Source organism: Melopsittacus undulatus, chromosome 1, assembly GCF_012275295.1.
Source record: "Melopsittacus undulatus isolate bMelUnd1 chromosome 1, bMelUnd1.mat.Z, whole genome shotgun sequence".
In the NCBI taxonomy this organism is placed as follows: Eukaryota; Metazoa; Chordata; class Aves; order Psittaciformes; family Psittaculidae; genus Melopsittacus; species Melopsittacus undulatus.
Genome location: NC_047527.1, coordinates 73,496,354 through 73,568,442, shown reverse-complemented (window position 1 = coordinate 73,568,442; position 72,089 = coordinate 73,496,354). Strand labels below are relative to the sequence as shown.

The following is a 72,089-nucleotide window of genomic DNA, read 5'->3' as shown; positions in this document are numbered from 1 at the left end:
TCAACAAAGCAAGCAACTATAAAAGAACAAGCTTTCAAATTAATCTTTCCTACAACACTCTTCTGCTTGCTCGAGTTGCCAGGAGAGGGCACTCTGCATACTCCTGGTTTTGGCTTCTGTCAATGGAATCGCTCTAGTTACACTGTACCTTGTCTCACCTCAGTCGTTTCTGCAATTAAGTGTGATTAGATGTCACAAAGAAGTCTAGTTCTGATTTAGACTTCTGTACCTATTACAGCTATTCAACTTAAAAACACTCTGAACTAATTTGTCACCTACATTACAAATGCAGTAGTTTTTGTTGTCAGAAAACGACGTATTTTAAAGCAGATCCTGAATTAGACAAGTCTATGTAAGAATGGAAAAAGAGGCTTACTTGAGTTATGAAAGGTCCTCATTATAAGGAAAAAAACAAGGAACCATTGCAGTTCTTTCTTAATATTTCTTCTACCAGCTCAGACACAGTGTTTTCATGAACTTTTCTTAAAGCTTGGTAGAACTACTCATTTAAGAGAGTGTTCATGCATACAAGGTGGTCAAAAGACAAGCTGTATTTGTGTAAGACTCAGTGCTAGCAGAAGTGTAATGAGAAATACACCAAGTACAGCTGTCCAGTCTAAGTTTTATTCTATTGTTTACTTATGACACTTGCAAAGTATAGGTAGGAAAATCCATACCAAAATATGGAGTGAAGGTATCACTCCCTAGGTGTGAGCATCAATATTTGAGAGGCCTACTGAAGGAAGAGTTCAGGACTGGGATAAAGAAACGAAAGTGCCAGGAGAGGGTTGTCTTTTATTGTTACGTGCAAATAACAGTCCTTTGAACACAGGTTCTTTTTCCTGCACATTTGTTTCTTTTGTTTTTTTTTCTTCTCTCACTCAATGATGAAGAGTGGGCTTGATCAAAACAGTGTTGAGGCCTGGCTCAAAAAGTTTCTGAGCAGCACCATGCCAGATTGTTTGTCACTGGAAAGGAATAAATGAAATGCTTTAGAACAACATTTGAACATGGTAAGTCCTAGTGTGTTTGACAAGATAACTGAGGGTTACATTAATTTCAAGCCAGAGCAGGGTGATTAAAAATTGGTTCTTACTAATAAATTGTCAATTTGGTAAGTAATGCAAAACAAAGCAGTTCAGTTGTGTGCTTTTCTGAGCCCCCATGTATATGGACCTGGGTTTGTGTGTTAAGGTTTTGGTAGTGACAGAGGGAAAGGTGAGGGCAGGCTACATGGAGTGGCTTCTGTGAGAAGCTGCCAGAAGCTTCCCCCATGTCCAACAGAGCCAGTGCCAGCCAGCTACAAGAGGGACCAGCCACTGGCTGAGGCTGAGGCCACCAGTGATGGTGGCAGAACTTAGTCAATCTTTACTCTTGTCATCATGGCTGTGCCCAAAGTGAAGACAGATTATTCACCTGAAATTAAAGGCTTATGGAGAGCCCGGAGGTGGTGCTCAATACATTAAAATTGCATGCATGGATTTTTACTTACGCTTCCTCTTTAATTTTGTGGAGAAAGACTTCAACTTCCTCCTTTGGTATCTCTCCATCAATACTGGCCAAATACGAGTAAAGGAATGAGAATGTTTCGAATGGTATGCGAGCTGCTCCACCTTCTGGGTCCTTTGTTAAGATTTCACAGGCATGTTTCAGAGAACTCAGCAAGGACTGCAGGGGGGGTTCAGTCAAGAAATGAGAGGAACAGTATCAGAGCCATGAACACCCTTTGCACACCATGACAAAATCCACACTGTAAGCCACTGATAGTGAGTGTGAATAAAATGAAGGCTTTATCATGGTTGCCTAGGTTTCAACCTTAAAGGTACCCTCCGTATCACCTGGTGCAGCCTGAGCCCTAGCTCCCATATGGCCAAATTGCTCTGCTACTGTAAAAGCTCCAACATCACTACACCTAGTGACAGGGATATGTGTGTGTATTTATTATCTCAATGGATCTAACTGAATTCTCAGCAGCAGTTAAGACAGAAAAATCTACAAAGCCCAGAAAATTGATAGGGGTTTGATTTTTATTATGACATTATAATATTATATTATATTATATTAATTTTTAGGAGTGCTGATACTTATTGTATTCCTCATTTGTGTGCAAGTGCCATTATAGTAGTTAGTGGTAAAATCACTGAGGCAAAAAGCCTTTCAAGCATATTCCAGTTTAGTCAAAGCCCAGTAATGTCCAAGTTCCCTTAAAATCAAACATGCCTCAAGGTATTATTTTCAAATATACTTTGAAAAAATCCTTTATTCAGTACACTGCCATAACACAGTGCCTGACATGTGCTAAGCTATACAGGGAAATATGTGGAAAAATTCAGCACAGAGCTTCACTGAGTTAAAGACTGGTTGCATGCCATTAAAACATACAAAAACCCACACAGGCCTTTTTTAACCCAAGTTGTAACATTTTTGGTATAACCTTTTCAAAGGGTATCCTTTGTATTAACAAGCAAGTGAGGCCTTTGGAAAAAGAGAAGTATTTCCTAAGAGTAGAACAGCAATATTTAAATAAATACAGTGTCTGTTCAATATGTAGAACACAGGCCAGAGAAGTGACAGTTTATAATCCTTTTAACAGCTTATTTGGTGCAATTCCTCCTGTGGGTGGCCTTTCTGCGAAAGAAGAGGTAGCTGCCTACATGATGGCAGGCTCTTTCTACTGCCTACAGTTTGCTACCCCACTACTGCCATTCCTGCTCCTGCCACTCCAACCAGCTGCTCTCTCACAACACAGCAAAGTTATTCACATTGCTTCTGCCATCTTTGAAAGACAATTTAGCCTGTGTGGTCTTTTCTCCAAGGCTGTAAAAACACACCAGTGCTTTGCGGAAAGATACCTCAGATCACCGGTGTTCTCAAGAAGTTCAGACTTGTCCACTCTTGTATCTTAACTGTGACCTTATTCAACTATGAACATAATTTACAGCGAAGGAAATAAATTTCTTGTGTGTGTCTTCCTCTCTGGTTTATGAGACTGAAGTTTAGGTTTCATTACATACAGCTGAAATCAAATAATTGACTTAATATGTGAAAGGATTGATAGATGGAGGTAAATTTAGGCTGTCTAGCTCCATCAGAATGAGGTTCCTGTCACTCTGGGTTTGATTTAAAAAAAAAAAAGTAATGTTGCTGTTGCTTTTTTTTTTTTTTTTTAATTCAGGAAAGAGCCCAAAATACAAAATCGTGTTGGGGGGTGGGATTAGGATCAATACATACACAGTTGAAATAAATATATATATATACACACACAATTCTATCACCAGGCCAGAACAACATTCAGGACTCCCAGAGATTGCAACGTTGTCAAAATATTATCAAATATGTACTTTCTTTTTAGTACCCCTTCTTCCCTACTGCAGAAACCATTAGCCACATTATACTTCATAAGATCATCAGCTTAGTGCATTTTATAATCTCTCATTCTGTGGAAATGCTCTGCTGAGATTTTATTACTGACATTAAAAGAATTAAATTTAGATTTAGTAACGTTAACTGCTTCTGTGAAAATTTAATTGACTGCACAATCAATTATGAATTGATGGTTTAATTTCTCCCTCCAGTTCTCCTTTACAGACATTTATACTGATGCCATAAGCATCATTGATTTGATGCCATAAGCATCACTCCTCTATGATCCTCTCATGGTCCAAGCTCCTGCAGACATGCTTACTCTTCTAATACCCTCCCAGTAAGCTGAGGACTTAGCTGTCTTTCTCATTAAGGTTTTCTGATCAAAAGCTGATGGGGAACAGAAGTAAACACACAGGCCACTTTTTCTGGCTGCTGCAAAAGCAATCCCCAAAGTCCATTTGCACTAATTGTTCTGTATTCTACCTCATACATGACCATATGTGACCATTTTTGTTTGGATACAAGGGCTGCTGTTGCTGTAACCATACCTTGCCGAGCACACTGCACCCAAGTGCCAGAAACTTCATCCATTCCACCTCCTCGCTGAAGTTGTCCAACTGCAGGATAGCTTCCAGCTGCTCCTCTGGCAAGCACAAGTGCTTCCATTTCTCCTTCAGTTCTGCAACATTCACCATGCCTTTGGGAGAAAGCTTTAAACAAAATCATGGTACCACAGTAAGAACTCTGAAAACCAGAATGAAACTAAGACACTATCCCTCCCCAAAATACATCAGATACTTGACAATCAGTCTCCCCAGCCATCCCCAATGCATAAGCATTCCTCAACAGCACTGTGCATTTGATAAAGGCTGGTTTATACCTGTTTGTGCAAGACTTTAAGGAGTTCTAGGGTCAAAACAGCATCAGTTTTCTCTATTGCTAAAGGCATTTCCAGCCTCTCCTTCACGGGAAGGGTCTCACCTTTTGACAACGCTGAAAAATACCTAAGTGAATGGGAAGAGAACACACTTGAATGCCTATGGCCATTACAAGCTGCACAGAAATAAGTGCTGTTGCAGTCCAGTGAACAAATCCACACACTCCCATGCAGAAGCGGCAGCATTCAGCAAGCTGCCTGTGCGCACAACTCTCATCTCACCATGCCCTCGATACCACCTTTCTTTTTAGTGGAAACCACGATTCTTAGGCTTTACACACTCCTTTTTTAAGACATTCTAATAATTCTTAAGGCATTTAACTTTCTTTGGGATGACATACTCAGCCCTTCTTGGCAAAGGCAATGATTTATTAATATCAGAGTGCGCTTGGAAACTGAAGCGCAGGCTTTTTCTATTTGATTGATGAGCACCTGAGGGCTCATTTGCTTAACATTCCCCTCACACACTACCCAAGAAGCACAACTGACTATTATTGCAACTCTCTCGTCAGGGTTTCTGCTATCTCTGTCCACTCCAAAACAAATTGTAAGACTAGAGAAGAAAGGGAATTAGATTTATATCCTTTCACTTATAAGGCCAACCCAGCCTTAGGAGAAACCACCTCTCCCATAGCTGTCCAGCAATCTGAACTATGCAAGGAAACCTCAGTTTTTATTCAGTTAGTGGTAGGTCTAATTTAAGAGCTTCTCTATTCATCCTCCTTCACCTGCCCTGGCACCCATGTCCATGGCCAGGCTACCCCATGTTGTCCAAATACGGGCCAAAATGAGCAGCAAGCAGCACAGAAGAACTAAGCATTTGCCCTTCTGATTTCTCCTTCTGATTATTCACAGGGACATGCACTACAACATTGTAATATCCTATACAGGGATGGCCGCATGTAAAGAGTTGTGGTCAATGGCTCGATGTCCATCTGGAGACCAGTAATGAGTGGTGTCCCTCAGTGATCGGTGTTGGGACCGGTCTTGTTCAACATCTTTGTCGGTGACATGGACAGTGGGATTGAGTGTGCCCTCAGCAAGTTTGCCGATGACACCAAGCTGTGTGGTTCTGTTGATACGCTGGAGGGAAGGAATGCCATCCAGAGGGATCTTGACACACTTGTGAGGTGGGCTGATGCCAACCTCATGAAGTTTAACCATGACAAGTGCAAGGTCCTACAGCTGCGTCGGAGCAATCCCAGACACAGCTACAGGTTGGGCAGAGAAGAGATTCAGAGCAGCCCTGTGGAGAAGGACTTGGGAGTGTTGGTCAATGAAAAAATGAACATGAGCCAGCTTCAGTGTGCGCTCACAGCCCAGAAAGCCAACTGTATCCTGGGCTGCATCAAGGGGAGCGTGACCAGCAGGTCGAAGGAGGTGATCCTGCCCCTCTACTCTGCTCTTGTGAGACCTCACTTGGAGTACTGTGTGCAGTTCTGGTGTCCTCAACATAGAAAGGACATGGTACTGTTGGAACAAGTCCAGAGGAGGGCCACGAGGATAATCAGGGGCTGGAGTACCTCCCATATGAAGACAGGCTGAGAAAGTTGGGGCTGTTCAGCCTGGAGAAGAGAAGGCTGCATGGAGACCTCATAGCAGCCTTCCAGTATCTGAAGGGGGCCTACAGGGATGCTGGTGAGGGACTATTCATTAGGGACTGTAGTGACAAGACAAGGGGTAATGGGTTAAAACTTAAAGAGGAGAAGTTTAGATTTGATATAATGAAGAAGTTTTTTATTGTGAGGGTTGTGAGGCACTGGAATGGGTTGTCCAGGAAGTTGTTAATGCTCCATCCCTGGCAGTGTTCAAGGCCAGGTTGGATGAAGCCTTGGGTGATATGGTTTAGTGTGAGGTGTCCCTGCCCATGGCAGGGGGGTTGCAACTAGATGATCTTAAGGTCCTTTCCAACCCTAACTATTCTATGACTCAATTCTATGATTGGCAGTGAGTGTGAAACCACAGCTTTGCTCTGCTTCATGTGGCTTGCAGGTCCAGACTTTGCTGTGCCACAGATGCTCTCACACCAGAGCATATTCCAGAAAGAAGGATGTGCAATCAGCAGCAACCACCTACTCATTTGCAGGAACTCCTCCCATTGAGATAGTGCAACCTTCAAGCAAAGGTCAGGGTATGGCTGGTGGCATGGCCATGGCAGTGCCACATTGCCCCTGCTCTCACCAGCCACATACCCTTGCAGGCTCAAGCTACCTTCCTCAGAGTTCACTGCTTTTGTCTGCTCAGCTGGGGCAGGCTCACTGCACATCCATCACCCCAAGCACCTTAAATCAACTTTACAGTGAGAGGTTTATTATGTGTACTGTCACCTGTAAGTTGAAACTTTTCAGGATTTTTTCCTCTTTCAGTAACATTTAAGGACACTCCTTAATTTTGTGTCTGGAAAAAAACAACCCCGAAACCTAAGCAAGCTTAATAATGAGAAAACTATTTTCTAGGTTTCCTTTAAATTACAAGAATTAAAGTCTCACATGAGAGGAGGAGGAAAAGAAAAAGAATAAAAATATTTGGTCTTCAGGACAGAGAAATTAATAACAAAAAAATTAAGTTTTTTTTTCTGTCTGGAAACCAAACTATTCCAGAAATATGCCAGTCCTAGACCTTAATGAAACAGAAAATATACCAAGTATTCCACCTTTTATAAAAGGCCCAGAAGCAACATACATGTTGGTTTAGTAGTCGCAGCCAGCTTCACTGTACAATAAACGGCAATGAGACTTTGTGGGTCCATATGCATAGCACTCCATTGTTATGCGAACACTGTACTTACGCAGCTGACCACTGCAAAACATCATGAGGTTGAGTCCTAATAGCAGCTTTGGTGAATTCCTTCAGAATATTAGGTAGCTCAGGTGGGATTCTGATCTGCTCAGCACAAAACATGGTTTCTGGAAGAGGCATGGTCTGTTTGTGTTCAGTCATACACACCTGAAAGGAGTAATAAAACAGCAGTTCACAGACACAATGTGAATGAAAACCTGCATGTGCACATGGGGCTCACCTCGTACCCAAACTCTCTCCTGTCCTACTCAGCAGCTGGGGCTACTGGAGAACTGACAGACTCAGAAGGGTGAGCAAACCGGTACTGTGCATCTCCAAACAACCTTGGGGTCAGCACCGAGTAGAAGACTGCAGCTAAGACACCAGCCACAGCTCTGGGTAAGGCTGTAATGTTTGTCTTCAGGTTGTTTTAATCTAATGTTTCTCCTCAAGACTATCACAGTATAAACTTGTAAAGCTGGTAGTCCAGACAAATCACACCACTCATGCCCATGTGAAAGCTAGCTGTGTTGACAACTCACTACTGCACGCCAAGGAGAGTCTTGTCACTTTTGTACAGGAGCTAGAGTATGTGGATTACCAAGTTTATATTATGTTTACGTATTAAAACAAACCAAACCAAAAAATGATGTAGCAAAAAGTGACTAATCTGTGCTCCTGGCAGACTTTACATGAAAACCTTACATCTTGATGAACAAAAACAGTGCTGCAACTATACACTGCTCTTTGCTCATACAAGCAGGTTGGTCTCATTCAACTCTCCTGCTGAACACAGAGGTCACCTCATCCCTGTCACCCCTCCTTGCTCTTACCTCCTACCTTTCTGCTCACTCACCCCACACCAGCCGCAGGTACCTGGCACAAAGCTGACCCCAGCAGCTGAAGGCACGCAGGTCAGGCTGGCTCAGCCGTGACACCGGTTACCCGGTTTACCGGCTAGCTGACCCGCGGGCTGAGGGCCGGCCAACCCCTCTCTTGTCAGTTAGGGCCCTCCGCCCCGCCCGAGGCAACAGGCCCCAACCGCTCTCCCCTCAACCGCCGCCTCTCCTGCTCCGGCCGCGGCCCCGCTGCCGGGCAACGCGGAGGGAGGAGCCGGGCCCGGCCCCAAGGGCGTACGGGAGCAGGCGGGGCCCGGCGCGGGCGGTGCCGGCGTTGTTTGAAGGCTGGAGCGACGCCCGCGTTCCGCAGCCGTGTGGAAAGAGCCCAAAGCCGCCGGTAGCAGGTCAGCATAGGGTGCACCACCGAACACCCTGTGCGAAATAAGCAGTGCCCCCTCTCTAAACAGACTTGGAGTGGGTTTCGGGAGTTCTCCCTCAAACAGGCAACACGTCCAGGCTTGAACGAGATGTGAACAAACGCTGACTGAGCTGCAAACCAGACATAGCCAATGTGTTCCCTAAAATTCCCCTTCTGGAGGTTCAGGACTGCAATACTGCCGAGGGGCTGTCCCACCAAGCACAGCACGGGCCGTACCAGCTGCTGCTCAGCACCGCTGCTCCAGCCCTGGCACCATAGGTGCTGACAGGGCAGCGAGGGCTCTCCCACTGCCGCGGCACTGCAGTGCTCTCTGGTTTTGTTAAGCAACAAGCAAGTCTTTTCTTGCCAGGTAAAACTAGTGTCATCTTCCAGGAACAGAGGTGCTCCTCAAAGTGGTTTAACATAAATCAGACAAGGAAGGGTAAGTAATCCCCCTGCGCCAGCCTCATGGTATGTTTGAGTTCTCCTTATACAGGGGCAAAAAAAAAAAAAAACCAACCCAAAAGTGTCTACACAGCTTTGGCACTGGCCCCTACTCAACAAGCAAGAGATAACAGCATGTAAGCCTGTAAACTGCAAAACTGACGTGCAGTGTTGTGAAATTATGTTGGTACTGCTCTATGCCTCAGTGTTACACTGAATTCCAAACATTCCATTTAGTTTGGAACAGAATTTGACTTTTGGAAATGCCATCTTCTAGAAATGTCTATTATTGAGTAACTTTGATTTCAGCCTATCATTTCTCAATTTATGGTGACTTCCAAACTAAGAAGCAGTGCTTGTCTGGAATAATCAGATTTAATAAAATCATCGTTAACCATGCAATTCTTTAGTTCCAGTCAATCCATGCAAGAACTGAAATACCAGAGTAAGAGAACTCTTAACTTACCATTATACTTCATAAAAACTGTTCCCTTACCCATTTCAGAAGAGGGCTTCCTTTTTTTTGGTGTCCTGAACTTCATACTACTGAGATTCAATTCCCTGCTTGACGTTTTTACTACCTGTAACACTGTTTTTACCAAGAACCCTGCTCATTGTTCAGGCTGTACACTGCCCTTTCACAGGGTGAGCAGAACAAGAACACTGACCCTGCCATGGAGAATTTCTAGTCTGGACATGAACGAGAAGACAGAGCAGTATGCAGAAATGAAATGGCACTGATCAGGCAGTGGAGTCAACACAGCAGGCAGAGGGCTTCTTACGGAGTTCTCCAAAGAACCACAGGGCTGCTGTACAGTTCTATGAAGATCCTTGCTCGAGCTTAGGAAAAAACAAGGAATTAATGCACTCAGCTGAAAAGTAGTGTGAGTAGTGTAACTGGTGTTAGAGCTGCCATCACTGAAAATTTAATGGGAGATTAAGGTTAGATATAAGGATGAAACTTTTTACTGTGAAAGTAAAGGAAGTTGTGAATGTTCCATCCCTGGCACTGTTCCAGGGTGGAAAAGGCCTCCAGTAACCTGGTCTCATGGGAGGTGTCCCTGCCCATGGCAGGGGGTTTGAACTAGATGATCTTAAGGGCCTTTCCAACACAAACTATTCTGTGATTGTATCTTACTGAGGTAAGGGCTGACAGAAAATAGTTACATGTTCCAGAGGGCCCTTGGAAACTGAACAAGTAACATAGGCTTTACCCAGCAGAGAAGAGAGAATCAAGACGCAGAGTTTTTACTATTTTTAATTAATATAAAATAATCTGTGTAAAACCAAAGTTGTGCCACAATTAATTTTTTTCAGTAATCAAAAGATGGCTACAGAGCCATCTGACAGTTCTTCGATGAAGGCCTGTAGAACTGCTAACAGCAGTAAATTCTCAACACCACAGAAGGGATACAAACTAGGCCAGGTTGCTTCTCCAACCCCTCCAAGATTCAGTGTCAAGTTGTGGTAAAACCACATGCACACGCAGAGATTTTTTCCAGCTTGAAGAGTAATATGTCCACTGCATGCTGTATTACTTTATCAGAGGTGGAAGTTTCTGGTACAGAGCTGCCAGCTGTGTTAGTAACAGCCAGTTAACTTACATGCTTGCTATCAGGTTTCTATACTAGAGGAGTATACACAGCACAGTAAGGCAAACTATCAAAATTTAAACCAACAGAAAAGCAGTGTTACTTAATTCTTGCTCTATACAACTTCCATCTTCTTTCCCAAAACACATGCAAAAATAAGGATATAGGAGATGAGATTTTGTAAAAATTCACGATGGACAGTTTCAGAAACAAACTTCACCTGGGATCTGTAAAGCAATGCAAAAGCAATCACAACTGTTTGATCTGAAGCCAGCTCTCCCTAACAAAGAGTGAATACAGATAATGTAAGCTACAGTAAAACAGCTACAGTTCACACTGCATGACTGGTTCATGCCTGGTTCAGTTTCTTCTGTTATGACTGTTATGTGTTGCAAAACAACAGTAATAACAAATTGCAAAAAGGCTTTTTTTCTTAATAAATTTTAATGTTAAGATCAGTTTGTCTCGAAAAAAACACAAAGTTACAAGAACCACACTGCTGCAAATTCCACATGATGTGCAGGAGTGCTCTCAATCTTTGAGTGGTAAGACCATTTTGGAACTGTTTATGAAAGATATGTCAAAGACAGACTCTTGGTGTAAGAAAGAATGTATGTTACCAGTGAGTTTAATATTGTGAAAATGTATCTGTCCCACAATGTACACCACTGTAAATAGTCAAATGCAGTATTTATGCACATCAAAAATATATTGGGTGAATACTTAATTTAGCATTTAGTCAGCAATAGTGAATGAGAGAAAAACATTTTGGTTATTTTCCTATGATTTCAGTTCACTGGAAGTTTCCTAATAAATCACTCCAAAGAGTAATATTTATGGTTCAAAACCATCAGGACAACAGTGATTCCATGAGTTTCTGACCTTCTGATAGTGACAGCCCAATCCTCCTGCCACTAGATTCAGATGCATTTGGCTTGTGCTCACTGCCTCCGAACACAAGTATAGACACTGGAAAATGAACTGCCACCATCACAGCCTGGACCACATTAACTCAAAACACATCAGATCAGAGATGCAACATCAATAAAAGGAGATGACACTCTCAAAGCACCTGCCAAGCGATTCTCAAGTATTAATTATATGCACATATGGTCAAGTACGGAATACTGAAGAACAGTGTACCGAGTAGCAAGTTTAATGTTCCATCGATTTTCTGATTGCTGCAATGGATACTCACATTTCCCCCATTTAATCTACAAGAGATACTGCAATCTAAGCATATGATTTGATGCTATTTAAAGCTTTGCAATACTGTTATGTAGTTTCTTTAAAATATATACATAAAAATCCCCCAAATGTTACTGCAAAAGAACTCTTATCTACATATAGAAATAGCACAGACTTGATTTGGTGGCTCTTGTTTGACTGTGCCCTTACAAAGAAATCTGCTAACGTTTCCTTGCTTGTTTAATAGCATGTGTGTTTCCCTGCCCCACAGGCAATGAATGGTACAAGGTAAATTATTTCCCTAATATTATTCCCATAAAAATTCACAGTGACCAATTCCAAAAGAAAAGAGATACTTGCTGCAGGTTTTTTTGTTTGTTTGGGGGTTTTGTTTTGTTTTGAAGTCACTGTGCAATATAAAATTCATGCTAAAATTTGCAACTTTGGTAACTTACAGAAAAAAAGATTTCAGGCTCTTTAGTTAAGGACCAGGTCAAAATGGCACTTACACTCTGTTGTTTCTGTGCAAGCACATCAGATAAGGTTCATCCCTCCCCCTGAGGTCCTGAAAATTTCGATTATTGATAAGGAATTGGCTACAATTTCAGTTATGAACCTATCTAATTTTCCTTGGTACCTTCAAATGCTTCCATCACCTAACCTTAGTAAATTATTTACTGTTTAAGTTCAGGAAATCCTGATTCCTAAAGCCTGTACCACCCCCCTTATGTGTTACCCGCCCCCCCCATCTCCCCCAACAGGAACACCCAGCTGAGTCTCAACAAGTACATCTGAATTCTCAGAAGAGGAAGTATTTTCTTGATTTAACAGCAACTGTACAATATTACAAACTCAGACACATGAAAAACAATCAGGCAATAGAAAAATGTACAACAGCTTTGGTGTTATACAAAATAATAAAAAAGACTTGACAGCAAGATACATAGTTCATTTTGTTCTCACCACAGCCACTTCATTGCTGACTGTAAGACAGTTACTTCTGATATTCTCTGTGTGGCTCTTCCACTCATGAAAACTCATACTATATTACTACAGTAAGAACTGTTATGAACGCCATAAAGTAAGCTCCAAATTTTATAAAAACATCTTGCCTCTTTGCAGTATTGCTTTGTGGCACATTGTCAACAGAACAGCAGTCCAAAATAAAGTGACAACTAGATTTAATAAATTAATATACTTTTTAAAAGATGTACAACGCACATTCTTTTTAATCCAAGGTTTTAGGGTGTCAGGATACTTCTATTTACACATATACAGACCTCAGACAGCATTGATAACATCAGAAAAATGCAAATAAGGAACAGAGCCTTAACTGCTATCTGGATGCTATTAACAGAAGCCAAAACACTGCTGAGAGCATTATTGGAAGAGATATCCAAAGACTTAAGAAGAGTCTATGAAAAAAAGGACACGTAAAGGCAAAGGGAAGGTCAAGATGTTTATGACCATCTATTCTTGTGAAGACTGAGGTGGAGTTGTTGATGTGCCTTGTTTACCAGACTTCCGTTCATAATTCACAAGTCGTTGCCCGACAAGGTACCTGGGATTATGGTAAAAACAGTGAGAAATTAACACAAATTAATGCAATTCTGTAACACAAATCCCCTTTATCTCCTTTGCTGCAGAAGTATGTTATCAGTTCTGTAGAAGTTGTTCTACATGTGATTCCCTCGCCCCTCCCAATAGTTTTCATTTTTTCTCATCATCAACCATCCTCATCTTTTTTCTTAACATTCAGGCACGGTATAAGGGAATATAGACATTACAGGTTTGTATTTACAGCCTCAACTTTGGTACTCATACAAGCTAAATGAAAATGTGAAATATAAAGAATGTGTTTGCATTATTTTTATACCCAGTCCTTTGCTGGATGGCACTTTTAAGAACATCTTCACAGTGTTTGAGCCAGCGTTACCTGAACATCTGGAACAATTAATCTAAAACCAATGACTGCTAAATGAAGTTCTCAGCTCAAAAAAAGAATCTGTCACAATGCAGAACATATATTGAGACTAAAAGAGGCTTCCATTTATAAAGAGTATCTTATAGATAAAAGAGTATCTTCCATTTATAAAGACAGTCTGTTCCTGAGTTTATCTACCTGAACTACAGATAAAACATTTGCCAAGAACAGTTCAGGTCTGCCTTAGAGGGTTGTAAATCCAGAAAGCTTCTCAAAATCCCTTTTAGCCCTAAGTATCTACAACACCTGCATTCAATCTGAAGTTGCTATCACAAGTGTAAAAATTAACACACCCCCCACTGTATACTCACTTGTCGTTTTTAATATGTTCATAAAGGCGCTTGAACTGGCGGACTTGGAAGGAGAGAATTCCCATCAAAACCACCACCATAAGCAGAAAAGGATAAATTCGTCGCTGAACAAGGTTTTGCATTTCAGCAGTAACTCCTGCAAAACAGGATGACCCCCACATAATCTAACATTGCCAAAATGACTCATGCATCTTTGTTTCTCCACTTTCTGTTGCACTGTAACTTCAGTAAAAGGGATGTGAAATGAATAGCACAACCACTTATCTCACAGATCCAACATAACAGATGTTCTTTTTCATCCAAAGCATTAAAACTGGAAGTTTTCCATTCACACAGAAAAAAAAAGGGGGGGGGGGGAGACAGCTTATCAGCTTTTCTTGCTTGTTGACTTTATAACTTGTGTCAGAAAAATGGTGACACTAAAATCAGCATTCAAGTGAGAGGCTGAAGAATGGGACTTCTTGAACATGTAACATCAAAACTAACTAGCAGGAGGCAACTGTTGATGAAAAAGCGCACCTGCCCTGCTTCTAAGAAAATTTTTCCCTCAACTATGAAAAGATAGGAAAGCCTGAAAAAAACTTCCAAAGCAATTTACGTTTTAATACTGAATAAAAAAACTCAACCCATATTTCCACTTGTTCTAAGCTTCCTTTAGAATCTGACAAGTCAGAAAAGATGTCCTCAACTCAGTAGAGCTTTTAAAGAGAGATTAAAGGTTGTCTAAACAAGAAAGTAATTAACTGTCCCTTTCCCAAACTAGCTAGATATCTAACAGGAGAAACGTAGGTATAATGCAGTCCCATACTCTCAATGTATTTGGCACTTACTTTTTAAAAGCCAGTCAGAATCATATATTAGTTATATTTCTCAAAAAATCCCAAACTTTTAAGATAACACATCAATTCTTAAGGATTTACATTTGCTGGCAGAATAGTGGTGTGTGTTTGTTTTTAAATAACACAGAGCATGAAGTTTTCTTTCCACAGATATATTTGCATTGCTCTAAACCATCAGGTAATGAAAGGTATTCTGAATATATACATACCTAATAAAGGTACAATACCAGAGGCTATGATGTATGGTACACACAGGGAAAGCAACAAAACAGAGATTACGGGTGCTGCCAGTTTACGGATTATGAAGTGTAAATCAATGTTACGAATCCCATTTGCATATACCTAAGAACAAGAAGACAGAAGGAGAAAGGATCAATTAAAAAGCCACGGTTTGCGCTTACATTAACAATTAGAAGGTTTTACACAGTTCTCTTTATGAGAGGAAACAGGTGTTCCCAACTGGAAGAAAACCCTAATGGCCACAGTTGAAGAAGGAAAAACTTCATACTAATCTACACCAGGGTTCCAGGAAATCATTTAAACAGTTCCCAGGAGAGCAACTTAATCTTGAATAGTATTGTGATTTGGTTGCAGGAGTGCCAGAAACCAGCTCAAAGATCATTAAATATAGCTGTGGATGGAGGTTTTATGGATGACGACCCAAGATCGCTTTGTGCTGTTAGCTTGCCAAAAGAGGATCCTGTGTATGCTAGTAGAGCAAATCTATTAAAGTTGGTAACACAGGCAGAAAATAGGATCTTATGCTGTAGTTGACTGGGCAGACCAAAGCCTCTGTATGTGGATTCTGTGCCTGAAGAAAGGGCCTCCATAATTCTTAAGTTTCTTAAGCTACTATCAGGAGCCAAGATCTCAATATGACTAATCACAGGAAAAGACCAGTTCCAAACGGCTACCACATACAGCTAGACAATGGCCTCTGTCCCACAGCTCGGATGCATCCATTTCGAAGGATGGCTCAGGAGAAGGTGTGTACAGCAAACAGCACCAGAGACAGTATTCAAAATGGAAGGAAGAGCTGTTGTATGCATGAAAGGGTACTCACAGAATTAAGATTAGTTTCTCCAGTGTAACACCTACAGCAACTAGTAAATGGTTTAATATCTGGGACTATATGCTAGACTTGAGAGGCCACCTCCTTACAGAGGTCAGGACATTCATCATAGCCATTATATAAGACAGGGTTGAAAAGTTACTTTCTGACAAACAACTGAGATACTTCATTGAGACAGCAACTGCAGAACTTTAAAGATTATTATCAAGAAAAAAAAACTTCTGCCAAAGAAAGCAACAGGGCATGTGACTCAGAACTGCTCACAAAACCTGTTCTGTCTTAATAATCACAGGAGAATGGAAAGACTGTCTTTCATATGTACTCTTCTATGAATGAGCTGATCTCTACAGCTGTGGAGAAGGCAGAAATTCTGTTCTTGAGTGGCAGACATAAATAACATCCAGTACTTGGTACACATGTGAATTCATCTGTTGAAGTAATGATGTTTCTCACTTTAATACAAATCTGATAAAATTGTATATACATATATTCCGCAATTGCTTGATTTCAGATTTCTGAGGTTTATTTTTGTTTTATTAGTAAGTGTACCTTAATGGATTAGTCTATACAATTTAAAAGGATTCTACAAAACTAGCTGACTTTTACTCGACTACTCAAATTACTCCATTACTACAACAGTAACTCCATTTTCGAACTCACACATTCATAAAACATTAAAAATGTATTATACAGACAACATACATGGATAATTTTTCCCTACCTGTTCAATAACAGTTTTCAACCACCACTGGGGACCCATCAGTGTTATGGCAGCAATTATTTTGGCATGCAAAACTCCAAGAGCCCAGTCCTAATTTTGTAAAAGTGGACAGTTAGCATCAACATCTTTTTAAATAATTTGACAACCAAAAGCTTTTAGAGCAACTTGCTAATATTACTTATAAGTGAAAAGATAATTACTTTTCTTTTTACATGGGATATTGTTTAAAAGACGTGACATCTTCTGCAAACTCATAAGAAAGAGATGATACTCTCAAGCTTAACTGACATCTATAAAACACTCAGCTCTCTGGAAATACTAAGTTTAATTCTTTTTTTAATTGTCCACAAAACCCCACCAGATGTGTGAAAAGCTAAACAAAGCAAGGCACTGTTCCTCAAAAAAGAATGTCATATTATTGAGGGAAGAATTTATGCTTTTTACATATTTTACAATTACTGTGGCATGGAATTAAAAGAACACAATTTAACAACAGGCTTCTAGTAAACCCTGCATGTCATGTGTCAGTCTCTTCTGGGTTACAGGTATTTGTGAGAAGTTCTTCAATAAAACCCACCAAAATTAGAATGCAAAGGCTGACAAGGGAGAATAAACAGCTGCAGAACTGGTAAGACATCACATGTTAATTAACTTTCTTAAAATACTGGGAAAATATATTTTCTTTAAGCAATTATTTAAAAATACAGTTTTTTTAACATCTTTTACCCCAGATACATTAAAAAAATTAAGAACTTGTTACAATAAAGTCCATGTTAAAGTTCCTTTGTGTTTGCTCAAGCATGTAACCTTTGTATAACTACTCTCTTTTGTGAAAAATGAGAATTATTCCCTATTTTAATAGCTCCCTGTTAATTTAGAACAAGACTTAAATCCCACTAATGTGATGTTTTGAGGAAGCTCTGCCACATGAATGTAAAGTCTTCCAGTATATTCAACTGCAAATTTTTGAAGAACTAAGATGATGCTAAAGCATATAAAAATTCCATTCATAGCGTGTACCATCACTGAATTGAAACCTTGTATGAAAAAAAGTTCAGCTAAAACTCTTGCTGTATAACTGTAGACAGAAAGCTTTCCAGAAAGGTCAGAGTATATACGTCTGTGTGTAAGTGCATACGACTACACTAACTTCTGTAGGTATCTTTACAATTATGACACTGAAAAAAAAATCCAATCACTAAAATGCAAAGACCCTCTAATGTCATCCCACAGAGTTTAGCTTTTCGTATTTTGAATTCCTAACCATATGCCTTTGGCTGAAATAATCCTCACATCCAGACTGGATGTCTTTGCCACATAGAAACACACTTGCAGAAAATACTCTGAAGCACCCAATCAACATGAAACAAGAACTTCCATACTCCTGAATTCTAAGTAAAGAATTGTATCAACAGCAGAAGAATGGGAGCTACTGACCTGCCAAGGATAGAAGAGAGGTGTTTGATCCAAAGGAACTCTCAAAGGTGCAACAATAACAAGTTCAAACAGAAGACCAAGTAAAAGTGGAACCACACCAGCTAGCAGTATAGCCACTATTAATGTCTTCATTATCTAAAAAAAAAAAAACAAAGGCACCTAATTAGTATCTTCATCAGAGGATTCTTTTTGTTTAAACTTCAAAATGTAATTTAAACTATACAGAGAAAGCTGTAGGGAAAAAAGACACAGACCCAAATACCTTTAATTAATACCCCTAAAAATAACGTTCTTACAATAGTTTTGCAATGCAAGTTTTCAAGACTGGGTTCTACTCCAATACTCCCTCCAGATAAAGTAATGACTGTGCCTGAATGTGTAATATTACTATACTTAGGCAAGAAATCTACTACAGAAATTCTCAATATCAAAACTAAAACAAAAACGTGGGATATAAATTTGTTGCCATGGTGAGAATCTGAACTCATAACAATAATAAAAAAATATTTAAAAACATTAAGTTGAACAGCACAAAGATCTGACAAATTATAAATATCTTCCTGAAAATATGCATCAAGCTACTTTGTAGGGACACGCTCATCATCATCTGTCAGCTTTACTAGTTGTTTTTCTTATTTGATAATGTCAAGTTGCTAAATGAGTAATAGTTAAGCCTCCAGGTATATGTGAAAATGTAAATGTATTCAAGGACACATCACACAGGGTAATCTAATGAAACATACTTTTAAAGGAAAATAGAAAAACCAGACAAATACTATAAAAAACATATATATATATATATACATATATATATGCAAACTTATTTATACTGATGGCTTAATATTGTGCTGAGTGGCTTCCAAAAATACAGTTAGCCTATGCAATGAGAATGTAAGCTGCAAAAGCTTCAAAACAGTCTGAAAAGGAAAGCATAATATACATAAGAGTAAAACCTGGAAGCAAAACTGAAAGAACAAGTTTCATTAGTTACTTTCTTAATAATTAAATGAAAAGTTTTTCTCTGGACTCACCATGAGAGACCATTCTTTAACCTTCTGAAAAATCACTCGACGACCCTGTGGCATCCAGGCGACCAGCACTGTCACTGCTCGGATAGTTAGCCAACATACGTAAAGACCACATGCAGCTGTGTACAGCTCATGGATTTTGGCAGTCCCCGTCCAAAATGACATTAACCATCGGCCAGCAAACACTGAAAATACAAGCACTGTTAAATAAAGTAATGCTTTTTGATGTATTAAGGAAGGATGCCTATTAAAAAATACTTATCAAATTTACTGTTAAATACTAATGCACAAACATTATTCAACATAAAGCAGTATTTTAATACTATACTCATACAGTACGAATGCGTGAAGCACAATGTAAAGAGTTACACAGATGATGCCAAATACCTATGTCTGATTTTTCCCCCCTAAAATATCATTACATGAGCAATGTAACCTGAACTACAGCAAAACAAAGCACTATTCAGAACTCTCTGACAAAAATGGGAGACTCATTTGCTGTATTTCACTTTTTAATCATGTTTCTATTCACTAGTATTATACTGGAATTATTTTACATAATAATATTAAAACCATAACAAAATTAACATCATTATTAATACAAGGAAGTAAAAATGTTCATGGTACAATGGTAGCCAGATGACAAAAATCAAATGAGTTTACATGTCTTAATTTATTCCAAATTATTTTTAAAAATACCCTACAAAGCGCTTTTGATTTGGTTCAAGTACTTATTCATACAATTCTGGGAAATGGCATGTATATCACTTCAAAGTCTCCCAGTGACCTGTCATGATGACACCTTCAGAATATTTCATTGAAAAAGATAGCATAGAAGACCTGGTAACAACCTGTATATTTTCCTTCTCTAAGTGGCAAAGCAGGTGCAAGAGTTTTAAATTCTCTTTTTCTCTCAATACTACTACAGAGATTGTCTTTGCATTTGAAGCCTGCCCTTAGAAGAAAATTATTCTACAATAAAAAAACCGGAATGGCAATCTCTGTCATTTAAATACAATTATTATCTCTTATCATTTACATTTTAGATTATTAAAATACGTTGATGTACCATTAAAAACAAGACATAGTTTCCCATGCTTTCTCCTTTTAACTTAAAACAATAGTTTCAAAAAATCTGCCACTGTTGAGCATGGCAACATGCTGAGGTTGTTTCACTGTAGTTTCACAATAATGGACTTACCTGGTAAGGTAAGGCAGATAAGACTAGCAATCAGTAATGTTATGCACATGAAAACAATCAAAAGAAATATCTGAAAGATGAGAGAAAAAGAGAAACAGTTTATAAGGAAGTTATTTAACCAAAGCCAATAAAAAAATACAAAAAGATGTGTCATCCTAGAAACACAGCTAAACTAGAACACTCAAACACCAACTCATGTTTCACTGTATAAATAAATCAGCAATAAGAAACCTATCCACAGTATACAAAGCACATCTAGTGTAACTTATTTCTTTTAAAAGTTCACATCAGTTGTGACAACAGTAAAAATTAACATTTGAATCCAGAATAACTTAAGGGTTTTGTTGTGTTACATTAAAAAATAATCTATTTCTTCACTGATCAGCATGACTTTCAGTTAAAGGTTTCTCTGCGTGCCAGTTATGCAAGGCAGTGGCTTTACAACAAGGAAAAAAGCTTGCTGAGAGAATTCTTTCAGATGCCCTTAGGTTTATGTGACCAGCAGCTGACAGCAAAGCTGGCAGCTAGTTAGTCAGGTTTGCATCTTATCAGAGAATTCTCATGTACTCAATCTCTTTAAATATTTGAATGTCTCTAGCATCACATGCTATGAAATTCTGTTTCACTAATCAGAGCCACACAAAAAAGCAATGGGGAAACTAACAGCTTATCATAATAGACTACTGAGAAAGTTAAACCTGTAACATATTTTCCTTGATGAGACTTTTTGGGACAATGTAGATCAGTTGCACCTCTACATTAGGATCTCTAGTACTGCTTAAAGGAAGGAAAATCTTGATTTTGTAAATTTTATTTGTTTTTAAAGAAGGATTTGATTTTTTTTTGTACAAAATCATGTGATTTTCTAAACATTAGCCTGAGTGAAGAGGAATGATTCCACAATACCCAGCTGCTTGCCAGGTGATAGCCATGTACCCTTTTTCACACAAAATACCCTCTTTAGGGTTAGGGATCCCAAATGATGGAAGGAAGAAAACTGGAGTAGCTGACAACTGGACTGCAGACAGAAAAAAAACCTCAATGGTGAGGAAAACATGGTGTGAATTGCTTGGGACCAGTACTGTCTAAATAACTTGTTACTTAGGGAATGTCAGAGGAAAGTCAGTATATGTGGGAATAAACAACACACAGAGGACTATAGCCAGAATGAAGCTTCTGAACACTACAAACAGCTGCTTCTTGGATCAGTAAAAACATACAAGAGGAAGAGCAACTCCTGATTTGGACCTAAATAATGCACAGGCAGCCAGTCACTCTTAAGAGAGACATAGCACTGACAGTAACAGCAATATATTCAAAGATCTTGCAAATCTCTGTGAAGTTGCCACAGCAAACAGTAAACTAAAAATGGCTTCCAGAAGATGGAATAGATGTGTGTGTGTGAATAACCAATACAAACCAATCCAAACCAGAAAATGGATGAACTTTGGTAAGTGAAATTCAAAACTACAGCCAAAGGGATTTCAGAAATAGCATACCAACCAAAATCCACAAGAAGTAATGATAAATTTATTTGTATAGATAGGGTGTTGTTTGGTTGTTTTTTTTTTTTAATTAAAAAGGATCAACAATAAAGTAATAAAATCTAAAAATCCTCAGAAGAAAGTCTGCAGAGAGTTTACAGACTCTCCTGACAACACTGGATTATGAAAGGAAGGCTAAAAGGAATATAAGGCAGTAGTAGGAAAAATTCAACAAATTCCATGCATCCACATTTGTTCAAGAGGCTTTGGGAGGTTTGTTTAGAAAAGAAATGAGTTGGAAAAGTTACACAGATTGTCTGATAAAACTTATGATAGGCTGTTATGTAGAATGATACTACTACTAAAAAAAATCTGATCTTTTAAAATTAGCAGTATATGCTTAATTAAATAAAAAAATATATATAAACCACAGTTTTTTTACCACATGATTATTTGTAACTAAAACAACAAAAGGACTGGTTCTGTTGCTTGCTCAATCCATATGGACATGATGAGTGCATTCTAGTGGAAAACATTCTTACATAATAAAAAGTGAATATAAACCACCTTCACTTCAAGGTTCTTACAACTTGGATAAAATGAAGGCGGGAAAAAAAAAGGAAACAAAAAAAAGAGCACAGAAAAAATTGGATATTTAACACTGGGTTTTTTTTTTTCCTTCTCAAATGCTTAAAATCCCAATTGAGAAAATAATTAAACTACAGCACTGTTCCCTAGTGGAAGTCTGTGTGGGAAACACATTTTGCTTAAGATGAAGTTATCAAAGTAGAACCAAGGTCTGTATACTAAAAATTACAGCTGAAGCACCTAACAGTGATGCTGAGTGATTCATTACTTAGGTATTTCTAACAAGTGGAACGACGGACGCAGAATTGCATCAGTGAGCTACCACGTGTCTGAGATTGTTTTCAAGCACTTACACAATCTCTTGAAAACAATGGATCAGATTTTCTATTAATTTCTACATTCTGTCAAATGTCTCCAAAGAACTACTTAAAATATCTAAATGAAGGTAAGCAGACCAGAGAAAAAGTCTTTGGCAGCCAAATATGAAACTGCTTAGTTATTATCACCAGGTCAGCAACTCAAATTACTGAAAGCTTATAGTATGATGATTTTAGCACATGTCCTTATCCAGAAGCATCCACAAAAATAACTCATATAAAGGTATTTCTAGAAAGTATTTAATGAGTCCCTAGGTTAACAAAGCACTTACTTGAGAGTCATTTTAGAGAGTAAAATCAGGAATTATTTCCCACCTCGGCCCCCTTGACCCATCCCAAAGCCCCAGCTTCAAACACCCAGAAGCTCAACAGTATCCTAAAATGTTTCCAAATTTGCTAGCAGTTCTACTAGGTTGAGATTTAAGGGGAGAGAAGGGGAGGTGGTGAGAGTATGGTGAGAAAGAAAAAGCTTTATTTTGTACTTTGTCATGAGAATTCTGGTAGATTCTGCATTTTAAGAAAACTTCATAAGCAATACTGCATTGTTCTAACTTCAGCAATTACTTCCACTCTTCAGCTATACTTAGAACCATAGTAAATGAGTTCTGTTTATATTTATTAACTCAGAGTTCTGGTAACAACAAAACAATTTACCTATATATTATATTATTCTAGAAATTGAAGTATTTGCCAACAACAAACTGCAGGGATCCAGAACTTTCAAGTATCATAACACCTTTCTGTGTTTAATATAGATGCAATAAAAGTTCTGCATTTAATTCTTTAATAAAGCAAAAAATAGTTTAAAATACACTTTGGCTACAAGACTGAAGTATGCCCTCTTGAAAGCCATGCCTCCTGAACTACCTGTTTGCTGGGGAGTTATTATGTTTCTCTTCATTACCAATAATTAGGAAAATAAGAACATGAACTAATAGATAATAAACAACAATTGTGGCAACTGATGGTCTTAAGTTATAGGCTGAAAAAAGCTGTATGCAAGAATAACTCTACTTTCGAAAAAGCAGAAAAACACAAATAGAACAAGACACAAAATACCATGACCCACCATTTGATTTCTGATAACATGTGGGCCTAATTTTTGCCTTTCCCTTTTCTCTTAATGAATTAGATATACCTACCCTGAGCGGGAATTTTAAAGGCCTACGATAAGGCTGGAAACCCACAGGTCCTCCTTGTTGAAGTATGGCTTGATGGGCTGCATGAAGACCTTCCCCCACAACTGGAATGGCATTATTATTGCGAGCATGCTGGTTGTTAGCCTGCTGGTTTGCATTGTTTTCATTCTCTTCCTGGTCACCAAGCAAGTAAGAATGGAGATCCCTGTAACAATCAAAGTTTCAGTTTTGTTCTGTTTGATATGAATGATAACCTTACAGAAAATGAGGCTGACCCAGAATGTGTACGAGCTGCATAAAACTTACACAGGCAGATTCTTGATAAAGCAAAATAAACCATTTCTTATAATGTACTCAATGTCATCCTAAACACAGAATTCAGAAGAAAACTCTGAGTGTGGATGTAGATTAGAACAACGGGAATACAGCCACAAGTAAACTACTTACCTGTTTGACTGCTTTAAAAACATCTGGTATTAAAGCTGTGCATATAAAAGGAAAGCTGCATCGATATTTCAGCTCATGTAAGCAGGCAGTTCAACTGCTAGCTTTTATTTTACCACTACTAAGCTCTATTGGAAACAACTGCCTTCAAGCTTAAACTGTACAAAGACAGTATTGAACTGCTATAGACACATTTTCCACAGTACAGTCAGGGAGAGTTTTTTCAGAAGGTTCTATATTCCTCAAAACCTGTTCTTTCCAAGAACATCATCCTAAAGATTGTCAGTCTACTTTAAAAAGTATTCTGTTGACATTTCTGGCATACATCAATAGCAAACAGACATTTATTTGAGCCCGATTAAAAACCTCTAAAACCAATATGAACATTTAGAATCTGATTTTCCTCAGCTTTAGCAGAATTTTTATTAGCAGTAAGATGCATGCAGATAATTCTACTGACAAACAACAGGAACATTTTTCACAGCAGTCTGCCTTTTAAGAAAAGCAAGGGAAAAGATTTTCATCTTTGCTCAATTAAAATTGCTGAAGAGATATTTCACAACTGTTACGAAGCTGCAACAGTAGAGAAAGCGAAGATATTTCTATCATCATGTCCAAAATACAGTTTTGTCATACTTAAACACTATCAAATCATGGACAAATCAAAACTGTAAGTTTCCAAAATGCAAATTAAGAGGACAGGTTGGGGAGAGTTTCCTTATGAAAAGCTAAAGTAAATATTTTGGATTGCAGTGGAAGACAAAAGTCTTTCATTTATCTCAGTCTCAGACATAGCAAAAAATCAATCTTCATTTTAATAGTGCTGCATTGGCACAGCCCACAATGAACGAGACATGATGAGAGAATCACAGTATACTTTGAAGTTAAATCTAAAACTTTACGGAAACAAAATCAACCTATTTTTTTTTTCGTGGCTAATGTGGCAAACAACATATAAACTAAAAAATAATTTAAAGGTTTAGAGCTCTGCCTGGCAGTCTAAATTAAAGAACCTCACTTTGTATGAACATTTATTTTATCTGACAAATATAGTTTTATCCTTCTTTAGAGACTTTTAACTTGAAAATCTCCAATATAAAAGGTATGCACTCCTTCAGTTTAGTGTTCTACACTTTTTTTTTGCTTCTTGTTATAGTAAGAAATGCAAGATGACTCATGGAAATGCACTGCTCACACTTACCTCTAATTTTTCCATATAATAGGAAGTTAACAAGCTGTTAGTCATACTATTACAGATTTTTTTCTTTTTTTTTTAACTAAGCAAATGCTGTAAGAGCATACCAAAAGAATTACTTGTCAAGAAGTAGGTACAACTACTCCTTAGAAGAAGAAAATAATTATAGAAGTTTTATATCACATATTTATCTGTAAAATAGCTTGCTTGTTAGGTAACTCTCTGGAAAGCATGCTGCTTTCACGGTGTTCTGAAATCCTTGAACTCCAGAACATACGGTAAAAGGCTAAGCTGGACACAATGTTTGTAGTTGATTTTGGTTTTCTGTACTTACAGCAAGTATCCAGCAGTAACAGTCCATGCTCGTACAAGACCTTTCAACCACTGTCTTGTATGTCCTTGTTCTAGCAAAGCTGGAAGCACTACCTGAAGCAGAAGAAGCTCTAGGGAAAGCTCGCTTACTGGAGCATCACTAGAAACAATAGGATGAGTGAAAAGTCAGACATGAGGAACATTCTGATAGTAATATTTCACACTGAGTCACATTAACACCACCACAATAAAAAAATATACTGGATGCCAACAAGAACAACTGTGATTTTTTTGCAGACATTTTTCTTTATATACTATTCCGAGGTGAAGTGTGCATGAGTGTTTAGGCATTAAGAAAGAAAAAAATGTTGAGAAGGATTATACCAGAATATGATTTGGTTTTCTACTTGCTTTTATCATTGCTGTTTCAGTTATTGCTTAGAAACAGAAAGATACTGGTATCATTAAACAGAAACAGTTACAGATATTCTTTTAGTCTTGAAGTAATAATAATGAGAAATGAGTGTGAAAACAAACATGACAGCAACTTCATTATCAAGAAGCTGAAGGGGAAAGTGTTCTAAGGGCACATAAAAGCCTAATAGCTATCATCATGGAAGTAATACAAAATGCCTCTTATTTTTCTTGATGGCTTTTTATTTTGATGTATGTACATCCTTTATATTTTTATTTTCTAGAAAAATGAAGTTTAGATTAATTGAAAACAAAAAAAGTAACATACCAGTGTCACACTAATGCTCAAAAAGTGCAAACACTTTTTTCTAGTTATAGGGAGACTGAAAAAAATCTTCTAAAAAATAAATACTTACCTGTAAAGCATAACATTATATGGAAGAAAGTTAGGCAGAAGATATTTAATAATGCGTATAGGAAGCCAGAGCATGAGCAGTACAATTGATCCAAAGACAATCTGTAACAAAGAAGTTAGAAGTTAGTCCAAGTAGCAGAAACAACCAAACATAGCTCTCTACCAATCTCTCTGACATGTTGCTTATGTGATGGGTTAATCCTGGCTATCAACCAAGCATCTACCCAGTTACTCATTCATTCTCCTCTGTAGCTGAATGGGGAGAAAATAGAAGGATGGCAAGAAGACTCATGGACTGAAATAATGATAGTTTAACAGTGAATGGAAAAGCTGAGAAAAAGCCTTGATGCTGTGCAAGCACCCCTCAGCCACAGCCAAAACAGCAGTGTGTTCGCAATACTGTTTCAGCCACTAATCCAGTGCAGGACATGGGCCACTATGAAGAAAATAAATATATAAACATATATTAAATAAATATATAAATAAATATGAAAAACTCCATCTCCTATTCTAGTGTGAGGCTGGTAAATGTTCTGAATTAATTAGCTAAGTAAATTAAAACTGTGAGGGTGGTGAGGCACTGGAATGGGTTGCCCAGGGAGGTTGTGAATGCTCCATCTCTGGCAGCATTCAACGCGAGGTTGGACAGAGCCTTGGGTGACATGGTTTAGTGGGAGGTGTCCCTTCACATGGCAGGTGGGTTGGAACTAGATGATCTTAAGATCTTTTCCAACCCTAACTATTCTATGACGCTGTGATTAAAAGGTGAAGTTCAAGTAACCATCAGCTCTAACACAGTCCGAGAACATATCTTTTAAAACTTTTCAGTAACAGGCAGATCATTGCAGTGTATATGGGAGGCAATGTATGACATTTTCTTCCCAGATAAAGAAAATTTTGAAAAAAGTCCTTACCACTGATAAGATAAATCTCCTGAGATGTCTATAAATGGGCAAGTGAATCATTTCCTGCACAGGATTAAAGTCTGGATCATTCAAATTCCTGAGAAACCATAAGACACCAGGTCTCAATACCTGAAAGAAGAAATAGAAAATAATTATATACATATGAAGGGAAAATTATCTATTTTTTTGTTTTTGATTCTGGGTAAGATTGCTGCAGTAAATAAGTTTTAAACATAATAAGGTTATTTGTTGAACAGTGTTCAACAAAATGGTACATAGAACAAAGAAAGCATTATCAGAAAGACATAAAGAAGCAATAACCAATTACAAGCTTATTTCTCAAGTATTAACCTAAAAGGACTGAACTATATTTAGATTCATTTGAAGTCAATGCCTATGTTTAAGGAATCTTTGTAACTAAAAACCTGTAAATAAAATACACTCTTATCATCATTTCCCACTGCAGTAACAGTGTGACCCTTTTTAGATAAGGTTGAAATCCAATATACAGACAAAACACAGTAGCAGCAATACCCATATACAAAATATTTAACCAAAAGTTCAACATCCAAGGTTCTCTGTGTTCCATACCAATCTTATTCTTATAGACTTACCTCTCTCAATAAAAGGATGAAGGATGCAAAATAAAAGACGTAAACCATCCCAACTAACCAGTGCAGAAACATTGTGGTACCTGGGGCAGACTGAAAGCTCAATTCTCTATCTTTCAAAGTGGCATCAAACATCTCCTAGAAGATAAGTAGTAAACAAATATGAATAAACTTTGGCAGACTTCCACAGTTACTCATTTTGTTTCCCCTAGTTCATACAGACTACTAGGCATTTAATTTAAATGTCTGCCTTGTTTTAACACAGAAATAACTGTAACATTTAATTAGGAAAAAAAAGAGGGAATAATTTACAATTAAAATAGCAAATAAAGATCAAGTTCTGATCAATTTCTTTCTTCTGACAGAAAGAAGTAAACTCAAACACTAACATATACTACAGAAGTTATAAACCAGTTCAAACAAAGTGGCACTGTGGTGGAAGCAAATACTTATTCCCCTAAGTAAAATTCTATTTCAACTAAGACCAAAAGAAATTCCTTTTCTCCATTTCTAATTAATCACAGAAAAGCTGTCCTTCTCAATTCAAAGTAAACATAGCACCTATCTTGTTCAAAACAGAAAGAGATTGGATAGCTATTAACATATGAAGTCATTACCATTTCCCATAAGATGGCTACATAAACAAGTTTATTCAGTACACAAGTTTGCATTTGTATTTAGTAACATAAAGGAAAACAAAATTAGCATTTAGCAGTAACTAAAAATCTCTTCCCTTTTGGAAAGACTATGTTCATAAAAAGAGAATAGTTTTGTTAAGCTCTTTAACAACTCTGTTCTCAACAAAACTTTTCCATTAAATATAAACACTGTTAAAAAAGATTTCATCCCATTTATTTCCATTCTTACCAAAGAGCATATATCCAGCCACCAGCCACAGATGAGAGGAAACACACCAATTTCAACCACTACTAACAAGGAAACCTTTAGGAAAAAAAGAGAAAAAAAAACCATCTCACTAGTTTAACACAAATTGCTAAGACAATTATAATATAAGCTTAAATTGGGAGGATTTTTTGCTACACACACACACAAGAGAAACAGGATTACCTTGACAACAATATAGCAAACTCCTAATAAACGACGTGATCGCTGGAACTTAACAAGAGCTGCCAAACCCTGAACAGTTTTGTCAAGAAAATAATGCTGAAGAATACTGTATAACATAGTTTGATTAACATGAAACACTGTATTATGTGGCTTTTATAAACAGAATATTTTATAAAAGACAGCTCTGAAAGAGGAAGTATGTATTTTATCAGGGTTCTATTTTCAAAATTGCCCATGACTCTGGAAGTCACAATCTGATGCACTGGATAACTCCCCTCAACATCCATCTAAAATAAACAAACAAAAATACTAGCACCCTTCTTAAATTAAGCATCCAAAACTTCGCTCAAGAAATAAACAGCTGCCTTTGAATATGTCTGCCATGAGTAAGCATGTTTCAAAACTGAAGGCCTATCTTAAATGGTAGCTTTCCTTTTTATTCAGTCTGAAACAAATTCACAGCTTTTCCAAGAAGAGCTGGATGCACACATACTTAGAGGACTTGGTTTGTTTTCTTTTAGGAAGTAAACCAGAGACACGCCATCAACTGTTTTACCACATTTGCACTGGACATTGTTATAGTGTGGTGTAAAGTCGATGTCAGCTTTTCTTAAACAGAAAACTGCTAACAAATGTTTATTCTGATTTTGGGGTAGTTCCTTTAAAAACATACAGCTCAAATGCAGACTTTTTACTTGCGATCAAATCCTTCTAGCTTTCAGGACTCTGCCCTTTCTTAATTTTCTCTGTAATATCACCTGAAAGAAGTCCATGCTGCAAACTCTCAGTGGTTCAGAGACATGAAAGAGAAACTAGAACAATCTGCACTCTAAGCATCTGACAGGATCAAAAAGATGTGAATAAGTTTCCCATCATACCTTACATGTTTTCATAAGCCCATTTATCTTTCTGCTGAAAGTATGTAGCCACAGCAATAGTGTAAAGATCGTGAGAGGAAAACCTAATGACTCTACCCTCCTCAGACAGAAGAGATCTTTTCTTCTTATTTAATCGAAATAGCAGAACAAAATAGTAAACTGACTGCATCTATATCACGTCTGTGCCTCCTCAAAATACAGCTAGAAAATTTATTTACATGTAAAATCTAAACCAGGTAACTACTGACAAAAGGATACATGGCAAACAATTAAAGTCACTGCTAACAGAACATATCCGACTATAGTTGTAATCAGGCCTTCAAAGTGAGATGCTTGAACCTGGAGGGGAAGGAAAAAAAGGGAACATTTATCAGTCTCTTAAGAGATTACACCTCCTTCTTATGTAATGAAGATAAATCCCAAATCTCAACTCTTCCAAGAAGAATGCCATTTTTCTTTAGTTCTAACACATTTTAATAATGTACTACTTTTTTTGGTATCACCAAAAATAGAAAATGTCTATATTTTGTGGAAAAGCCTGACAACTACTTTCTTCAAACATGAAACAACCTCTATATATGAAACAAAAAGTGTCACCTTATGACATTAGCTTTTGCTACCTAGTATCATCAACTATGAAAATTACTCAGTACACAGATTAAAAATATACACGGGGAGCAAAAGACCCTTAATCCTCCTCAAAACATATGCATTTTTTTGTAAAAGGAAATGTCACTTGGAATGTATATAATGGAGGAAGTGGGAAAGACTGAGAGAACATTTTTAATCACAGATTAAAAAACGTATGAGGAGAAAAAATGAGACACACTCCAGGTGACTTTTGTAATCACAAGTGTAAGTGGAAGGATGCTGTAAACATATCGTGACTAAATAAACAGTGGCAGGTTTTTTTTCATTTTGACACTATAAACCAGTACTTACGTATTCTTCAAAGCCCAGGCCAACAATGGAGAAGTGACCAATATGGTATGGACAAAATGCTGTATAATACAAGTGGAAAGAAAGCAGAATAAAGAAGACCATGAAACAGAGCCTTATTTACAGGATGTGTAATGTAACATGGCAATTATTCCATTTCTCATCCATTTTGGGAAAACTATTGAAAAAAAATTACTTTCTGTGCAAATATTTGGAAGTATTATATAATATTAGAAAACATAATCAGATCAGAATTCACATTGTAAGACTATAAACAATACAAAACTACACAGAAAAAGATGACAGTCTTTCAGGTTTTTATTCATCTTGCTGTGTGCAAATTAATTCAATTTCTCAGTCTTATGTACTAGGCTGGTATGGGTCCCACAGACTGCTGTAGGAGCCTGCTCTGTATATTTACTCTTTCCCATGCACTAAAAGCCTTAAGTAGCCATTTAGGATCAGATGGGACTTGATTTAGCAAGGTTTCAGTTTTAGTGCTTCTTAAGAATACTGTAAAATATATAAGCCCTGCAGAAATCTGCAAAGAGAAGATGATGGGGAAAAGACAATGCTCCAGTGAAGGGATGAGGAGTAACTGAGAAGTCTTTACTGGGAATTAACATACTAAGGACAGTCATCCTCCCTGAGAGCTCACTCCTGCCAGTTTGAGGGTCTCAGGAGAAATGAATAAAAAAAACCCACAGCACTTTCCCCATTTTTGGACACCTGTGTATTTACAACAGGATCAAGCAGTTATTTTCTTTCTCTTTGTGGTCTTCTAACCAAGCCATGGAGGACTACAGAATACAAGACTGCTTTCCTGCAGGAGTCAGTAATGAAGTAAAGGGCTGCAGTAACTGCAAGCTTTTATGTTCACCTATATTGGCTTCACTGTATCATGATAATCAACTCTGGGCACTTCTGCAGACTAAACACACCCTCAAATGAAAAGCCTGATGATTTTTGCTTTCCTCCTAATTTCCATATGACTGATACATTAAAAAAAACAAAACAACCCAAACCATAGGAAAAGACTGAAGAGGACATGTATTACTCCAGTCAGTTTTCAGGAAGTGTTAATTTATGCCCCTTTCAGAGGAATCAACAGTTACCAGGAACAGCAAAAATATAAAAGATAAAGGGAGGACTTGAGCTCTGTTTCTGCCTCATAAGAACAAGAAAAAGTAAGGAGGGGAAAAAAAAAATCAGAATCCTATAGACATAGGACTCATTTTATCCTTTTGACAGTGTTTTATGAGATTATAGTGCACAATTTACAAAGTTGTTTAAGTAACTTTTTTTAAGTCAGAATTTCTAATAGATCGCTTTTAGAAAAGCGTGAAGAAGTACAAACTCCTCTGAGCACTAAAGGGAGCTACAGAAAATATGAATTAAGTCAAATTTAATTAACTTGTCCAAGAGAACATCATAGGAGAATTTCCGGACTGGCAATTAAGGTTTCAAATGCTTTCCTTCCATCTTATCTTCTAGAAAATACCTCCTACGACATCTAAACTCACTAGGACCATAATTAAAATTAAGAGATTTGACAGCTGTAAATTAGACAATATTACTTAATAAGAAAGATACTAAAAATAGGCTTGAGAGGCACATATTAAATTTCCAGGTCTCCTGCTCGCTTGCTTGGGAAAGTCATTCCACTTCTCTACCTGTTAGTTTCCCTTTTGTTAAAGCACACTTATTGTTGCTGAAAGCACATCTATATAACAACTTCATTAATTATTCTTGTTACTAATTTAATTTAAATGAAGAATTCAGAAATTTCTTAGCTATTATCTACTTCTTAAAAAAGCCTGCATTTTTTAGTAGCTAAAAACCTAATTAACTTGTGAGAACTACAGATTTAAACAGACTAAGTATCAGAAATAATTCAAGTATTTTCCAATTCTAATTAGAACAGTTACAGTTTCTTGTGAATTAAATATACATAATATTTTTTATTTTCTTGATCAGCTGATTCATTTAAATAACAAGATGCTCAAATCACTGGTTCAGTACATGAGCTTTACTCTGCTTATTTCTTATCTACAGTATGGCTTCAGTTTTTAAAGTTCAAACTCTTCTTCCAAGAAAGACCACTGAAAAAAACAGTGCAACACTGTCAATGTATAAAATGCTCCATCTTGCTACGACTATGCTATTGCTTCTACACACGTTTCTGTCAAATTAACAACACTAACAAGGCTCAAGCACCATAATCCAAAAGCTTCTGCTGCGGAAGAGGTAAAATTGAGGCACAGGGAAGAGCTGTTATTCTCTCATGTTACTCAACAGGTGTCAGGTACCAATAAAAAAGCATTTCTAAATTTGTTACCTCCCTTTCTCCAGTAAAACCAGAGTGGAAATACAAATTTACCCTACATATCAGCAGTAAATATGAAATAGGAATTCCAGAAACTTTCAAGGGGGAGCTTACTACTATATACAAGGCATATTATCCTAAGGCAGCTATATTATCCTTTTAGGGTTCAAATGATTGAGAAATATACACCTATGGTTTGGGGATTTATATACACACACACATATGTGTCTTTGGGAAGGAGAAAGCAAAATAAAATAAAATACAGGACTGATTAGAATTTACTATTTACTAAAATTAATCCAACTTATATGAACTAAAGAAAGTTGTTCCATAGTAATTTTTGACGCAAAATGGAAATATATTTGATTCTCTATAGAGTCAGCTACATTCTTACACACCCTGCTCCCTCCCAGTTTGAGCTGCAAAAAATTAATTCTTGATGGAAAAAAATGGATTCTTGATGGAAAAACAGATTTAACTATATCTAGCAAAAAAATCGCAAGGAGAAAAAAAAAAAATTCTGGCCATTCCTAAAAGTACTTCACTTGCTCACTAAATTAAATTCCAGGAGTTTCCTCCTTTAATTTAATAGTATTCAAATATTATTTTCCATGCTTTGGTTGATATCGTTAAGCTTTTGGCAAATTTCCTATTTTAAACCTATTCACTTAAAGGAATTAAAATCAAAAAACTAGAAGCAACAAAGACTTATTATTCATATTCCCAGCTTGTTTGCAGTTCCAGTTTTAGATGTCACAACTTTATCTATTCTGAAAGAATAGCTTTAAAATCAACCTGCATTATTGCTACAGAGAAGGATCTTTATAAAACTCAAGGGCAAATGATACTTACCAAACACAAGTATGAACAATGTATTTAAAGATACCACCCAAAAAACATGTTCCTGCAAGGGGTATGGGAGAAGGAGGGAGGAAGATGACAGTTAGTATCAGTCATTTAAGTACACAACTTTACTCTTGTATCTAAACTTCTTTCAACTGCCTATTATTACCAGAAATTGCACATCGCTTGTCAGAGCCAAAAAATTCACTCTAACACAAAGACCAAAACATGCAGGACAGATTACAAATGCATCTGTTCACATTCATAGGCATTTATCTAGATGAGAGTACTCACATTTGCTTTAATACTCTTATGTTTTGAAAGTAAGCTTTTATTTTAAAATCTATATGAATAGTTCCACCCTTAAAAACAATTACATTAAATATATGTAATTGCTTTATAAATGAGAAAATGTTAATGTTTAAAAAATAGAATAAAATTGATAGTAATATAAATTAAAATAATATTCAAGAAGGAAAATATTCTAGGAAGGAATAAAAAAACCCCAAATCAAACGAAGCCAATTTAAAATCTAATTTATGGTAAAAATTCACTAGTGGTAGTTATGTTGGTATTAGGACAAATCATAGAAGTCTGAATGAGGACACTATTTTAACCATAACAAGCAAAACTTGAGGCTAGAACAGATATGTATTTTCAGTGTATGCAAAGGAGTACATGATCCAAAGCTACATATGTCTTTTAAGAATCTCCACTTTTAAACTGCAAGAGGGTAGATTCAGATTGGGTATTAGGAAGAAGATCTTTACTGTGAGGGGGGTGAGGCACTGGCACAGGTTGCCCAGAGAAGCTGCAGCTGCCCCATCCCTGATAGTGTTCAAGGCCAGGTTGGATGGGGCTTTGAGCAACCTGGTCTAGTAGATGATGTCCCCACCTATGGCAAGGGGGTTGGAACTGGATGATCTTTAAAGTCCTTTCCAACCCAAACCATTCTATGATTCTATTCTGAATATGTATTATATAAAAATAGGGATTTCAAATAGAATGATGTAATTTTAAAAACTAGTTTTACTGTAAAAAAATAAAAAAGCCTTCTATAGAAATTCTTGAAATATAGGATTTCACTTACTAAAAAAACTAGAGATCCATCAAGTCCAAGCATCTGGGAAAATAAAAAAGTTATTTTTTTTTATTCATCATGAAAACTAAGCAATGTGCATCTAAAATAAGTCTCATAGAAGCCTCTTTCACACAAACTTTTTAGGTTCAATACAGGCAAAAGTTGTTTTTTTTTAACTGCTCAAACAAGAGAACCAGGACATAAACACTTAAAAGCAAGTTCTCATTCAACACAGTAAACTCAGTTGATCAAAGGCACTGATATACATGTGGAATATCTTAATATATATGTATTTATATGTTGCAGACTATACAGATAATCAATTTATAGGCTATTTCTCTCCAAGACTTTGAAGACTGACAAAGATTTCCTATGTTTAGAACATTTCAGTGACTGAACTGTTATTTAAACACACTTTTAAGCAATATTAAAACATGAGCAACGTTTTTTTTTTCTTCCTAATTGCAAGGTATCAGTTTATGTTGCACTGAGAAAATTCAAAGGTTTGTATTTTATCTTCAATGTACAAAAGCAACTAGTAACAGGTTAATGTTGCTGCACTATGTAATTAAATTTAGAGCAGAAGTGGTCTACAGCTAGAGAAGACAGGAACCAAATTCCATCACACTGCACAGCTGTTATGGGAAGCATCCACAGAATATGCAGAAGTAAAGCATCTATTAAAAAAAACATAACAAAAATCCCTCCTTTCCCTCTACTTTGTGGTTTTCTTACTGTTTCAATACAGACACTTCTACTCCATGATTACTGCTGTGAAGAGCCAGGATCAAGGCTATTTTTTTTTAACCAGGATTTTGCACTAAGTTACACATATTTCACAAAATAAACCAAGGTGCTAGTATTTTCAAAAATTCAGAAAGCTTGCATACTATTTTCACAAGATGAAATAACAGGAGACTCTACCCCACTTCTGATACTAGATGCCAAGTAGATGGCTATTGCCTATGCCAGCATGTAGGATGGGAAATGGTTATGAAGCCAATTTATATTCCTGGAGAGGCATCAAAGTATTTTCAATTAAGAGTACATCAACATTTCCCAGCACATAAACTGGGATCGGAAACATAACGCTTTCATTTTGAGATCTGCAGCAGAATGGTTCAGTAAATCTGAATTATGTATGCCCTTTTTCACTAAAAATCTTTCAAAACAAAGGTTTTTCACTAGATACAAAACAAAGTTGAAGACCTGTCGCTTATGATGAAAAATTTATTTCTACTACATGGCAATCAGGGCAACAATGGTGTCACAGCCTGGGAACACAATGACTACTTTTACAACCGTCTGCCATAGGCACTAGCAAATGATTCTGGTAAAACCTGCTCTATCTACCTTCAGGTAGATTTTGCTGCATGTGGTGAACACTGAATTCAAATGTTGGGTACCTCTAAACCAGCTACAAAAAAGTAGTTCTTGAGTCTCTACACTACTCTATGACTACAGTGTACATTATTTAATGTTTTAATTAAGGGATTTATGATCCATAAACAAAACAGATGCAATGTTATATTAAAATGCTCTGTTTTAAGAAATACATTTGTCTTTTGCAAAAACATAAAGTAAATTTCTTTAGTTTAATGCTTTCATGAATACAAAGATTAAGCATTAATCTACATATAACACAACCTATGTGCTCCTAATCTGGCCTAACAACCTCAATGCAAGCTGCAATTCATTTCTAAACCTGACCAAGCTGAAAACTTCAGAAAAGTCTGTGCTTAAAATAAGTCTTGTTTTAAGCTGCTACTATATTTCAAATCAAAGAAATGCCTTTTGATTAGTTAACAAGTAGCATAATAACATTAGGCTTTTAAATACAATGAGTTTTAAATCACTAAAGCCTCTTGCTGATAGTTTTCACACTACACAATGGTATCAACATTTACCCCAGATGGATTTTAACACAGCAATACTACAAATAATTTCAAGTATGGGTCTTGATTATTCAATTCAAGAAAATGATTCTTACTCACTCGCTCCCAAGTAAGCTCTTCTGCTGCTCGATCCCATTCCAAAGCATTCCAGTTCATGTCATCTGAGGAAACAATGGCCATTTTTGCAGCTGTTAGACTCACCCAAAATAAGATGCAACCACTCCATGCTACGTTTTAAATGAACAAAAAGACTTAAGTGCATAACATTCAACTTATAACTGCTGACAGCTTTTCCACAAGCATATGATTCAACACTCAAAAGAAATATATGAATTTTACAAAAACAAGGGTTAATAATAAGCTGAAGTGGGAATTTTCACAGCTTCCTTGAATTATGACAGTTCTGGTTTTGATGGCTTCATTTGTATTTACAAAGAACTAGAACATTACTGATTTGAGTCACCTGTTACCTTGTGCTCCATTGTTTGCATCTGCTGCATCTTCAACTACAGCATCTTCTTCATCTTCATTATCCTCCTCCTCTTCATCTACTTGCTCTTCTTGAATTTCAGGGTTCTCACCTACAACTGCATTCTCAGCAGCTGGGTTCGCAGGCTGATCCAGCACAGCATTTTCAATGCCTCCATTGACAACAGCCTGAGCCTACAGAAACAGGATTTAATATTCAGTTAAACTGATCAGCCTCATTCCATACGTTTATTCTGTGTACAGAAAAAACTAAGAGTATTTTAAAAAAAATTACTAATGTCTTTTTTTTAGACAAACATTAAATTTGGGACCACTAAACCTTTTCAAAGGGGAAGAGAAACATTCAGACTTCTTCACAGAAAGCTGAGACTGGAGAGAGCCTTTTGGGATCATCTAAGTCAATCCAACCCAAAGAATGGTCAGCTACAGCAGGCGCGTTGGTCCTATTTGCAGTTGGCTTCTGACTATGTCCAGGAGTTGAGACTTTACAACCTCCCCAGCAACCTGTTTCAGTAGTTTATCGCACTCACAGAATAGGAACAAAATCCAACAAAACCCCAATCAAGAAATAAAAACCAACCAGCCAACCAAAAAAAAACCCAGCCCCAAACCAGTATCCAGACTGTTCTGGTTGGTTGGTTTTGTTTGTTTGGGGGCTGTTTGTTTCTTTGTTTGCTTAGGGCTTTTTTGGTCTAAATGAAATTTCCTGTGTTTTGATTTGAGCTTACTGTCTGTTGTCCTGTCACCCAATTCTACCAAGAAGGCATTGGCTCTGCCTTCTTTACATTTTCCTATCAGGCACTTATACACACTGGGAAAGCCTACCCTGGACCTTTTCATCTCCAGGGTGAACAGTTACAGCCTCTCATTGCATGTCAAATGCTCCAGTCCTTCAACTACTTTTGCTGGCTCTTCATAGCATGCACTCCATTACACCCATGCCTCTTGCACAAGGGTGAGCCTAAAACTAGATAGAGCACCCCAGATGTGATATCACCAGTGCCCAGTACAGGGAAGCTCTCTTGATCTTATGAAAGTTATCATTATACTAGAAAAATGGTAATTCAAGGATAATCCAAGACAGTCATCAAGCTGAGGACCTCCATCTCTGTCCTTAAAAACCCCAACATTTATTAAAAAAGAAAAAACTCTAATTTAATTTCCTCCCTATCACATATTGCCTATCTCTGCTGCTGCCCAAGAGGGTCCTGTAAGCAGTAAAGGGGTGCTGCATGTGTGTTGGGAGATCGGGGGAGGGCAAAGAAGCTTCAGCTTCAGAAGTTCCAGAAACACCTCCAACTGCTTTTAAAACAATGAATTGTTACCTCATGAGCTGCATCTTCTGATTGTGGCTGACAGCTCAGCTTTACAAAATTATCTTAAATAGTGTAAAGATACAGACATAAGAATGTAAAAACACTACAGTTGCTTTACAAAAAACATACTGTCCCATCCATTAGAATTTTACAGAATTTCAAAAACGTAACAGTGATATCACCAAGTTTATACAGGAACACAGCTTCAACTTCTACTAATGTACAAAGACACCCTGCAGTAAAATAACATTACTGTTGGGTTCTCAGAATGTATTTATTCACAACAGCACTTAACTACTGAGCAGTTAAGTTCTACCTCATTTTGTTGACCAACACCGTTGAGTGGCTGCTGCTGATTTTGTTCCAACCACTGTGGTGCTCCTCCATGGACAATCTGTTCACGTAACCAAACAAGGCTGATGAATGCACACAGAGTGCACGTTACCACAAAACAGCCCTGCAAACAGTCAGCCAGCAAGTTCTCCCTGTTAAAGAAAGAAAAAAATCCCAAACCAAAACATTAATGACAAATATATTTTGCTAATTTAGTAAATTTAACTAACATTGTAACTACCAGAAATATAAACTCCTAGTTCAAATCAACAAATAAACTGGCAGTTGTGCAAAAAAAGATTTGTTTATTTATATGTCACAGAATCATAGAATAGTTAGGGTTGGAAAGGACCTTAAGATCATCTAGTTCCAACCCCTCTGCCATGGGCACGGACACCTCACGCTAAACCATATCACCCAAGGCTCTGTCCAACCTGGCATTGAACACTACCAGGGATAGAGCATTCACAACTTCCCTGGGCAACCTATTCCAGTGCCTCACCACCCTAACAGTAAAGAACTTCTTCCTTATATCCAATCTAAACTTCCCTTGTTTAAGTTTGAACCCATTACCCCTTGTCCTATCACTAGAGTCCCTAATGAAGAGTCCCTCACCAGCATTCCTGTAGGCCCCCTTCAGATACTGGAAGGCTGCTATGAGGTCTCCACGCAGCCTTCTCTTCTCCAGGATGAACAGCCCCAACTTTCTCAGCCTGTCTTCATACGGGAGGTGCTCCAGCCCCCTGAACATCCTCGTGGCCCTCTTCTGGACTTGTTCTAACAGTTCCATGTCCTTTCTATGCTGAGAACACCAGAACTGCACACAATACTCCAAGTGGGGTCTCACGAGAGCAGAGTAGAGGGGCAGGATCACATCCTTTGACCGCTCCTCTTGATGCAGCCCAGGATACAGTTGGCTTTCTGGGCTGCAAGCACACACTGAAGCCGGCTCATGTTCATTTTCTCATCGACCAACACCCCCAAGTCCTTCTCCTCAGGGCTGCTCTGAATCTCTTCTCTGTCCAACCTGTAGCTGTGCCTGGGATTGCTCCCACCCAGCTCTAGGACCTTGCACTTGGCATGGTTAAACTTCATGAGGTTGCCATCAGCCCACCTCACAAGCAAGTCAAGGTCCCTCTGGATGGCATTCCTTCCCTCCAGCGTATCAACTGAACCACACAGCTTGGTGTCATCGGCAAACTTGCTGAGGGCACACTCAATTCCATTGTCCATGTCACCGACAAAGATATTAAACAAGACCGGTCCCAACACCGATCCCCGAGGGACACCACTCGTTACTGGTCTCCAGCTGGACACTGAACCATTGACTACAACTCTTTGCGTGTGCCCATCCAGCCAGTTCTTTATCCACCGAGTGGTCCACCTATCAAATTGATGTCTCTCCAATTTAGAGACAAGGATGTCGTGTGGGACAGTGTAGAATGCTTTGCATGAGTCCAGGTAGATGACATCAACTGCTCTGCCCCTGTCCATCAGTTCCATAGCCCCATTACAGAAGGCCACCAAATTGGTCAGGCAGGATTTTCCCCTAGTAAAGCCATGCTGGCTGTCACCCAGCACCTTCCTGTTTTTCATGTGCCTTAGCAGGCCTTCCAGGAGAATGTGCTCCAAGATTTTACCAGGCACAGAGATGAGACTGACTGGTCTACATTATTGGTCAAGATGTAATTTTTAATTGATTTTGAGAAATCTGTGCAAAGCAAGTTTCTTTTAGGAAGGCTGTATATACCTGCACATAAATGGTTTTAATGCCAAGATAAACACTGATTTGGAACAGATTTTATTTTCCTCTGGTTTGGTTTGTGAAACTACTGTTTAAACATAAATACTCCTGCAAAACAGAATTTGACTCAACATGAAGAAAAGCTTCAAGAACAGTTCAGGAAAAACAAGCTTCAAGAATAGCAAAGGAAATACAATAGTTGCTAAGTAAATGCTACAGTAAAAGGTCCGCTTAAATGGCTAGATGCACAATATCCACTCCACTGAAACACTTAACCTGCTGAGCTACCCTAACCAAAAGAATGGAACTGAAGGGTTTGTCTTCCACAGCTCTATTTCAGGTAGTCTTTACCCTACGTATTATCTCTATACTTCAAAAATCCACATTTATCAAGACATACATAACTGTAAAGCAAAAGTAAAATAAAATGCACTTAGCCAACTGAAACTAGGGTTGCATGCAATGCAAAGGTACTTTAATTGGCTTAATCAACTCTCATCCCTAATTCTAGGTATCCCCTCCCACTTGTTTCCACCCATGCTCTACTCCTTGACTGCAGTGGATTTGCTTAGGGAACTCGCTACAGTATGTTCTTTAAAACTATGCCACCATAGCATTCTGCCACCCCTAGAGAAGTGTTAGTCTAGCTCTCAATACAGCCACACAAACACTTGTGTCTGAACAGCAGAGTGAATACCACAGGGACAGGATGTCTAAAATGAAAAGATGATGCAAGATGCTACTGTCCTTGACTCTATCAAAGAAATGTGTCAAAAAGCACAGCTTCACATGCCATTAAAACCTGACACTAGAGTCCTTTATTTTCTCCCTAGACTGTAAAAAATACAAGAATAGGTGCTCTAGGTTCAGTAGTTTCAGATTCTTCTCAAAAAATCTAAACTTACTTGGGGATAATAGGAAAAACACTGCTACTAATCTCAACCTAGCGTCTTTATTAATAAAAAACAATTAAACATAACATCACCTGACATCTTAAATCAAATAGCTCAAGTGAGATGACTCAGTTGAACCACACAGGACATTCACTTAAAATTTACTTGATTCTACTCAAACAGTTTCAATTTCTCATGTTCAGGATAATAAAAAAAAGTAAGAACCAGCCTGAAACTTCATTATGTTGGTATTTATTGTTTTAAGTAAAACTGATTTATAAAAGGACAAAGATAGACAATATTCAATAGCATATGGTGACTGAATCACTCAAAAGTAAGTGTCAGGTAGAAGGAAACTGAGAAGGAAAAAAAATTTAAAAAATCTCTATCACATAAGAGACCCAGGTGGATAAAAGTAAAAATATGACAAAGCAAACAGAATGTGACATCAATATTATTAGCAATATACATTAATATCCTACTATGTGGCATCTGAGTCACACTGAAGGAAAATAATTTTTTTAAATTGTTAAGTATAATTTTGCAGTGTAAGTTTTCTTGGCTTCAAATACAAATTGTCATTACCTAGGGCCCATTTTGTAAAATCAGCTTTCCACCTCCAAAGATCCTGCAGAATAGAACTTCAAAGTAAAATGACTTCTGCAATACTTTGGCTACATATCTCGTTTTGCAAAGGGTAACGGACAGCTGCTCGCATAAGATGATGGAATAAGCACAACTGGAAGAAAGGGGTGTGATGTTCCAAAGCAAGCATTTTCACAGTAATCTGACTGGAAAAGTTGTTTGTATCGAACTGTTTAGGTACTTACGTTGATAGAATATCTAATGGCAGTGTCAGTAGTGAGCTCACAGAGCCAGTAAACAAGCACTTGTAGATACGACCTGCATGTACAAACAGAAGTGTGGTATAAATTAGATTTTGGTGGGTTTTGTTTTCTTTTTTTGTATAACCGGCTTTCTCATGCACTAATGTAAATCCACTTTGTGTTATCACAACAGCAACAGCATATCACAACCTGCTGGGATTAGGCTGAGGGTATGCACAGATGGATAAATTCCTTTTACTTAACCATATAAGGCATGTACACAATAAAGAAGTGAAATTACCAAAAAATAATGTAGAATTTATCCTACAATGGAATAACTGCATGATGAGCAAGTTAATCTGGAAGACAAATCTTGTTTGGTATGTTTGACAAGTTTTTTATGCTGCACCTTCTTCTTCCAGATACAATGAGAAGAAAATTTCTTATGAAGCCAGTCTCACAAAATTATGTGAACCATATGAGATAAACAGGGAAGGCAAAATATTACATTAAAAAGTATTTACGTATTGCAGAAAAGGAAAGATTACATTACAGGCATTTGAAGTAAGAAGACGAGAATTATACAAAATCAATCCAAGACAGACACTGACAAATTTCAGAAGCAAATAGATTTTTCAAGGTTTGTTAGACTGAAAGAATTTATCACATTGGATATCATCCTGTGCAAATGCGCTACCCTTCACAGTATATTAATTCTTAAAGGAATCCATAAACATGGGTACATACGCAATGTTAGAGACAGAAATTAAGACAAAGTAAAAAAAACCTCCACAAAATAAAATGGTCATTTGTAAATCAAAATCATAGGTAAATTATATTGGTTTATTAAACAAGCCCAAAATGACACTTGTAAAAAAAAAACAACAAACCAACAAAAAAACCCCACCAGAACAAAAGCACACCCCCCACCCCCTTACATACAATGATGTAGGTGGTGACTTCTGGTAACATTTCAGTGTTACTGAAGAGCCAGCATCAGGTTTTCAGACAGATAGGAAACATAACTACCTTAATTAAGCTACTGAATATGATTTTGCTGTCCTTCAGAAGTTTTAGAAAGAAAAATGCACAATATTTGCATTTTGAAAGAAAGTGCTAGAAAATCAAGATTCATCTAAAAACCTAAGGAAGAATTTTCAAGTCTTTTTTAGTGCTAATTCAATTTGTAAATCTTGTTTTCTCAAGCCCTAGAAAAGTTCTTTTTCTTGCACAGGAAGGACAGGCAGCAGAAACAGAATCACTTTTTCATAGCTGCTGCCAGTATTGTGCTATTCCCAAACTAAGTCAGTGCCAGCTACAAATAAAAGCACAGAACATATTGAGAAACTGTCTAGGGAGATGCATTTACTGGCTCAGTGCTGTTTTGTTCAAGGGGTAATTACTGTTTGGAAAAGATGCACTTCCAATCATTTCCTTCACTGATATATCCCTTTTACCTCTTTTCATCTTCTATATATTTTTAGCTTGTTGAAACATCAATAGTTCTCTTTCCATTTGTTTTTGAAAAGTAAATTTCAAACTGAATACTACAGTAATTTAAATACATGTGCTCTTTTTCTACTAAATTACTTTAGTACTCATAGTTCTTTATTTCAGGGTTTTTTTTTTAAGAGGAGCTTTACTAATCAATTTATGTATGACTTTAAAGGGATTTTGGGTTTCATACAGAAAAGTAAAAATAAATACTGCACTTTGATATATAGATAGTTATAAAAACCAGGACAATTCTTCTATCCTATTAAATGGTATAAAACAAAAGCTTCCATGAAATAAGATAACTGAAGAGAGGCATTTTATTGGACTAAGAAGTTTAAAAGCTCTTTTATGCATTTTCTTCTATCTCTTAACACCTTCCTGTGTTGCTCTACTGGCATAAAAGTCAAGCAGCTAGAACTTCCAAGCAATAAATGAGTGAAATAATGTCTTCAAACTTACGTGTTTTTTTTTTTTTAATAAACCAACAATGGTCTCACAAAACTGCTGCAGGAAGCAGCATGTTTTCCTGCCTGTAAAACTATTACAGTACAAAAAATTAATACTTACATGCAGTAAGAGGTACTACTCCCAACCATGCAAAGGCCACAAGTGTATAATGAAACCAGTATCGTATTGCTGTGCCAATACTTGTAACCAGTCCAGCAAAGATGTCTTGGATTGGAAGCCGTGAAGGCATATCTGGGGAATAAACTGTGTAGAAAAGGCACTTATGAAACAGTTCTTCCTTTAAAGAAGCATTTATGTAAAGTTCCTGCCAACTACAAAATGCCTGTATTTGGCAAAAGCTTACTAGAAGAATAAGCACATTTTACAGATTCCCAAGAGACGACCCCAAACAAACAACAGAAAAAACTTCACATGACACATTTGTTACATTGTGTACTGAATGGAATGAGAAAATTAATAAACTCCATGCTAGTTTTTGACTTAGAGAAGTTTTCTTAATAGCTTTATCAACTTTGATTATCTCAAAATAAGCTCAAGACTGCAAGAAAAAGCAGATTCTAAATTCAGCAGCCCTCCTACTCAGCAGTACCTCAAAGATATCCCTGTCTGTTATTCATAAACTTAGTTCAAGGAAAGAATACAAGGAACAACAACAATTAGCAGTTCTGTATACTGACAATCTGTTTGTGTTAGGTAACTTAGATTCCCATTTGCTATCCAACAGCACAAAACAAAACTAAAAAAAAAAGAAAAAAATGGCAAAATGAGAGCACCTCGCTGACAGAAAAAGGGAAAGGAACTGATTATTTACAGACCTTGAAATTTACATAGAATGCCTTTTACTTTAATAGATATCTATTTCATACCAAGCAAAACTTCTTTAAAGATCACTCCTATTACAGAACACAATGCAAATCTCTCAGCCACTATAGACGTTGTCATAATAGTACATTTTCACAACTTTTAAAGTCAACACCTATATATTACATAAACCTGTCCTTACTCAAAAGCCAAGAAAAAACAGTGACAGAGTTCCTTCTTTTGCAAACAATTAAAAAACATTTATCCCTAATGATTTCATTACATTTCTTTAGCTTCTACACACTTACATGGACACCAAGAAGTGGTTATACACAGTGTCAATCACAGATTTGAATAAAGAAGATAAACTACAGTTAGGAGCTGCACAATGACATTGCTGCCTGGATATTGAAGTTATGTTGAAAACAGCTGAGCTTGAAGACTTTCACACATTTAATTAATAGACTACTTTTCAAAAATAAAAAATTTAAAAAAAATATAAAATCACATGCTTGTAACTACATAAAGAAATGCAAGTTTTATAAGAATGACTAAAGAAAAGTTTTCCTTCCCTCTCATGGACAACCTTTTGAAAAGTCTGAGAAATACTGCTGCATACAATCCACTTGCATTCCCTCATTTTCTCTAATGAATATGTTTACTATCTTTACCTACACTCCTAATCATTCTTTTGCTAATCTCAGAGAGGAAGCTTCTGTAGGAGAATAAACCAAAAAACCTCTTTTCTCTCTTAGGACATTTCCCATAGTTTCTGTATTGGAAAAAAAAAAAACCTCAAGAACATAGAGAAGTAGTATCAATGTGCATAAGTAGTCAAAGAATGTGGAGAGATTGGTGCATTTCAACATGTGGATTATATCTGACACAAATTAACAACAAAACAGTAACCATAAGGCAAACAGTAACTTGTTTTAAATTTCAAAGGTTCTCAGTTGTCAGGTATCTGGCAAGGAACTGGAATTCATAAAAAGAGGACTACAAACACAGCACTAGGGAAGTGTAGCTGTGAGAACAAAAAGCAGTAAATGAAAGCAGGACAGAAACGTGTTTTGACACTATCTACCAAGTTACAATTTTCTTATTACAAAAATAGATTTAGTATACAATTTGGCAGTATTATAGAAAATGCCAGCTGAAACAAAGCTGTACTCAGCAGACACTCAAGAGGCTTATTTTTTTCATTCTACAAAAATGCATTTTAGTCAACACTTTGGAACTTTAACAGAGCCTACAAGGAAAATATTAACTTTGCATTAATCATTTATTTGTTAGGGAGAAGCTGGGAGGGTTTAATTTTTTTTCTTAGAAAAATGCATATTTTAGGAATTACTCAACGCTTACACAGGGGATTGTAGAAAATGGATGCCCATCTCAACTCAGGAAAGCTGAAGTGGTTGTAAATGTTAGCACCTCTACATGCTCACTTTTCTAAGGCTTTAGGATTACAACTGAGCATTCAAATAAATGCACAGCACACCTACTACTCAGAGAAGACAAAATACATCCCCCAAATTTTAACAATTTGGTGACTTTTGATGATTTCAGGAGTTGAGAATGGGGAAGGGGAAGACTGATTTTCCTCTGCCACAGCTCAAAATATAAAAAGCTTCTACCACTAGAAGCTTTATACCATGATGATAAGTTAAAGCCCTTCTATGTCATACAACATTTGGTGGGTGAAACAATTCCTAGGACAATACAACCCCTAGTGTGCAAACATAATGCAGCACTGAAGCCTGCTGCCAGTGATTTTCACAGCTAGTCCTCCTACTTGTGTCTTTCCTCTACTGCCATTTTCTCCACATTCCACCTCTATCCACTCTCCACCACCACTGTGAGGCCTGAGACTTTTACCTGTCATAGCAACAGACATCCTCTTCATTCCCTTTCACACATACGTTCTCCTCATCCTTCCTTAATTCCCATCTCAGTAATCTTTTCTAATTCAGTTCAAGAAAAAAAATTCCTGTATTATTTACTACAGTTTGTCCAAATAAAAGTCTCTCTACTGAAGTCCAATTAAAGGAATAGCTTTTTTCTATTATAGCAAGAATTTCAACCAGACTTTGGTTGAGCATAAGTGAGCTTTGATAGCTTTAGCTCTCCAGGTCATGGACTAGAAAGCTTTTTGGATACTCAGGTCACATCTGCAGAGCGTAACAGCCATTTTACTTATGAACACTAGGTTTGGGTGGTTGTTTTCTGGGGGTGGGCTTTTGTTCAACCCAACTTCCCCCCCACTAAGCCTAAGATTTTCATGAACACAAATACTAATTTTGTTTCTCCAAACCAGACAGCTTAAGACAAATACCTGTTACACTGATACAAATAATGTAAGAAAACCACAAAGCTGTATTTAGAAACGTTCGTCTTCCTAGAAAAAAATAAGGAAGAACACAGACAATGATGACACGTAGTTTTCAAGGAAACTGTAAAAACAAGCTTCAGCTGACAAAAAAAATCCAGAACAGGAAAGTGGAAAAGAAGTTCCCAAAGCAATACCTTTAAGTTTATCACAGAAAGCTTTCTCATCATTCCCATTTCCTCAGAGGCTATTTAGTAAAAATATCACACAATTGTACTTCAGCAAACACAACAGAGACAATCTGCTCAACTTGAATACTTTAACTCATAGCAAACTTACAAAGAAATAAAACAAACTAACTTTCAATTTAACCTCTCATAATTTCCCTTGCAAGGAGATCTGAGAGGGATTTAGTCATGGCATGGGCAGTACAGAAACAAACTCTTATCAGAGCAGTATCTGAGCAGGGGCTTTCTGAACACCTGTATGTTCTGTTTTGATAATATAACACATAATGATAATTATAAATATTAGTAAAAATGAATAGTTTTATACTGCACCTTCTGTAGTTATGCCAGCTGTACAACAAAAAAAAACAACCAATACAGAGAGAACACCATGCTCTTTCCAATTCTGAAATTCTCTTGCTTCTCTTTCCTGTCCCACACCTGCAGTAGAATCCCTGTACAAGTCCACCTCTGCAATGAATCATTAGCAATGTGCAACTGGTCCCAAAGCAACTTGTCTCCTAAGGGCTGAGGGCAACAGAGCTGCAGAAAGAAACTAGAAAAGCAACAGCCTTCTGACATGTATAAAATCTTCTACCACTATTTATTATGAAGTCTTAAAATTTTAAAATAGTCTTATTTTTCTCTACAGCTGCCACAATGCAACTGCATCCTATTTCATGTCTCACTCTTTTTGCCTTCCAAGACTACCTATTTACTTGCCCACAACCTGAATGGGTGCATACCTAGTGTGGAAAAAAAGTAAAACATCTTTCTTTGATTAGGTAAAACAGTCATTTATCCTACTTCACAGAATCTCCACACTTAAGTCCTCTTACCCATAAATTTGCCATTCACTATTACACGTGGAAGCCATTTACATGCCACCTCCCTCACTCATGGGCACTGATCATGAAATAAGAATCACAGAATAGGTAGGGTTGGAAAAGACCTTAAGATCACCTAGTTCAAACCCCCTTGCCATGGGCAGAGACACCTCACACTGATATGAGACGTCACCCATTGTCACCAAAGGCTCTATCCAACCTGGCCTTGAACACCGCCAGGGATGGAGCATTCACAACTTCCCTGGGTAGCCCATTCCAGACTATGTAACTCACAAGTAAAATCTTGTGTTTTATAGATGATGGATTAAAGCACTGGTTTGGTCAAAAGACCCTTCCAACATGAACCATTCTATGTTTCTGTTTTACGCTTCTGGGACATATAGAGACTTCGCTGCAGACTGCTAAGGTTAAAGAAGAAAAATGACACCCCTTCTCATGCAAGCCATGGGTTTAATAAAACATATGACATGACACTCGAATATATCTCACCTGCATGTTTACTCTACACCATGAAGCTGGCAGCAGACATGTTGAATTCTGTGCCAGTATGTAGTATTTTCTTTCAGAAGTTTTTTTATCCAAAATACAGTTTCTAGAAATGCTGCAGCTATGAGCTACTGTGTTAAAGTTTGTCAAAATGAACAAGTAAAAAAAAAATCAGCCCATTATATCCGTCAATAAATCTTAATTACTTCGAATGACAAGCCCAAGAAAATGGGTCATTCTGTATAATTACATACCTTCCTACAGATAATTTTGTACAAAATTAAAGATCCAAACGCTTGGAACTTAATGAAGTCTACAATCAACATGCAATTACTAAGTGGTGGTTTTTGCACAAGTTTCACAAATATATAATTTAATAATTTACAATTATGTCAGAGTTACTAATTTTTCTTTGCCTTGAAATCTGTGAACCATGAACACTTTCATATTAAGCTAGATATGTTAGTCACATCCAAAAGGCTTTAAAGATGATCAAAAAAAGTATAAAGGCTTATGGCTTAATAAAAAAAAAACAAAACAAAACAAAAAACCAAACAATAACCATTAGTATTTAATGTGGAGAATCTCAGTATGTCACAGGATAGCTTAGGAGGCCAATCAATCCAAATGATCAAAGGAACAAACAGTTCCCAATCCAACAAACTTTCATATTAACTGTTACATGTGAAAACAGGTGGCAAATAATAAGAGGAAGAAAAATAACAAAACAGCAATACAGCGAGGTCCAAATACATGCAAGCCTTGAACTAGTAACTATGCATGCATAAATCAAAAGCTCATTATAAAATAATTTATAAACTGAAGAGTAGCCTACTCGTGCACCCTCCTTCTATTTTACAATCTTTGCATTAGCTATGCTTGTGACATCTTAATGACCACTTAGGAAGCAGAGAAATAAAATCCAGTCCCCAAAGATCAGGCTAGTGTACCTCCATATTTGTGTTTTTGAAAATATTTATGTTACTGTCACCTTCTACAGAAAAGAGAAGTTTTGAAAACTATCTTCTCTTGGGAAATACAGTCTTTCACAGGTCAGTGCTTATGAACATTTAGTGTAGCATCAAGAAAACTGCACCCTAGCACACGACATAAGAAAGTGCATGTGTAGGGAGGAAAAGAATACGTTGTAGCTGGCTCTTTAAAAACTCAGAAACATCCAGGTTAAAAAGTAACAAGTGTTTTTTAAAATAGCTGCATTAATTCTAACTGGAGAACTGCAGAAAATTAATATTTAAAACATAAATTTAGCTTTGAAGTGTGCATCTGAAAATAGTGTCATTAGCCTACATGACTAAACATTTTTAGAGAATGGTGCTATTATTCAGAAGAAAAATCAATTCCTTTGTACTCCTGCCAAGAGGCAAGTTTAACCTTCTACTCTTTCCTTCCTCTACAAACAGTAACTAACTTTGTAGCTCAGGTGCTAAAGAAGTCACCAGATGTTACAAACCTTAAAGAATATATGCCCTAGGAATATTTTATGAATACTCCATATGCAAAAAGTTATGCTAGAAAAGAAGCCTTTTTGACAGGATGAGAGCAACAGCCTTAAGAAGAAAATCAAGCTACACTAAAAGAGGAGGTGCTGCTATTACTGTACTATTATTCTCTACACTATTTCTGCATGTCTGTTGAAGCATAGATTCTAATTATATACAGGTGTTTATGCAACCACATCCTCTGGAAAATTATATCTGAAAGTGATTTAAACATGACATGTTTCATAGACCAGATCCACCTTTGTTCTGGATGACTGGCACATACATCAACCCTACCTCTGACTTATCATTCTCTCCCCAGCACAACTCTTTCCCAGCTCCCACAAAGAGACCCAGTTTCCAGACTGGACATCCACATTATAGTCCAAATAAAGAAGGATAAGAGAAACTAAGGAAACCATAATTGCATGAGTGCTGTGTATGAGGGAAACAATTAAACAAGAAGTGCTGGGTAGAGAGGACTGGAGGAATCTGTGCTAGATACCTGAAATACGCTACTGCGTACAGCCTAGCAGAAAAGGCAAAAAAAAACCCAAACAAACCAAACCACACTGTGCAACGTGTAGTGCGCAATGTGAAAGCCAAGAAGAAAACATTATCAGCTGAAGGTGCTCAGACTGGGGAGTGGCCAGTGTGTGACAGGAGGATAAGAAGACCTTTGCTAGAGACTGTATGTGGAGAAAGTACTTTATTACATAGTGAAGAAAAAGGTTCACTTACTACTAATTTCAAGGCTCCTCTGACAAATGCTAACTTGTTAAAACCACAGTAATTCAATTACATTTTCTCATATGTCCATAATCTGCAACTACATTACACGCTGTGCTGCCAACAGCTGTGTCAGGCAAGGATTAAACTTCTGCAGGAACATTTCTGTTGATAAGAACAGTGAATAACCTTTCTAGTGCAAATAGTAACACACATATAAAGTGCATTTCAATTAGAACTTCGTGTCCTCTTTTTTTCTCAAGACATGAACAGTGCATATACTCAATAGTTGTTTTTTTTTTTTAAATACATGTCTGCACCATGAAGAATCAAGCTCAGCAGCTGGAAAGAATAAATTGGCACAAATAAATTTAATGAGAAAAACTGGTACACAAGAACCGCTTTACCTGTTCCACAGGCAGTAAGTTGGCAATACTAAACAATGAGCCTAGCCTGCCACCAAGCCAAATGACCTCATTTATTTCTACTACTATCGGTTAGAATGTAATTAAGAATCCTCTGTGAACTACATAAAGACACGGTCATTCACCATAAGCTGCCTAACTTACTTAGTTGAATCTAACATAACAAGTGATGTAATACTGGACATTTACTATATTTTGACTGAAATACAAGTGGAGCATTTTTTTGCATTATCTGTCACGATCATTTGAATCTATACTGACAGAAGTCAGGTGGTAGTGTTGCTAAGCTAACTAACAACTATTTTTCAAATTCTAATATTTCTGCGGTTTCACCCTAACATTCAGACTTTCAAACACTCAAATTTATCAACAAACCTGAAAACATGCCATACTATGTAATGTTGGCAACAAAAGAATGGGACTGAGGAAGTCAGAAAAGATACAGAATAACACTTCTTCTTTGGCTCATGTTAAAATTACGAAAGAAACAGATTATCCATTATTTAAACAATTCACAGTCTGCAATAATATGCATAAGAACTGCAATTCAAACAAGAATGTATGTTAAAATGCAAGTTTAGATCTACTACACTGAGCGAAAAAGTAATCACATCATATATACTAAGAAAAAATAACAAAAGAAATTCTGAAAAAAATAGGAGCAGTAAAACATACTTACTTGGTGTGAAAGCAAATCTGTGCTTACATAATTCACAGTATTCTTTTCTGCTGTGTTTAAGCCACTGAACTAAGCTGCAATAAAAAGTGATCATATTAACACATGCTATTTATTACATCTCCCACTTTACCCCTCCATTAAGGAAAACACAGTAATTCTGTTTTCAAACATAAATCAGGCTATTTGTACTATCAAGAAGGACTTCAATCAGCATGCTTATTAATGCCATTTAGGCCATCAAGTAAGTTTCACAAAGCTATAAAGATAAGCTGACTATGAGAAATAGCAATTCCTCAAGCCCATCACTTTATTTATTGATAAAGTATATTCTTGGAGTACGTTATTAAAAAAGCTAATAAACTGAAGTATACATCCCAGCAAGGACACCCACAAGTGACACTATTCCTTATAAATACTTTGAGATGACACATATATGCACACAGCTAAGATTTAGAACTCCTGTATTTGCAAAAGAATGGCTATTAAAATGCCTCCAAAAGGAATGTGTGCTTTAGGCCTGTATTAATGTTTTCACTTTAGCATTTCCCTGATCAAACACACACCTCAAAGTGATCCAAAAGTACTAGGATATTTTTATTTCTTGCTATGAGGTTAGCTGTTCTTATTCACAACTAGAACTGTGCAGAAAAGGTCCCAGCATACTGACTTTTCTGCTTAGTTTTCATAAAGCTGACATATGAGCAGAACTGTAGTCCTAAACACAAAAAATTGTCAGTACTTCCTTTTCACATATAATTACTAAATTCTTTGTGAACTGTAATGAACCATCATATAAAAAACATCAAACCCCTAACATTTCTGGCAAAAACTGGATTTTCTTACTAGCTAACCTGAAGACTTAGGATGTATTGGTTTTAGAAACATGTGATGTGTTTTATTAGCAACAAATAATTAAAAGCCCCACAAAGACAGAACTCACCATTCCTGATGAATAAATTTAATACTGCCAGTACACACACATGGATGATAGAGAGGTTTCTCAGGAGTTCCTTCAGACCGACAGACTCTGCATATATCTGCTGACAAGGACACAAAGCTTATTACACTGCTGCTTAAAGAATTCAAATTTACAAGATAAATTATACAGTTAAATTCTAGAAGCTTTGCCATGTAGCAAAATCAGGCTAGAAGACGTTGAATGAGGATGAAAGGCATATTTCATCTGAAGTAAGCCATGAAGACTAAGAGATCACCAAAAAAATTAAGAAAAATGTTATCTGCCTGATTGTGTTACTAAAAAAAAAAAACAAAACCAAACAACCAAACAAAGCCTCAAAACAGTATATTTTTACAATTTCTAGGAAATAGATACAGTAAAATCCCACACAGAAGTACTCTTTGCCTAAAAACATTATCGCTAAACAAACATAACTGTTAAGGATAATCTTCCAGCAATCAAGAGGCTTTAAAATGGAAAAAAATTAATTTACATTTTTGACAACTTAATTGAAGACTGAGTAGAGATTTACTAACCCTAACAGTGACTTAGACACGCTACTTGCTACTCTTGAACCTAACATGGATGGTCCTTGGTGCTCCTGATTAAAGAAAAAAAAATAATCCATCAAAATAAACAGAAATAGGTATTCTGCAAGTATTAAGTTTACCCAGGTTGAATAAGGCCATCCATTTAGCAGTCTACAGCCTAGTCACAAAAGAAAAGACATTTTCCACTTCTTATTTCATGATTTCGACTTCAATAATATACCAGTAGGTCCCACACCTTCTTTATTCTATTTTTTGTTTGACATTTTCTTACACCTAAGAGTGCAAGATGTTTTGTGGACAAAAGTGAGTGTAAACTTCTCCCTCTAAAGAACAGATGGTATTTTAGTACCACTCAGTTATCCAGAGCATTTAAATACACAACTAAATATAAATAGAAAACAAGTATTTGATTTCATAGAATCATAGACAAGTTTGGGTTGGATGTGACATTAAAGATAATCTAATTCACGCCCCCTGCCACAGGCAGGGACACCTTCCACCAGACCAGCCTGCTCAAAGCCTCATCCAGCCTGGCCTTGAACACTTCCAGGGATGGGCATCCACAGCTTGTTGGAGTAAATTTATTTACGGAGAAATGATATCTTCCTGTTACTACTTCTTTTACTTTTGTTAAGAAAATGAACATAACCCATCTATTTTTATAGAAGATTTTACGTTCAGGATTTTCTCTTTTGTAAATGACTTCTCTATCAATCACCATTCAGCAAACCTGCATGACTATAACATGCAGAAACTGTAACACATCAGAAACCCTCATTAGAAAATTACCACCTTGAAGTACTGATGTAAGAACACTGAAAATATGTAGCTCCAAGTGTGAATCACTTCTCTTTGTTCTTGGTTGAAACCTCCAGAAGTTGATGTTTTTTTACAGAAAGTTCCAAAAGATACCAAACATTCAAATGTGAATATTCTTCTATATCCATAGTTTGCACAGTATTAGAACAGTTTATACACAAAAAGTGTAAGAATTTAAATAATTCTAAATTTAAAAAAATAATTTTCTATTTATAAAAGAGAGATTTAAATTTATTTGTATAGGCCAAAGCCCCCAAATTAACAAAAACATGTATTCAATACCACATTAAAGATGCTACAAAGAGACATAAAAGAGTACATCTGTCACAGCCATATCAAGCAAGTCATATAGCTGCAAGCATCAAGAGCCCCTGGTTTTTCTGAGGACAAGACCGAACAGATCCACTATTTCAACTAATGAATGATTTTTTTTGGGCAGAGAGTATTTCCAAATGGCTGCTCAGGACAGGTCTCTTCATCTGACGGGCAGGACCAATCCACCAACTTCAGCATGCCCACCTTTCTCCAGCATTCCTTCCAACAGAGCTATTTCAACTATAGCAAGCTGACAACTTTGTACACTGGATGAGCCTCATAAAGGGTCAAACAAGCACAAGAGACAGGATGTGAAACTGCTGCTCTTAGAACACTCTCTGGCAGGAAAGACAGCAAGTTAAGAGCACACTGCTCTCTGGAAGAGCCCCAGAGCTCTCTGAACCCACTCATTAATGGTCTGTTGGCTTCCACAGCAGTTCGTTTATCCTCAAGACTTCTGAGAAAAAAAAACATAATTTACTGAAAGCAAATTAATTCTTTCTTTGGAAAAGGTTTTCTTCTGCTAGCTTACTAAAGTTAAACCTACATTTTTTTTTCAAAGGATATGAGAATTTCTAGATACTCCCACTTGTTTTATAAATCCAAATAAACATATTATGAGTTTAACAATCTGGACTGTTAAGCAGCTGATATCTTCAAATCAATAAACCCTGCTGAGGGCCAAAATGTAAAGCTACTTATGACCTACTGTCACATTCAGAGGGAATTCCACTACGTCATACACACTGTTTTTCCAGTTGCACAGACACTTTGTGCCCCGTCCTTCATGTATGTGTTTTGGAAAGAATGACCTTGGGTAACAGTTCTTTTTTGTTCCCCCAGAGAGCAATTCTCTATCACCTCTCTAACTGAATGTTCACTGTTGTAGTATTCAAAAGTGAAATTATGTTATTTTGCAACAAACTGATTTAACTAGAAAGAAACAGAAGCGCCTCCCAGCAATACCTGGTATCTGGCCCTTTCAGGTGCTAGAGAAGAAACGCACATTCAGAGGTGAAGCTGCCACTTTGATCTAGCCTTTATTACCCTAGATGTCTTCTCTTATCTGAGCTCTCACCATCCAGTCACATTTTCTATCTCCACAATACAAATCAGTCAAGCACGAAATCCATCAGAAACACAACGATCGTAATGTCGTTAGTGGGCTATCAACAGCTAAGGAAGTACATCTGACACTTTGTGACAGAAGTTCAGGCACACACTAACACCAGAGCACGGATTTCCTCTTCCTTAAGGCACAAACACAGTCTTTTCTGCTACTCTTGTTTAAAGCTTTATAACCTTGGGAAGCCTCTTCAGCATCCTGGCAAGTCTTGTGAAATTCTAACAGTGGGAACTGAAGTTTGAAACTGTAGAAGTTGTAACATTCTCGTGGTATTTATGGAAAGTGAGTGTATATATAGACTACTTACTTTCATGCTACTGTTCAGAGCTTTCACGGGTAACATTGATAAGGCTATGAAATGATATCTGAGACTACATGTATATGTATTTGTGTGTTTATACATATATACACATATATCTAAGAAAAGTCCAAATTCCAACTAAACACAAGGGTTTAGATAAACAAGACAATGCCTTTAGATACAACAGCCCCCTCTGCTTTCTCTTCATTACCACTGTTAATAACAGCTTGTAACAAGGTACAAAGATGGTGTCTGAATCAAATCCACCAAGATGGATTTACCAACTACTGGAGTGGTGGGAACTCAGCTGGACATTTCCAAGAATCCACAGCTTGCAACAGCCCAGGTTTTTCAGGCAACTGAAGGCCAAGCAATCAAAGCTTCAGGTTGTTAATTTCACCACTGTGAGCAACTGCTGGTCTACAGAGGCAGGCCACGGTTGCAGCAAGCAGTCTGAAAAGCTGTTAAGATATTAAACATACTAATATTTTGATAAATATTCATATGGACAAGTACAAAAGGTATCTACAGCACAACCCGGGTGCTGTCTTTCTTCATCCAGTGTTTCATGGTTTTGCAATTTCTTTAGCTTTCTTCTTTTTAATTCTCTCAAGCTGGAAAATCCAGCGCCAACAGATAAAAATCTACATTCAGGATTATGCCAAAGCAACAAAAGCCAAGACACAAAGCACTTTCCTTGGAACTGCTTCCCTGCTGCAATACGTATTTGTAGTTATTGCTTAGGATGACAAACAAAGCTCAAATACTTCAAGAAACATGGCACAACACGTATCCTTTATTTATTTTGGTTTACACTACAATATGAACTACTGGCTTATCAAAGTTCCGCATCATCAGCTTGAACTATGCAGTTCCTCAACATTCTCCGAGCCGAGCAAAAGCGCTGATGAAACATACCCGCGTTTATCCCAAGTAAAGCAATAACCTTAAAACGCTAACTATGCATTAAAAGAACATGACTATGAACTCTTCGACAACTTACTTTTTAAAACGAGGTAAGTTACTATGCGTTAGTCCGTTGTGGAAGAGGCAGTGAGACATGCCAGCCCCTGCATCATTTCACTATTTTTCAAAGTACATTCTACCAGCATAAAGCAGCTAAAGCTGCTCTTACTGCTCAGCTGGAAGAGTATGTTTTGCACTCGCTAAGCTACAGGACCGGGTACAACAGCGTCTGCCACCTAAGCGAAGCCGGGACCTGGCGAGGGTTTCACACAGGCTCGGGCCGGTCCCTCCCTCACGGCCTCTCACGCTCCGCCGCTGCAAGCGCCCCTGCTCCCGCGGTTTCCTCTCACGCAGCCCCCTCCCTACAATGGGGCGGCCGGGGGCACCTCGCACCGGGTACCGACCCGACCTGCCCCACGCCGGGTGCGGTGTTACCACAGCACCGCCCTCCCCGCCCCCACCGCCGCGCAGCGCCCAGCTCCCAACGGCCGCAGTTATGTAAGGGGCACCCGTGCGCGCCGCCCGCCATCTCTCTCTCTCCCTCTTTCCCTCTTTCCCCCCGCCCCACGCCGGGCCCAGTGGAGGAGGGGCTCTGAGGTATAGGGGAGGCCGGCCCGGGCACCTGCAGCCCCGGTACACTAAGTATCCCCCCTTCGGGCGTAAACAGCAGCCGGCCCGCACAGCAAATACTAGGCCCCGTGATGTTCCTCCCTCACACCGCCCCACATCCACCCTCTACCCCTCGAGGCTTCCCGTGCAGAGCCCCTCGTCGGCCGGGACCCGGGGGTTGGCTGCGGTCGCGAGGGGAACACGCTACCTTCCTCGACGGTCTCCATCTTGCCGGGCTGACGCAGCGCCGGCCGAGCGGGTGGTGTGACCGCGGGGGGCGGAGCCGCGCGGGTACGCGGTGCGGGCACCGTAGAGACCGCACCACTGAGCTGCCGGAGATAGAGCGTCGCTCTCGCTGCGAGCGCCGCCTGGTGGAGCCGGTGGAGCCGGGAGGAAGGGGCCGGTGTGAGGCGCTGGGCCGGGCCACGCACGGCTTCAGGGCAGCCCGATGGTCGCTGCCGCGTGGCTGCCCCCTTCCGGCAGCGCCTGGCCCTGCCTCGGCGGGCGGGGCCTCCTGCCAAGGGCGAGCGGTGCGGGGCGGTTGGTATGGCCGCCGCTGCAGGGGGACGCGTTCGTGGCCTGGGCAACGGTTGCACCGGGCAGAGCGCGGGGGTCAGGCACACTGCTGCTAACACAGGTTCTACAGTGCACCTCAAACCAAGGGGAAACACGGCGTGCAACTGGAAGTCGGACAAGCTTTTGGGATGGTGGGTGCTGCAGGGCGCAGGAGCTTATGGCCCTGTGAGCAGCCTTCCATCCTTCAGGTGGAATGTGTTAGTTGTGAGTGCGCTTCTTCAAACCCCACCTCTGCTTCCTCAGCCTGAGATCTCCAACAGGAAAAGAGGACTCTTCAGTAAAACACAACAACCTCTTTTAGCGTAATAATTCATGTTTTCAGGTCTGGACAGCCTATGTAGCTGAGGCAGCATACATTGAAACTTTGTACTCTGCCAGGGGCACAGAAAGTTATCAGATGGTCTCTGGCGAGTTGGCAAGAAGCTTAAGGAAGAAAATGGAAGTTCATTTCATTAAAGATCAAGCAAAACTCTATGCTGATAAAGTGCATGTATGTACTATTTAATTTTCCATTGAGGCACCTATTTTTACCCTTTTAGTTGGTCAATGAGTTGTAACAAATTTCATCAAATGTCCAAGCAGTTATTAAATCCTTTGCATTAAGCCTTTGGCAGTTGTGTCAGCAGCAGAGTGAATGGCAGTTCAAGTCGGGATTCAAAGTGCAGAGGTGGCACGTGCCCAAGTTATGCTTTTATAACTCTTTTTTCCTCAACTTTAACCATACCAGTACCTTCAATAGTATCTGGTGAGATAAATTATAAGCTGGTGGGATAAATGATACTGGTCTATGCAAGCAAAAAAAAAGATCAGGAAATTGTGAAGGCTTGGTGTGGCTCTCCAATAGCTGTATAATTTACAGCAAAGTGCTGCAATAAAACATGTGGGCTACGCTATTACATTCAGCTCTTCCGTGTTCTCCCTCACAGAAGGGCGAGAAAACTCCTACTTAAAGCTTTAAAAATCAACTTTAATTTAAAATCAAGCTCATTTTCATCTTGACAAATTATCTTGGCATGTTAGAAAGTGCAAGCGCAGTGCTGAGGATGTGAGAAATTCCAGTATATTAGTTTGTCTGAATGAGGAAAAATTGGTTAAAAAACCCAAGAAATGGGTCACTTCAATTTCCAGGTGCATTTGTAATTCCTACTCTTTATTTCCCAAACATGTAACCATTATTGTAACTCTGCTGTGATAAATCAAATCTCATAAAATTCACTTTCAAGAAGCCATGGCAGTATTAATGTATATAATACTCCAATTTCAGTCATTCATGGTAGGCTTTTTTTAAATTAGATGAAACCTTTTGAAATGAGTTGCTGTAAGTTGCCAGTGAATAATTTCATTCCTGCCTTTATCTATATAGTCATTTAAATTACATATCAGATATTACATGTACACTGTCTGCTCAGCATGTAGAGAGAATTAATCCCAAAATTTTGTTCTTAGGGCTTCAGTATGAGCTACACAACAGCTCACCAGTAACTGCAAGCAAATGGCAGGCCATTATAATTCAAACAGAAAAGGAAAAAAAAAGATTTTATTATAAGTTAAATGAAATTAAATCTCTCTCAGCCTTCTTGGTGTTTTTGGTGAATGTACTACTGATCCTCGTTTATTTGGTAATACGTTAGGTGTTCTTCACCTGAGAAATACACACAGCTCAAGTAGCTCTTAATTTTTGGTACAGAAGAGGATGTTAAGAGATTGTTATTAGTTTCTGACTGTCATCAAGGTCAAGTGCCAAAAGCCACTGAACAAAGGTACTGGAACAAAAATCTCTGCTCCAAACAAGTTACCTGGATAACAGAGGAAATATGGGAATTCTACGGGTGAAAACTGAAGACAGTAATGTAACCCAAATCACAGAAGGTTATGGCAAAAGGAAGGGCATATTTAGAGTGGGTGGGAGGAGTAAAAGATAAGATTATTTCAAACATGGTTTTATTTTGGTAAAATATTTTAGTTTTGTAATATTTAAATGCTTAGATTTTTTTTTCTCAAAAAACTCTCTTAAAAGAACACAAAATATGTATTGCAAAATTAAAACTATCCAGCTTTTGTATTATGACATTTCCATCTTTTTTTCCATTTTAAAATGACTCCATTAAAATGCTTCCCTTATATTTTTAAAGTTATTTTCAATGTTCAGAGCATTGAAAAAGTGAAAGCTAATGCTTTCAGGGTTGTTTGTGTTTTTTAGCTTAACAGTTCAAAATACATTTATTTTCTTATCCAGTTGTTTGGCTTTTTTCAGTGCTGTCCTAGTTCTTTTCCTCAGCTGGTTGCCTGACTCACCACAAAAATGGTTCATTTGGTTATGAACAGCAAGTAACAGAGGTATGGAAACCAGTAGACTATCTTAAGGAAACCTGAATGGATGTCAGTTTATATGACAAGAAAAAGGCAGTATTTGGGGTGAACGTGTATCTGGTTCCTGAGCAGCTGATTCACCATTGCTAGGGACGTCTAGCGCTTTCATGGAGGGAGAAAAACTGCTAGAGCAGGCACTCTGGTATACAGCACAAAGTATGGCCTCCAGAAAATTAGCCTGGCACAATCAGAAAGCATAAAGGTTTGCGGACTACGGAAACATACAGTGAAAGTCACTGGCACCCCGGATCTTCCACATGCACTGCAGGGCCTTTTGAGGACATGCTTCCTGGTGACTGGCCATTTTGCTACTACATCTCATAAAGCTGCACCTAACCAGTAGGTAGCTGCTGTGCAGGTAGATTCCCAGCATGAAGACAGGAAGCAGTCATCTTGGGTGTACTGCATACACAGTAATGTTTACTGCTGCAACAGGAGCATGGCCCAGGCAGTTGCACTGATGCTAAATGCTGACTCTGAAGCCTTAGTATTGACCAATGTGTTTTCTTCCCACTGGTGTTTGCTTCTTAGTGAGCTAGGCTATGATTAGCAGCTACCTGAGGAATCAAACTTTCTGAATAAAAATGTGACTTGTGATTCCTGTTTTGCACACCTACTACATGCTGCAAAATACATAGTAGTACTGCATCGAACATAAATTTAAGGACAGACATAATGACTCTGCACCATCAGATACAGCCATGATATAGACTCCAGATCTGCTTATTTCAGAGGAGATGCTTGGCTATGCACTGGGGTTTGGCCTATGAATTATTGACATTTCAACCAAGAAAAAAACTATGCTGACTGGCATTTTCAGTGAGAGATGAGGTTTTTCTAGAGTTTAAAAAACCTGGTCTGGAATTATATCACAGGAAAAATCACCGTTGAATAGTTTAGACTAATAAGGAAATCAAGTCTGTTTATATATGTCTAGATTTCAAGCTAAGTAATACTTGAATGATGGATACTTATCTGTTTCCATGCAGAAAGAAAGTATTTTCAGAACTTCACAACTCTTCTCAAGGTCTGCAGGTTGTGCATCATCAAATTGTATTGTTTAAATGCAGCAGGGACCTTTTCACATGCATTAGTTACAGTGGATTTTCTGCTTAAGACATAGGCCCCATCAACTTGGTTGGGCTCCCACTGTCATGCTGCGAGTGGAGACAATGGCTGTTGTTAATCTACTGGGGATTCAAAATGCTGTGGCAGCTGTTGCTTGGTGAAGAACTTCTGGGTTTAAATCAGTAAAAAAGGGCTGTTTTTGTCTTCCAGAATATCCCATTCCTAATAACTGTAGTATCATTTGAGGCATACAGTTCTTTACCTGAAATGCTTCCATCAACTTCAAGTGAACCTTTTGGATAGTTAGATATTTGTGTCATTAGAGTAGAATGATTTTATGTGTGTGTATATATATCTCTATAGTTCTTGTTCTTCTTGGTAATAGAGTATGGTGTGAAACGTTACCATTGTTAAAAGACTGCTTATAAGTCTTTCTGAGGACATGTTTGTTCTCATATATTTAAGAATCTGTGAAAATATCTTTACAGATGACAGCAGTCTGGTATTATCTTCAGTATTATCAGGAGTAATCTTGTTTTGCCAGAAACCTTTTTGTTGACCTTCCACGTGTTATTGGAGGTTATGACTGCCAACCAAATTAAACTGAACTCCTCAGGGCAAGGTTCATTTCTACTTAATTTAAAACCATGAATGTTGCCATAAAGAGAACGTGTCTATTGTGCAGAATGACCCACATAGTGCAGATACTTTTTGTAATGACACCTATATTACTGTATCTGCTTCTGCTGCACTGACTAGGAAAGAAATACAGAAGGACTGTGATTTCTAATGGCTTATCATTACTTTTAGTCAAACATTTACAGCAACAGGAAAAAACAGCTGTGGAAAAGTGAGCTATGGTCTAAAGGTCAGAGTTACTACAGATTGATCAGGGTCAATGACCTCTGCTGTCTGATTTCTGTAGTAACTCACTTCACTGTAGCTTGGACACTGAGAAGTTGGGCATAAACCCCACCTTTTGCTTGTTTCCCTGTAGCAATAATGTCTTTGCTGTGTATGCGCTGCCTTCAGTGCAGGGCCTGCAAATACAGTGAAGAAACCACTTAATAATGCTTTTGGTGTCTATAGAGGAGAGCAAAATGCTTGGCTCAGTGCAGTAGATTTTCAGTTGGGTTACTGACATGAAAAATGGAACACATTTACTACTCAAAATCTACATTTTCTTGACTCTTCTGTGTGGATCAATTAAACATTCTGTTACACTTTTTTTTAATGCAGTTGTGATGGCACATGGGCCTCTCCCAGGGCCTCTGCCTGGTTAAAGGTGATAGAGACATCTCACAAAGATAATGATAACATACAGAAATGGCAGTACATGGTATTTCTCATGGCCTTGTCCTCACATGATCTGGAGAGTATCTGAGCATCTCAGTGTCCGCGTTCAGCTCCTGAGAACAAGCCTGTTTGGAATCTGTCTTTTTCAAAGGAGACCATCTGGTAAAGTCCCTACTTCAGAAGTGAGTGTCTAGTTTATCCTTGCTTTGGAAGGAAGAATCTTCTGAGAGCCTGATTTTCTGACTCATTATCAGCCGAGCCCTGAGAACACAAATTGCTGTCACAAACCTGCCCATTTTAACCTGGATCCTCAAGTTTGGTTCCTTTCCTCCTCTCTCCTCTTGTCTCACTGATCTTCTACCAGGAAAGAAAAGCAGGGGTCTTCAAATTACCACTCCTTGAGGGGAGCCAGTTCCTGATCTTACTTCTATGGAAGGGCAGGGAGTTCTTCAGAGGCCTGAACCTCATGGTAGGTTCAAGGAAAAGAGAGCCTCATGGACCACTCTTTTCCTTCCTCAACCTCACACCTCATGGGGGCAAGCTGAAGCTGGGCAAATAGTTTCTCCTCTGTGCTGGGATCTTACCATACAGGAGTGGAGGAAGAACAGCCAGGAGCTGCACAGATGCAAAGTGTGGTAGAAAGGATTGTGGTGAATAGCATGGCCAAGGTGAGTGTGGAGAACTGGAAAGGGTGTGTGTATGAGTGACTGTGAGGAGAGAAGCTAGGAGAGAGACTAGAAGTCAAGAAGTGGTAATACAAGGAGGTCCTTAAAAACGGGAAGAAGGCAAGTGTCACAGCTATCTTCGAGGCAAAGAAGGAGAACCCAGGGAACTACAGATCAGCCTAATTTCACTGCACAGAAAGAGTATGGAAGGTGCAGAGAAAGAGCCTCCAGGCAACAGAGACCTGGAGAGCAAGAAGGCCAAGTATGGGCAGATCCAAGAGGGGACACAGCCGTGTGGGTGCCACAAGAGGGCACTTTCGCTCCAGCCCCGGGGCGGAGGAGAGGCTGAGAAGAGGGTGTCAAAGGAGGTGGAGCACCTCCGGAGCCAGCACTGGTCCAGCCGGGCAGGGATCGTGGTAGAATGCACCCGGCTGTGGCCATCTGGAAGTCTGATGGGCCATGAAATGCCCAGCTGCCGATGTTGGGAAACCAACTGCTTCAAAAGCTGCCACCTGAGTAAGCCTATTACCTGAGGAGCCCCAGGGCATTTCTAGGTGTCTGAAGCCTTCAACATGCAAAGCAGCATCCTGCACAGCTGCCCTTCACCTTGCCGCCACTGGTGGCAGCCAAATGAGTGACTCTCCAGGGGCTGCGGACCTGCTGTCCTGCCTCAGGACACTGTCCTTTGCTGTATCATCACTAAAATAAGCCCCAGATCACATCCTATGACTGCCAGAACCCCTTGAGCTGGGTCAGTCATTGCCTGTGCTCAGCTAGCACTGGAGGTGGTTGGAGCAGCAGGGTGATGTGCCAGTGGCTGATGGTCTTTGCCTCCAGTCAGCTGCAGAAAGTCCCAACTCCTGCCCCTTGTCCCTCTGTTCGGGTGATATGGGAACAACACGCCAAAGTTTCTAAGCTTGCCTTATTGATGAGGGCCTAGGTAGGGGTCACTGCCACCCTAATGACATTCAGTGAAGGTCTGGTTCAAAGCAAAGGAAATTCTGTAGAAAATGTTACCTGCTAAAATGTCCTGTTTGTAGCATCAAGCAGTCCAAAGTCAAGAGGAAGGCAAAAGGCTTTGGCTCCCCACCGGGAAGGGGCAGAGGGCAGGGATGGGGTGTGGGAGTGCTCTAGCATTGATGCAATGAATGGTCTCATGTGAGGAGCCTTTTGTGTGAACCTGGTCATAAAGGATTTGATCTAATGTGGCAGCATGTCAGCACAGTTCTGCTGAGCAGCATGTGTGTGTGAGCTGATGTGTTCTCACCAGCAGCCTTTATCTTGCAGTCTAAGTAGGTCAAGAGAGAGGGGTCCCTAAGCTATCTAGTTTGCCTGGGCAATGGGGATCTGTGAATGTAAGTGAATTGGAATCTGTAGAGCAAAGAGAGTTTTGTGCCTGGTTTTCTGCTTTAGATTTTACCAGCTGTAGTTGAAAACTCTTTTGAGAACGTATGCTTATGTTAAATACATCGATGCATTTATGTTAATACATCTTTTATGATTGTATCTGAAATGTTCTTGGACCTACACTATACTTCAGATTGGCTGGTATGTTTTGGATGTAGGATCAATTCCAGATCAGCTATCATGACCAAAAAAAGGCTGGATTTAGACTGTCACTGAAAGACATGTAAGAAAGACATTAAAGAGCTCTTTCTGGTTTTGAAAACCCATATTCATAATATGCAGACCAAAAAAAAACATTTACTAAAATGTAGTTACAGTTCAATAGTTTTCCATCTATTTTTCCATCACACTTTCCATCTGCTATATTCCAGTTGCTATATTGATCTCTGTCAATTTCTTAAAGGTATTTATTAATGTCCCACTTTAATGCCATATATAATTACAGACTCTCAATAAGATAATTTGCCTATTAATTTTCAGTTATTTAATATGACATTTTAATGAAAGTTGGAAGGTGAATGATACAAATTTTTACTCACCTGGATTTCCATCCTGAATACCTGTTCTGATGGAATTGCCATATATATTTAGTACTGTGTTCCATGGACAAATGAAAGTCCCTCATGGAGCCTACAGAATGAAGTGAACAGGGTCTTGGGAAAGTGGTGTGAATTGTAGGACTGGGACCTGTACTGGTTTGGCTCTTCTGAGGCTGGCTTGAGCTTGGCTTCTTCAGCATCTCAGACATGTTCATTTTGTTTTCAATCCAGAGACAACAAACTGGGAAAAAAATCATCTATTTCTTGTTTTCATTAAAAAAAAAACAAACTCCAGTGTATTCTTGTTTGTAAAATTTGCATGTAAGATAAATCGAGAGACATTTTCTACAAGAGAAAAGAAAGTTACAAGTGTGACAAGGAGCTGACTTTCAGCTGCTGTTGGGAGATCACAGAAAGAAGTGTGCCTCAAAAAGATACATTATCCAAAGAATATGAAGAATTCCTAACAGCCTTTGAAGCCTTCAGATCCTCTGGGAGATTTTCAGGAGTAAGCAACATGAGTGCCAGTAGTTCAGCTGCCTGAAGACAAACATAAACACATCAGAAACTACTCAGAACTATGCCCAGGTGAAATGTGTGGAATCTAGTTTATATTTAGGGAAACCAGCTGTTTCCCAAACTCCACAAAACCTTTTTATCCCATCAAAGCAGAAAACATAAACCAGGCCTTTTAATAAACCTATGTTATAAAAGCATCTCATGTGGTAATGAAGAGCCTTAATTGCAAATAGTAAGGCAGAAGCCTGTTGTTTAATTTCTGACTTCCTATTTGCTTAATTCACAAGTTGACTGAGGAATATGCAGTTTCATTGCTATTCTTCTGAGTCATGCCATGCTTACTGTTGGCTTTGAGCTCTCATAACATGTCATTTTCTATAGGAATTTGTTTAGCTCTCAGAGTCTTACGTTTAAAAATATTGACATTTATGTCTTTTCTCACAGGAAAGAACTTATCACAATTGTTGTATAATTGCAACAGAAATGGTTGTGCTCAGCTAAATCATGGAATTTAACTCTGAGGAAGTGAAATGAGCTGGCTGTGATTTTTATTTTTTTTTTTTTTTTAGGATAAATGTATATAAAATATCTATCTATCTATCTAAAAATGTAGTTTTCATGCTGCTTTTGAAGAAATTTCAGGGGAAGAGATCAAGCACTAATTTCTGCTTAAAACCAGAGAGGGAGTGTTGGAATAGCTAATAGTATACTGATATCTGACTGGAATGAGAGCAGGAAGCCAGAGGCTTCTGGTTCCTGCTTACATGAAAGCCTAAGTGTACGGCAGGATAGCATAGAGAAGACAGAGGGTAAGAAGTAGCCACGCGGGTATGGCAGTCTCCACAAAAATGAGCATGGTGGAGCAGTAGTTTGAATGTGGATCTCTGATGCAGTGTATTTATGTTAAAACTTCAAGGCCACACTAAGATCGTATGTCCTGGATAGCAAGTCCTTGGTCCTTCTTTCAGGACCAGCCTATCTAAGACTTCCTCCCACAATGTTATTCCTATCTTCTTTATATTGAATTTTTTTTTTATTTTTTGCATGGACTTTCAAAAAAATGCTACTCCAGCAGTATCAATCTATCACTCTCTCATTAGAGTTTGTGATGGTAGAGACACACTATGAATTCTTTCTGCAGAGAAGATGGCTAATTTTCCTTCTTCCCTCCCCTTCGTTATCCAGAGAACAAGCTGGAAGATCATCCATATTGTGGAGAATGTTGTTGTCTGTATCTGAGCTTACAAGAATGTTTTCACAAAGAGGAAAGGGAAGCCACCGGAGTCTGGCTTAGTAGAAGCAAGTGGTGATCTCAGCTCCCTGAGCAATCCTACATGCAAGCTGGGACATCTGGCAAAGCTAGTAAGTTGTGGTTCAGACTGTTGGTCTCTTTGAAGAGAGGCAGGTGACTGGGGATTTGATTCCAGCTTGATGGGGAAGGGCTTCTGGTTTGGGTTGTTTTTTAACTCCTGAACCAGGAGAACAGGCTGTAATGAACAGATGAGCTTGGCCTGAGGTCTGAGCTGCAATTCAAGGCAAGGCTCTGGAAGGGGCCTGCCTTATGGTAGCTGCTATGTCAAGTACAGGCAGGCCATCATCTCCATAACTTCCTGGGGAAAAGGAAAATCAAAGCACCCTAGAAAGGAAACTTGTGAAGGACTAAAGAAGGTAGTCCTAAGCTTTGTGCTTCATGGCCTGTAACTTGTAAGCTCACTGAGATCTCACTGTGGGTCTATCAGGCAACTGAGGTCCATTTCTTTCAGACCAGAAGGAATCAGAATGCTGTGAACTGTCAGGGCTGGAGGCACCAAAATCAGCCCTGAAGAGCAAATCTGATAAGGCCCTGAAGTTTCCTGCTTAAGCTTGTGCTGAAACCTTCAGTTTGAAACTCTCTAGTTCGCAAACAAGCTGTGGAAGAGCAAGCCTGAGAGTTCAGTCCTTGTTGGTACAGCTGCTTTGGCACACATAGCCCTTGCCAAAGTTTTAACTGTCCAGATGTCTGGGTGAGCAGGGGGAGACAACCTCTTCCACATCATGGGGTTGGATGTCACACGTGTCAGACCTCCTCTCTGACGCAGGTGGCCAGTGAGTACAGTTTGGTTGGCCTCCCTGGTCGAAATGCTCCCTCCCACACGTAATGCACGTTGCCCATGTGCCTGCCTGTGCCTGCCCTGGGCAGTGCTAGGCAGGACACACACAATGGGCTGGCCCCTTCCCTTTATCTCTTCTGAGATCCCCCGCTACGTGTTTACTCCAGCATATGTTGAGGAACTCTTAGAAACTGATTTTGTCAGACTGGCACAGACTGCAGGGTGGGTACACTCACTCCCAGCACAGACTCCACCATTTGCAGGATTACACTCACATGTAATTTCTTTCTGCTAGGCCAAAGTTCATGATTCCATTTTAGAAAAAGGGTAGGAACAGGTACTGTCTGCAAATGTATTTAATAAAGTACTTTGGTTGCTCTGAATTGATTTATGTGTAGTAATTACCTTGTAATATAATTAGAAGCTCCTATATATACTTTCCTTAAACTTTCTGCTTTGATGTTGCACTTGGGCGTCTGTATGGCTTTGTAGGATGCAGTCCAAAGATGATTGGATCCAGTCCAAGATTACTAACACAGAGACACGTTTGCAAAACAGGACTTTTAAAGTCGGGCAAACATGGGAAGAAGGTTTGGTCAAATAGTTCAAGTACGCACTGGAAGTTTACAGAGGAAAAGCCAGATTTCTACTCAGGAAAGCTACCTCTTCTGGAAAGTGTGGTTAATTCTAGTGGCACAAGATGCAGCTTTTTGTCCAAGGCAGCTTGTTTGTACTGAAGACCAAGAGTGTGTTTATATCTCAGAACAAACACAGTCTCAAACAAAATGGCCACCATCTAGCTGATTATTCCCAGAAAGTTCCAGACACATAAGATGAACATTAGATGAGTTTTGTATGAGACAATGCATTTTATGGGGAAAACTCTGCATATAAATTCAGCTTTCAATGACTAGATAGGAGGAATGAATTAATCTTTGAACGTCATAGTCTGAGTGGTGGATAACTGAAAGGAAAAGTACTTCTTTTGTCATTTCTGGAGTCCAACTTTTTGTAGTTTTAGAGAAGGAGACAAAATATTTGCCAAGAAAAAATAAGATATTCTTAAACAATGCAAATAACAGATGTTCATGATTTTAGATAAGGAAATCAGCCCTTAAACCATGCAATTATCCATGTAATCTTAATTCTGTTGTCTTGCTCATGTTTCTATTTAGGCTGTTCAGTGCAACAGTGATGCTGCCTCTGATCTGGGGTACCTATTTCAGAGCCATTGCTCCAAAATGTACTGTTTTCCTTATATGTTGCTATTAACATTCATTATTGTTTGGAATTGTGTGCCTTGTATTGAAATTCCATTAAAAATATTCTTAATAAAGTGATGAGCTACTGAATAACCTAGAAACACCTGGGCAGCGTTAGGTAATTTTAATACGCCTCTTTGCCTGTCACCTGCAATAAAACAGTTCCTGTTATTGCTTTGGCATAATTGAAGTTACACTCCACCCTTTTTTCTATAAAGTTCACAAAACACACCCCCTGAAATCCCACAAGCTCTGTCAGCAAAAACAGGAAATTTGAGACTAAACACTCACCATTTCTTTTAGGTAAAAATTAGTCCAAACCAGGCAGGAGAAACCCAGAAGCTGTTGGCTCAACCAGTTCTACATGCTAACAAGCAAGTTAGGAACATGCCTATTGAATATGATTTTTTTGTAGATGATCTTCTGTCCCTGTGATCAGAACCACACTTTTGATTTTAGGGAGAAAAGGAGTTGTGTGCTCTGAGAGCTGACCCTAGCCTACCCAAAATAAAAATGGGACAACCAGAAACAAGTTGACACCAGTGGCTTCAGATAACTCACAGAAATGGAGTAGAGTGGAAAGCCAGGGATGTAATGGGATGGCCAAAGGGGAGAGATGATGACAGATTGAGTCTTATTTTTTTTAGCAGCAAATAAAAATGCATGGCAAGAGATGCAAAGATTAATAGCAAAGAAGCAGCAACTGCCCTGGCCTGGGTCTTGGTGTCCTGTGAGGAATGATGGGTGCTCTGCTCATGGAACATGGTGGTGCCTGCCAGTGTGGCAACAGATGAAGCAGATAAGGTCACTCCCACAGAGGAAAGACTTTGGAGCCTTTCTTCTTAGACACATGACAAAGCATGGGAAAGAGTGGGGACATGGCTCACTACTAGCCAAATCAGAGAATTCCTGGAGACTTTTTCAATGCTGCAGTAAAAAGGCAGCAACAAATTCCTGCGTAACACACTAGGTAAGCAGTAAAGAACAAAACTGGGAGACTAGTTTTCACCAATGGCAGTGAAAGTGTATGCTAACCTCCTGCCAAGTCTTGATTTGCAATAACAAGAGTTGGTCCAGTTTTGAAGGGTTTTTATTCAAACACTGATTAGAGACCAAAGCCAGAAGCCTCAAATCAGACTTGTTAAACTGTATTTCTTCCCTCCCAAGCGATGCCTTGGTAGATAAGTTTAGGTATGCAGCCTTTACTGGATGGAGAGAAAAGAATCAGAATAACATATATTATACTGAAACAAGAGCCCCAAACCCAGCTCCAAGTTACAAGCCCACTGATAAGGCCCTCTTTTCACTGAATGTGTGAGAGGGACTAGCTCTGCTGTGCTCCTGTAGCCATTCAAAGTCCAGAAGGATGCCTCTTGTTCTCAGGTCAGGAGCTAGCTACAGAGCCCCCACTGGGCTACAGCTGGCCCTGCAGAGCTGCACTGTTCTGGCCCCATCTCACCATGCCTCTCTGCTAACCCTTCATGAGAGCCTCTCCATCAGTTCCTCTCAAGTACCCTTACTGATGGTAACTCCTTACCAAGGCTGCTATTGCCAGCAGAACCCATGCAAGAAGGGAGAGGAGCCTTGCCCTCCCTCTTGATTTATTTGTCTGCAGCTTCTAGACTGCAAGCAGAGCACCACTCATCATAGTTGCTTTGAACAGGTTTTTCACAAGACAAATATAACATCTGTAATGATTTCAGCTTTCTGAGAAGTCTGTTGCTACCAGCAGCACTCCAAATACTGTACCAGGTGATGGTAAATGTGAAATGTTTGAGCCTGTCCATTGGTCTCTCTGTTGGACTCTTTCACTTGCCTTTCAGGAGTTTTATCTATCAGTAGTTGTCTGGGAGAGAATACCCTTCTATTTTGCCTGCAGAGAGCAGAGTCGCATGTCCTAGGATGTTGGGTTTTATGTTAACATACAGCTAAAATTACAGCCAACAGCCATAAGGGGTGTGGTGAGCTGACCCTGGCTGGACGCCAGGTGCCCACC

General features: G+C 38.5%; 2 protein-coding genes across 6 annotated transcripts; both read right to left on the bottom strand.

The window, feature by feature from the left end:
* Positions 1–775: 775 nt before the first annotated feature.
* Positions 776–8,169, bottom strand: ROPN1L (rhophilin associated tail protein 1 like). Of its 4 annotated transcripts, none has more exons than XM_034064274.1 (6): positions 7,915–8,169; positions 7,092–7,249; positions 4,247–4,370; positions 3,915–4,076; positions 1,493–1,668; positions 776–968 (listed from the first exon to the last, which is right to left on the bottom strand). In XM_034064274.1, the coding sequence occupies exons 2-6, from the start codon at positions 7,241–7,243 to the stop codon at positions 905–907; spliced, it is 678 nt and encodes a 225-aa protein (XP_033920165.1). In that variant the 5' UTR covers positions 7,244–7,249; positions 7,915–8,169; the 3' UTR covers positions 776–904. The 4 variants fall into 4 exon arrangements, with proteins under 4 accessions (XP_033920165.1, XP_033920166.1, XP_033920161.1 ...); XM_034064275.1 differs by having other exon boundaries at positions 7,922–8,169; XM_034064270.1 differs by having other exon boundaries at positions 7,938–8,169.
* A 4,557-nt stretch (positions 8,170–12,726) lies between these two features.
* On the bottom strand, positions 12,727–58,631 carry MARCHF6 (membrane associated ring-CH-type finger 6). 2 transcript variants are annotated; one of them, XM_005153364.3, is made up of 26 exons: positions 58,510–58,631; positions 53,597–53,693; positions 52,657–52,730; positions 44,736–44,879; positions 42,675–42,747; positions 39,191–39,359; positions 37,540–37,732; positions 37,169–37,230; positions 35,184–35,216; positions 34,103–34,154; positions 30,928–30,986; positions 30,244–30,324; positions 29,108–29,176; positions 28,907–28,981; positions 28,043–28,177; positions 27,438–27,557; positions 26,525–26,625; positions 25,717–25,854; positions 23,747–23,948; positions 20,156–20,225; positions 18,958–19,139; positions 17,927–18,061; positions 16,490–16,579; positions 14,906–15,038; positions 13,858–13,993; positions 12,727–13,123 (listed from the first exon to the last, which is right to left on the bottom strand). In XM_005153364.3, the coding sequence occupies exons 1-26, from the start codon at positions 58,526–58,528 to the stop codon at positions 13,033–13,035; spliced, it is 2,733 nt and encodes a 910-aa protein (XP_005153421.1). In that variant the 5' UTR covers positions 58,529–58,631; the 3' UTR covers positions 12,727–13,032. The 2 variants fall into 2 exon arrangements, with proteins under 2 accessions (XP_005153421.1, XP_030908722.1); XM_031052862.2 differs by having other exon boundaries at positions 53,597–53,696; positions 58,510–58,575.
* Positions 58,632–72,089: the final 13,458 nt, after the last annotated feature.

Excerpts from the sequence above, each read along its gene's own strand:
- ROPN1L (XM_034064274.1), bottom strand. The coding sequence starts at position 7,243 with ATGACTGAACACAAACAGACCATGCCTCTTCCAGAAACCATGTTTTGT. Across the intron at positions 4,077-4,246 it reads TTAAAGTCTTGCACAAACAG|CTTTCTCCCAAAGGCATGGT; the intron begins GTATAAACCAGC and ends TTTTGTTTAAAG. Across the intron at positions 1,669-3,914 it reads GGTGCAGTGTGCTCGGCAAG|TCCTTGCTGAGTTCTCTGAA; the intron begins GTATGGTTACAG and ends CCCCCCCTGCAG.
- MARCHF6 (XM_031052862.2), bottom strand. Across the intron at positions 37,231-37,539 it reads TGCAAACAATGGAGCACAAG|ATGACATGAACTGGAATGCT; the intron begins GTAACAGGTGAC and ends TTGTTTCCTCAG. Across the intron at positions 23,949-25,716 it reads GTTACTGCTGGATACTTGCT|GGATCTCCATTCTTACTTGC; the intron begins GTAAGTACAGAA and ends TGATTGTTACAG.